At 36.6% G+C, this 72089-nt stretch overlaps 3 protein-coding genes and 1 long non-coding RNA gene across 22 annotated transcripts in view; all 4 read left to right on the forward strand.

Annotated features, from left to right (window-relative positions):
- Positions 1–35195: 35195 nt before the first annotated feature.
- On the forward strand, positions 35196–39115 carry LOC104121454 (transcription termination factor MTERF5, chloroplastic-like). Of its 19 annotated transcripts, XR_011414574.1 has the most exons (4): positions 35196–37681; positions 37874–37929; positions 38042–38161; positions 38382–39115. XR_011414574.1 is itself a non-coding variant. In XM_009633463.4 (3 exons), exon 1 carries the CDS (start codon positions 35329–35331, stop codon positions 36442–36444), a length of 1116 nt encoding a protein of 371 aa, XP_009631758.1. In that variant the 5' UTR covers positions 35196–35328; the 3' UTR covers positions 36445–36448; positions 38382–38421; positions 38653–39115. The 19 variants fall into 19 exon arrangements, 5 of the variants coding, with proteins under 5 accessions (XP_009631758.1, XP_070052782.1, XP_009631756.1 ...); XR_011414569.1 differs by having other exon boundaries at positions 35196–38278; positions 38382–38421; positions 38653–39115; XR_011414568.1 differs by having other exon boundaries at positions 35196–38269; positions 38382–38421; positions 38653–39115.
- Positions 39116–41764: 2649 nt separating this feature from the next.
- LOC104121455 (transcription termination factor MTERF15, mitochondrial-like) lies at positions 41765–42838 on the forward strand. Its single transcript, XM_009633464.4, has one exon. It carries the CDS (start codon positions 41765–41767, stop codon positions 42836–42838), a length of 1074 nt encoding a protein of 357 aa, XP_009631759.1.
- A 2944-nt stretch (positions 42839–45782) lies between these two features.
- On the forward strand, positions 45783–49221 carry LOC104121456 (transcription termination factor MTERF4, chloroplastic-like). The gene is made up of 2 exons (XM_009633465.4): positions 45783–46932; positions 48611–49221. Exons 1-2 carry the CDS (start codon positions 45812–45814, stop codon positions 48624–48626), a joined length of 1137 nt encoding a protein of 378 aa, XP_009631760.1. The 5' UTR covers positions 45783–45811; the 3' UTR covers positions 48627–49221.
- A 21490-nt stretch (positions 49222–70711) lies between these two features.
- The window catches only part of LOC138908702 (uncharacterized), a 2564-nt gene continuing 1186 nt past the window's right edge, over positions 70712–72089 (forward strand). The window contains exons 1-2 of the long non-coding RNA XR_011415104.1: positions 70712–71241; positions 71359–71629. This is a non-coding gene — a long non-coding RNA (uncharacterized lncRNA). The remainder of the gene's footprint in view (positions 71242–71358; positions 71630–72089) is intronic.

Here is a 72089-nt window from a genome sequence, read left to right on the forward strand (position 1 = left end):
TGGCGTATTTTTTCAGATTTGTATCAAATAACCACTATTATCCTCGGCCCCACGGTGAGCGCCAAACTGTTTACCCGAAAAATGGATAGAGTTAAATTTATACGCAGTTCCGAGGATATGTGGCATAACTTAACACAAAATGTAAGGATAAATAGAAATGTAAATATAGATTGCAGAGAATGCGAAATAGATAAGGTTATCAGGAAATAATGAATCTTAGGATTCAACAAATAGAATCAATCTAAGAAATATGAAAGAACGATTCTTTACTGTAGAAGAATATAGCACTTTTATTACAGTGTAAGCCTGAGAAAAACTTGTTCCACAGAAATGGTAACCAAGCCCTTTTATAGTGGAGGGATCGGGCTCTAAGCATAATAAAATAAACATTCAGTGGGAGACCCATGATAAGTCAGCTTTTTCATAATTTCTGCCAAGATTTTCTCTAGTGGGATTGCAACGGCTTTTGTCTGCGAGCTCGATCTTGCTTAGAACCCTCGATTTTTGTTTGAGCTTGATTTCGGCTCGAACTCGTGATCTTGGTTCGATCACGATCCTGGCTCGAGCCCTCGAATTGATTCGAGGCCAATGTTGGTTGGTCTCTAGATTATCAGTATGATAGATCTACTCTGCATCATGGTTCGATTTCGATTCGAGCTTGATGAAGATATCGAACTCGACACGGATTGGCCTCCCCGGGTTCAAGGTCAGTTTGTTCCACCTTAGGGGTCTTTCTTTGATAGATCATCCTTCGAACTCGATCGGACGTGCCAAGGTCGAAATCTATTTCGACCGTATACAGAGACAAAGTTCTGTTGGATCCACCAGGACCTTCCATAACCAACAAGTGGCACATCATACTTCCCCAAATTTCCAAAATTTCTCTTCGATTAGGATCGTTGTTGTAGCACCCCGAAAAATTTCGAAATACTTAAGCGCTATTAAGAAAGTTGATGTGTGCTAATTATATTATTTTATGTGCAGATGAGGACTATTAATATGATGTATATCAATTGGATATGATAATAAGTGTAAGAGATATATTTATAAGTGATTTGGGGTCTAAGGAAAGCCCTAAGTCTAAGTCAAGTTGGAAATTACATGATAGACTAAAGTTCCAAATGAGTACGCACAAGACCTAACTGTGGACAAGCATATATACATATATATAAAAATTTATATGATGTAGAACCTATCAAATGAAAGATCTTCGAGTCTAGTTTCTAACGCTTCAAACCGTTCACCATTTGGACACTTCTACAAGAAGTTACGATCAAATTACCAAAGGCTGACAGTGAAGTACTACCATAGTGTCCGGGCCGCATCCGAGCTTCGAAGAGGAGTGAACTGGGGATGCGAAGCATCCGGGGCCGCTTTCGAAACCCAGAAATCTGGGCCTATAAATACAAAATCGGGGGAAGAGAGTATTTTGAGTATTGGGGTTAGGATTTTTGAGGTGAAGAGGCAATTTTAAACTCAAATCAAGTCCAATCAACTAAGGTAAGTTGCCAATGATCTTTTGGGTTGATTCTTACTCAATATACATGAGTTCTAACATCATTCTTTCATCCAAATACTAGATTTCATAATCAAATTCTCAAGAACACAAAAATTACTAAAGTTGTGATTTTTTCAAGATTGATCTACTAGAGGTAATTCTAATACTTCAAACTCGTTTATTTTGAGTAGTTAGAAGTATTTGAAGCATTTGTTACAAGTTTTAATGGTTGAAAGATTGGATTATAAAACTCTACTTCATGGCATGAATAGTACTTTTGAGAAAATAAGAGAAGATGAATAGTAATCTTGGCGATGAAATTGATAAATACAATGAACCTATGGAATTATTTGTTAGCAAAAGTTGGAAGTGATCAACTAAGTAATCACTTGAATTGTATATTTTACAAGTGTTGATTATGGAAGACGATGAATAGTTACTTGGTGGCATTGGACAATTGATGTAGTATCATTAATGACTTCGAATGGATATTAAAATATAAGAATGAAGTTGAATAGTCTAGCATGTAAATATATTTTGCGATTTGAGTTGTTGGAGTCTTGTAGCCAACTTATGAGCCATATATGGATATTGATCAATATCTTAGGTCATATTTTGATGTAATTAGGATATCTAATTGTAGATATCGACTTGTTGGTGGTGTTTGAGCATTTTAATCAGCATTGGAATGATGGAAGAAGATTGAAAACTTGTGAATGTTAATAAAGCGAAAGCGAGGTAAGTTGATTAAAACTTACTCTTCTTGAGGGTCTTTCTCTAAAAGCATGTTTCGAGCTAATACTTAAGTTGTTTGCAAACGTGATTTCGTGCTTGTGGGGACAAACAAGTATGGATGTCTCCATGTAGAAAAATATTATGTTGCATGTATAGTGTCATGCTGTTTTATAAAATTTTATTTAAATCTTGTTGGCAAAATGACACTCAAGGTAAATGTTATAAGTTTTTATCAAAATTTTTGTATTGACAAGAGTATACATATTTGAGTGCTAAAGATATATTTTCATGGAAAGTATTCCGTTTGAAAATTGATGAGCATAATAGCACTTGTGGTATCTTTTAAAGATTGATGTTAAATTACTAAAGGCTTTAACATGTAAAAGGTTGTTTATTTAATTTTGTTTTTCAAATGGTTCGGATTTTTTAATTAATGTTATGATTTGAAAAAAAAAATATATCCTTGTTATGAATCTATTTTTGAAGTATCAAATATTTTGGGAGTTACTTGTGCTCACCGAGACTAACTTCGGATATATTGTGTTCGTCGTCATGAAATTAGACGTGCCGGTATAGGCGTAGATGGCCACTTTGTGGTATAAACTACGCCAGAGTGCTCTCCCTCGAAAGGGTACTATTTTGTGTTATTATTAGCATGGCTGAGTCGATTCGTATGGCACTACGACGAGATGACCTAAGTAAGTAGGGTATATTATACTTGCCGCTAGGTACATAACCTGGTTGACTTTCTTATGCCGGTGATGGTATAGTACTCCCGGTGAAAGGTAAGGATGATTTTTTTTATGTTTAGGCCTAAGGAGCCGAAAGTGATTTCAATGACTTAAAGCAAATGGAAATGATTTTGCATGATTTTATCCAAAATTCTTGGGTTGATATAAATGTTTTCAAAGTTTATATTGTGGTTATATTTAACTTTTATTTGAAATGACAAGTATCATGAATTGATAAAATTGCTTATTGTTTTATATCAAATATTGGTGCATTATATTTATAAAGTTTGTCCCAAGAACTTAAGTTAGAGAGAGTCTATGATACTTATTGAGTACCGTTGTGGTGTACTCAGCCCTTAGGGGGCCCTCTCAAGGGCCCTGCTTACTTTATATGTTTCAGGATGAGGTATGATACGTGGCATGCGATCAGGGCTAGGACGACTCTCTTCCTGAGGTATATGGTGAGGCACCACTACTATTTTGTGGTAGCTATCATGTTATTTTCTTAATTTATGCTAGTCGGGTATTATCCCACGTGTTTAATTTTATTCTTTGGTATAGAGGCTCCATAGATAGTTGTGAAAAGTTATAGTAACGGGGTTGTACACGACATATATGAAAATATATATTTATTTTACTTAGTCTCATTGTTATTATCATGAAAGGCGTCATGGGTGATTTTGAATTGATAAATATTTTATCATTTAACTTGAAAATGCATATGATTTTCAAGAAGCTTTCGCAGTGAAATTGATTTTCATGCATATGATTTGGGTACATCACATGGTTTGGTTCGCTCGGGTCGGATAGTGTACCGGGTACCGGTCACGTGGTTTTGGGTGATGACAGTTGCGAGTGCAAAGCTTTAAGGCATGTGTAGTGAAATATTCATTTGCATAGAAATTTAGAGTCACATTGGGGATTAAACAGTCTAGAGATCCTGAGAAATAAAAAATGAGACCTTATGAACGAATGGGTTAAGCGGGTCGTCATTATTTCTTTGGACGTTTTCGTTAAACACCTTGTCTATATTGCTTGAATTTTCATAATTCATGGCAGATTCAATTACAATAATAACAACATGTGCAGCTGGCTACTCTTCACAGTTGCTGATACAAACTGTCGCAACACTCTTTGTTATATATGTCTTCCATAGTAGTCTCCTCTGTTTTTGCATCCTCCAAAGACCATCCCTGCCCAGTATCCACCCACTTGCAGTCGTGCAAGCCAAAATCATATGGAAGTGAACTAATAGCTCTACCACGACCACGAAAATTTGCAAAAATTTCCCTCTTTGGCAATATATCGAACACCTTAGCCAAACTCCATGTCAAGTTCTTGTCCGTAGCCTTTAAGTGGAAGACTCGGTCCCGTAATTGAGAATGATAGAGGTGAAGATTCAAGCTACGTTACGACAATATAAGCACAGGACACGTCGTCGAGAACCACTATTTTGGGGATTGTATCTCCAACATCAAGAACAGGAAATTGCGAATCCAGATGTGGTTTCACGATATTGGCCACCTTGGTGTTTGTATCGTCCAAAATTGAGTCTAGTGCAGAGGTAATAACTATAACATCTGAGATTTCGGGAGCACCAACGAATTTTGTGGAGTCTAATTGCATTTCGTGCAACACTAACTGCATACGGCAAATAGAATAGAGCATACGAGAGTTATTTTTTTGCATCACATTCACTAAATTATGTATGGTGTCGATAGAAGTATAGATCATGGCTTAAGAGTCCAGAGGCGTGGAGTACGAGCAACGAGAGCACCAATGTAGTGGATCCATATTGTATTGACCAGAAAAAAAAAATATAAATCTAAAAGAAACTCTCAAAGTAACAACAACCAAATGAACAACTGAAAAAAGGAAAATGAAAAGACTTTTGTTCACATAACCCTACACTTCTATGAGCATAGTTATAGTAACTATAATTTTTATTGTCCATTAATTCCTTGACACATGTACCTCAACCTGGATCCCAATTGTAGCTCAATAACCTCGTGTTGGGCTATTTCATATTCTGATTCATGCGTAACTCATTCCCAGGCCCAAGTACTTCGTTGTAGTTTACCACGTTTGTAACAAAAAATCACATAATTTAAAAATAACGTAATAATATAAAATTTCTCATAAATTTTAGTAAAATCTTTATTTAAAGAAAGTGGTAAAAATGTTAGGATAGCCAACAAAAGGAACATAACCTCTGCTAATAATGTAAAATTCCTCATTAAAGTAAAAATCTCTACCAATAATGTAAAATTCCTCATTGATACAAGTATTTATAGCCTGTTTGGCAAAGATACAAAAATTAGTTTATTTTGATTTATTTATTTTTCTCAAAAGGACTTTTGGTGAGAAATAGTTTGTGTTTGACTAATTAATTTGAAAAACACTTCTAAGCAGCAATTGGTATTTGGCCAATTTTTTTAAAACTGGTTCTAAGTATATTTTTTTCAAAAGTACTTTTCAAAAAAATATTTTTAAAGAGAATTACTTTTTTTTACTTCTCCAAAATTAATTTTGTTTCTGCTCAAAAACATTATTTTTTCTTCCAAAAGCTTGCTCAAACACGTAAAAAAAACACTTTCTTTTAAAAAAAGTTTTTAGGAAGGGAGCTAAATAATATATTTTCTTGAACAGTACATTTGCTTCATTTGGCCTCACAAATCTCAACTTTCAATTTCCCCAATTCTTGCAAATCCCTAAATTTTACAGAACAAAATCAAAACTGAGGGGTTATTATCAGAAATGTGCCTTGCTCTGCTGTTTCGACTTAGTGACAATGGCACAAAAAGGCATCTCCTTCCCATAAATTGCACCAAATTTCAGCTCTTTTACTACTCTACAGCTCCAGCAAATGTTACAAACAGCAGCAATTTATTGGTTGATTTGCTAGTTAACTCAGTTGGATTCTCCAAAGAAAAAGCTATTTCTACTAGCACTAAGGTAACTTGCTTGAAACCCGGAAACAATAAGCCTAATTTAGTCCTTAGTTTTTTCAAACAAATTGGTTTACACAAAACCCAGATTAAAACCCTTGTTTCGGCATACCCCGGATTGTTATTTTCTGATGTTGACAATACCCTTAAACCCAAAATTACGGTTCTTCAAAAAGTTGGCTTATCTGGGTCGAATTTAACTAGAGTAATTACAAGAAGTGGCGCTTTGTTTCATACAAGTCTTGATACTTGTATTAGAAATCTTGATTATCTTCGAGAATTATTAGGTAGTGATGTTGATTCCGTAGCTGTGGTTATAAAAAGAGCGCCTTGGTTATTTTCTCGGAATCTCCCTAAAGTAATGCCACCCAATATATTGTTGTTAGAGAGAGTAGGGTTTTCAAGTATGGATATTAACAAGTTTTTTCTTAATCGTCCGTTGGGTATGGTTCAAAAGACTGAGTGGCTTGAGAGCGTAGTGCGTCGAGTGGAAAAGGATTTTGGCATTCCTAGAGGGTCCCCTATGTTTAAACATGGACTTGAAGCTATTGTAAATTTTGGTGAGTCTACACTAAAGATGAAACTAGAGATTTTCAGGAGTTTTGGATGGTCGGACTCTGATATTCTCACAATGGTGCAGAAGCTTCCTTACTGTTTGACTGCGTCTGAGGCTAAGCTTAGAAATGGATTGAAGTTTTTCATGAATGAACTTGGATATAAGTCTAGTTATATTGCCAGTCACCCTACACTTTTGAAGCTTAGTTTGGAGAAAAGGGTCTTGCCAAGGAACGAAATCTTCAAACTTCTCAAGGAGAAGCGACTTTTAAGGAGGAGGCTATGTCTTTACACTGTCGTGTCATATCCGGAATCAAAGTTTATAGAGAACTGTGTGTTGCCGTTCAGGTATGAGTTGCCTGAGTTGTATGAGTTATATATGAAGAGTAAGGGCTAAGAGAAAATTCTTTTTAGTTGAGATGCTGGCACTAGACCATTGCTTGTTTCTGAGGTTTATCCACTTTTCCGATGATAATGTTTTTTTCATCTTCAAGCTCCAATCAAGAATATTGCTGCTATTCCTTTGTTGATGAGCCATTTATCAGCAAGCTTCCTTAGATTATTTTACTGCATTTCCGACGAGATGATAAGCAACAACATTATATTATAGATAGGCTCTTTCAAATAATGTTAAAACACTCTGCTGCAACACCTTTTTCAAAGCGATGCTAATCAATTTAAGTAACTCCCTAAAGACATACCTTCATTACTGATTGAACGAGACATCGTACATTTGGAGTACAGATGCTAAACCCGTTCCGAACTTTGTCATCAGATGTTATGTAGTTCGCTCTTGTAAAGACATAATGCTGTTTCCTTTAGTCAAGATTGAGGTGTATCTTAGCCCTTGTGCAACTTCTTATGGTTCATTGGTTTTAGTACTATTTTTGTTCTGAAGCTTTCTATTTGAATTTTCTTAAATCTTGCGATTGATATTGTGTAAATGTATTCTTCTTCTGTTATTTGCTTCATGTTCCCTTCTCTAAGAGACAGAGATAGTACGTACACAAATGTGATACTGCTCAAAACAGGTAGATTGATCAAGTAGCCTTAAAATTCCTTCTTTATTGTATAATTGGCACATTTTTAACATTCATTCACCAAGGCATCTTATCTTGCCTTTTATTTATGGTTGTAATAGAATCTTTCTTTAACTCATTCATTTTAATTGAAATCTTTTAAATGATACACAAAAAGGCAAGATGCTCATAGAAAATCTGGTGCAATTGTTTGATTTCTAGAGATTCTTCATTTCTTCTGCCTGTAAGGTGAAACTCAAAGGCATAGACGATAGTAGTTCTAATTATGAGGTGACAGCTGCTCGAGTTGCTGAATTCTCTGGTGTTTGCACTTTGCACTGCTACTTCTTCTGTCATTAGACGATGTTTAGCGGTGGCGGATCTAGAGGCTAAGACGCGAGTAGCTTTGGAAAAGTAAAGTCCTAGGAGTAACTTTTTGGGGAAAAATCCAGTGTGCTGGTGTTGGGGAAGGAAGAAAAGTAGGATGGGATGGGGTTAAAAATAATTTAAAAATAAAAAATAAGTGAAAAATAACACGTGACAGAGCATGTAATACAATTAGTTCCGCTTCAATAGTGGAGGCAAGTGGGCCGCGGTTCCGGGTCGGTCCCGGTCCTTAAATAAACGGGCTTAGCGATCCCGGGTTAAGCGGTCTTTTTGTAGGAACCGGCCCGGAATCTGGCCCACGAACTCATGGTCCCAGACTAAACGGGTCGGGCCCGCGCGCTGAGTGGCCCAACGGCTAAGTTGTGATTTAAAAAAATTTTTAGAAATTAGAGACAAAAAGATGTTAAAAGAATATCTAAGGCAATGCCTTGTAAATTTATTATAGAATTGTGATCTAATTTTTTAATTCAAATTTAAAGATAAAAATATTATAAAAAGATATTCAAAGCAATGCCTTGTGTCACACCTCCTTTTTCCCGAGGGATAGGGAGTTTTTCCAATTTAAGTAACATTATTCGAAATGAGATTATTTATTTGATTAGAGTCGCCACTTGGAATATTTGTTATAGTGTCCCAAGTCACCGATTTATTTTAAAATCCCAAATCGAGGAAATTGACTCTTATTTATGGTCTGCGAACACAGAAGATCATGTAAGGAATTCTGCTAACTCGGGAGAAGGTGTTAGGCATTCCCGGATTTCGTGGTTTTAGCACGGTCGCTTCAATCATATCTGGTTTAATTGTTAATTACGTGTTTAAGAACCTATGTGTGTTTTCTCTTTTACCACTTTTAAATTATGACGTTATGGGTTTATCTTTGAAACGGATCATGTGTGCATGAATCCATTTTATTTGGGGCGCTAAAATTATGTCACGCGTACGTGTACACGATTAATCAAGTTTTATTATACTTAAGAAGGATTGTTTGGCCAAAGTCACGTGCACGCGTACCTTGATTTATTTTGGGAATCATAATTATTTCACGCGAACGTGTACACAATCACAATAGTAAATTAAAAACCCGCCTAAGTATTCTATGAATGTTTCATGAGTTGATTATTTTCCTAAGATTTTAGATTATTGGGAAAGTCCAAGAATTATGGAATTGTTGATGGAAAATGTAGTAAATTAGTTATGGAAAGGCGGGCTAGCTTATTCAATTATTTAAGGAAAAGGGCTAGAATTGTTATACTGTGTCGGATGAAGTTCAGCTTTTTGAGGCCCAAATTCTTCTCTTTCATTATAGTCCAAAACTAAACTATCATATGTCAACCAATTCCAACTAATTGCCAAATCTTCACTGTCCAAGACACATCTACAAACAAATCACATGGCCTAATTTATTAACTAATTAACCAAATATAAACTCTAAAATTTAATCAGCAAAACAATCAAAACTCATGGCAAATCAGGATATGAACCAATGAAAATTCTTCAACAAATACCACAAGCAAACACATAAACAGAGATTCGTGAACAAACATAATGAAAAGATCGACCAAAAAATATAAATCGAAAGAGGCAAGAACGGACCTCAATCAGCCGCATTTTTCATTTAAAATGGGAGCTCTCAAATCCAAGTACAATGAAGAGATTCGACTTAATACTTCTGCTAGAGATATGAACCAAGATCGAAGGCTTCTAAAGGCGATATCGCCGGAACCTCGAACGGCGAACTCGAACATCACCTCACTTTAACGATGGTTTCGGAACTGATTTTGAAGTTCTTTTCGAGCTATTTCGCAGCTGGTTTTGATGCTCCTTTTTTGCTGGATTTTTCGAAAGAAAGAGGAAGAAAGAATGACATGAGTAAAAATTCCCCTAGCGTAGATAAAGAAAAAAAAATATTCTCTCATTTCCCTCCTCTCTTTTTCTCTCTTTTTTCTTCTCTCTTTCTCCTCACATTTCTCTTCTATTTATAGAAAAAAAATCGGAATTTTTTCAGTTTTTTATTTTATTATTTTATTATTTTTTAATTAAAAAATAATTCCCACTTCCCATTTTTCTTCTTTTTTTAAACAAATAAATTCCCCACTTTCCTTTTACTTTTCTTTTTTTAAATTTTCACTTATTTTACTTTTCTTTTTTTTAATTTCCAATTATTTTACTTTTCTTTTTTTAATTTTCACTTATTTTACTTTCTTTATTTTTATTTCCACTTTCTTTTACTTTTCTTTTTAAATTCCAATTTTCTTTTTCTTTTCATTTTTAAAATTTCCACTTTCTTTTACTTTTATTTTTTTTTAATTTTCCACTTTCTTTTACTTTTTTATTAAATAATTTTTACCTACTTTTACTTTTATTTTTTATTCCATACTTTTAATTTTTTTTATTATTTTATTCCCATCCGAAAATCAAAAAAAATATTTAATTCTTTCGGTTTTTTTAATTTATTTTATTTTAAAATAAAGATAAAAAATAAAAATAATACTAATAGTAATAATTTGACCTTTTAAATTATTTTTAATTCTTACCCTATATAAAAAAATATAACAAAGCTAAAAATATATATATTAAATTTCTAAAAATATTTACATAGTAGAAGGTGGTAAAAATTCAAATATAGTCAAAAATTAGGTGCTCAGAACTACCCCTCTTTGCTTAGAAACATGAAGAGTTTTCAGGCAAAGATTAGGTGAGCCATGTGACTATTTTTTGACCAAACCATTATTCAAAAGGAAAAGAAATAAAAGATAGGGTGCAACCGAGTCCTGGTTTTGGACAGTCTACATATCCCGGGTTATAGAAAAATTAGGTCACGTGTAGTTCAAGGAGAATGGTGGAATGATGAGTTGAGGAGTCTAGTGAGGTTCCGTCGAGACTCCGGTCTGCGGTCCTGCTATTATAAAAAAGAAACTAAATAAGCCTATCAGCTACGAGTTACAAGATTCCTATATAGGAGTCTTTTGAAACTTGATCTTGAGTCTTGACTGGTTCTTCATGCAGACTCTGATCTAAACCTTGATGCTTGCTAGCTGTAGGTGCTAGTTCATTGTTCTATACAACAACAACAACAACAACAACAACAACAACAACAACAACAACAACAACAACAACCCAGTATAATCCCACTAGTAGGGTCTGGGGAGGGTAGTGTGTACGCAGACCTTACCCCTACCCTGGGGTAGAGAGGCTGTTTCCAATAGACCCTCGGCATCCTTCCCTCCAAGAACTCCCCACCTTACTCTTGGGGTGACTCGAACTCACAACCTCTTGGTTGGAAGTGGAGGGTGCTTACCATCAGAGCAACCCGGAAACTATGAGCTGGATCCCCCTAGGCGAAATGGTTCTACCTGGGTTAAGCTACGAAAAACAACTTGGGCGAAGAGTACTTCTACCCGGAACTATGAGATGGATCCCCCTAGGCGAAAAAGGTTCTACCTGGGTTAAGCTACGAAAAACAGTCTGGGCGAAGAGTATTTCTATCCGGAAACTATGAGCTAGATCCCCCTAGGAGAAAAAGTTATACCTGGGTTAAGCTACGAAAAACTACTTGGGCGAAGAGTACTTCTACCCGGAACTATAAGCTGGATCCCCCTAGGCGAAAAGGTTCTACCTGGGTTAAGCTACGAAAAATAGCCTGGGCGAAGAGTATTTCTATCCGGAAACTATGAGTTGGATCCCCCTAGGAGAAAAGGCTCTACCTGGGTTAAGCTACGAAAAATAGCCTGGTCGAAGCATACTTATACCCGAAACTATGAGCTGGATCCTCCTAGGCGAATAGGTTCTACCTGGGTTAAGCTACGGAAATAATCTGTAATAGTGATGCATACTGAAAATTAAAAAAATAGAGATTTTGCGAAACTCACCTTTGGTGACATTCGTCCTTTAGGAATCGCCATTTTGCACTGCTTTGTTCCTGCTGCAAATAAAGAAAAATTGTGAGTTTTAAAAGTGGTGGTCGGTTTGTGGCCTTGATGTCTTTGGCAACTTGGCTTTATGCCCATCTTCTTTTGATGATGATTTCAACCTGCCACTAGATATTTCATGAATACCACTTTCATTTCTGGCCCCGGAGAGCCTTTGACTTTTCAAACTTTTACATGACGGTTGGTCGCGTAGGACTTAATCTTTTCAACTTTATTTTGCCTTTGTGGCATTTCACTTTCGACTTCATCCTCCAAAACTTTTAATTTCAGAGCATTAGGGAACCTTTGGCTTTTCAAACTTTGTCAAAACGGTTAGCCACTTGGTACTTAACCTATTCAACTTCATTTTGCCTTGTAGGCACTTTCAATTTGATTTCCTCCTTTCGAGAGTTTTTGATTTCAAAGCATCAGCCACTATGGCCAATTAGGGTTGACTTGATGCCCTTGCCAAGATTGGGTGCCTCTTAAATATTAGCTTGTATCAAATGAAAGCCCTGTAAATCAGTCTTGCTATTTTCTTTGCCTTAGTTTTGGAACAGAGTTAGACCGAAAGGGATTCAAAAACAACAAACAATAAAATGGACAATGAATTTAGACAAGAGATGTCCCTTTCGGGGGAAGGAAAGAAGGACTTATCTGGAGTATATGCGGACTTCAATGAACATGACATACCTTTTGGATTGGATGCCCGATTTGTGTCCACTGTACGACTCTCAGAAATTCATCATAACTTTTGCCTTGAAACCGAGAAACCTTGCCTAGGACTGTGTCAATGCCAATAGGTATGAGGATCCTCTTTTCGATCAGTGGCGCCCTTTGCGGGTTTTCACCAACTAACCTCTCTCATTTCTCTTCTCGCCATCGCCTTATAGCGCTCTTTGCGAGTTTTCACTAACAAGATTCTCATTTTAGTTTCTTTACTCACCATCGCCTTGCAGTACCCGTGAGGGTTTTCACCAATAAGACTCTCTCATTTTTTTGTATCAGATCCAAGTAACTGTATCCTCTGATTCTTGAACATTCTCGTTGATTGATCGGAATGACTTGAAAAGGATTTGGGTAAAAAGGATTTGTATTGAATTATAATTTTGGAACCTTTCAAGCGAAACCATCGTCGAACCATTGTAACATCTGCCCCGGTTTTAACTTTTGAGGGAATGTGGATTTTTGTTTTGGTGTGACTGAACCCCAGAGAGAGGCTGCATACATATCCTTTCGGAATCAAGTCAAACGTAGTTCAATAAACTTTGTTTTTGATTTTCTTTTATTTTGATTTTTCTTCTGTTTTGTTTTCTTTTCTCTTTCTTTTTCCTTTCCTTTTTCCCTTTTTTTTCATTTTTCATTTCATTTTCTTTTTGTCTTTTCTTTTTTTTTCTTTTTTGTTTCAATAACACATTCAGGTTCCAAAGAGGGTAATCAAAGGAAGGTAACCAGCTCAAAGGGTTGGCAAAAGGATCAATGGTGTTAGGGTAACGAGAATAAAAGCCTTCTTCATCCCAACCGGAGAACATTAATGCTATATAGAGGATCAAACATAGTACCTTTTGACTGCATCTGCGTTAATAGTTATTTGAGGGATATTTCCTTCGATGTTTCCCAAGTACAATACTCTCTTTTGGCAGTACTCTCGTTACAATATATGGACCTTTGAGATTTTCGATTCTTTATTTTATTTTCTTAAAATTATCTTCATTGCATTCTGATTTTTAATTCATTATTTCAAAGTATGACAGCGTTTTAGGATTTGGGCCTGAAGTCCGCAGGCATGTCATGTCATCAAAATCTGCATTTAACAGAACTGAAAAGAGAATAAGAAAAGTGACAAGACTAAGAAAGGAGACATTCCTAGACAATGAAATATTAATTTTATTTGATTTTATTTATTTATTATTTTTAAAATAAATAAATAAATATAGAAGGGTTTACATCGGAAAGTAAGACAACAAAGTTAAACATCCGGATCACACCCCGAAATAATCCGAACGCGGAAAGGATAGCAAGACCGGCTACTGAGACTCCCGTCTCATAGGGAACTTTCAGGTTTGGCGACCTTTTTTGGCTTTTCTTCTGTCTCGGCAATGGCTGCAATAGCCTTCAGTGCCGGACCAAATTTGTCATTTTCACAAATCATTCCGACTACTGGCCCAGTGTTGTGAGCAGGCAAGGGATTGTTTGTCACATCATGAGCCTCCTCATCCTGAAGAACTATTGCCTTGACCTTGATGAGGTCTTCCACTACTCTTTTGAGAGTCCAACAATTTTCAATATCATGTCCCACTACTCTGGAGTGATATTCACATCTAGCATCAGCTCGGTGCGAGGAGGACTCAGGGTTTGGCCGGTTCGGGGCCACTGGCTGTAGCAGACCTAGCCTGACTAGCTTTTGGAACAAGCTAGAGTATGATTCACCAATAGAGGTGAACTGATTCCTTCTACGGGGCTCTCTTGGGCGAGGATTGTATTGGGGAACATTTGGTTGGGGAATATATGGAGCTTGATGGTGACGGGCATTTCTGGGAGGTAGAGCTCGATTTTGTGTATAATGTTGTGGCCGCGTGTAAGATTGCACGTTCATCACCGCATATGGATGCGGTGCCACGACATAAGAAGCATCTTGATGGGGATAATAGTGTTGTGGGACCTCAGGAAGCATATATAATTGGTTAAATGCCATGCGGGGCCCCTTCGAGCTGGAAGCCATCATGACTCTCTATTCTCTCCCGTTTCTGTTCATCAAACCCCCCGAACTATTCTGAACGGACTGTGATGCGGCCTTAAAAGCAGCTTGACTCAAGATTCGACCCGTTTTCAAACCATTTTCGACCATCTCCCCAATTTTGATCGCCTCAGCGAATGGTCTACTCATAGCAGACATCATATTCTGGAAATAATCAAGCTCTTGAGCCTCTAGAAAAATAGTGATCAACTCATGATTATCCATGGGTGGCTTAACTCTAGCCGCTTGCTCTCTCCACTTGATGGCATACTCCCTAAAGCTTTCCGTCAGCTTTTTTTTTCATATTTGACATGGAATTGCGATCTGGTGCAATATCAATGTTATACTGGAATTGTTTGACGAAGGCTTAGGCCATGTCGGCCCAGATATGCCAGTGAGAGATATCTTGGTCAATGAACCATTCAGAGGCTACCCCCACCCCCCCCCCCAAGACTTTCCCCAAAATAAGCCATCAACAATTCTTCTTTTCCACATGCACCCCTTAGCTGGTTGCAATACCTTTTCAAGTGGGTGATAGGGTTGCCGTGTCAATCATACTTCTCAATTTTTGGTGTCTTGAACCCTGGTGGCAAATGGATGTGAGGGAACATGCATAGATCACTGAACAAAACACTTTTGTGACCACCTAGTCCTTGTATGTTCTTGACGTTTTGTTCAAGATTTTTCATTTTCTTGTCCATCTCATCTAGCTCAACTGTCTTGGTAGACTTTTCATTTTCTACTGGTGACTCGTACTGAGGAGTCTGATTGTATGGAGCCGAGACCCTGGAAGCCATATTTTGAGAGTTGTATTGGCTATCATAAGCCTGAGGTGGTGGCTCATTGTTTGGCCTCATCACAGGAGGTGGCGGCGGGATTGTATATACCGGTGCGCCAGACACAACGAGAGGGGTGTTCCTCACCGATGCGACTGAAGGTCGCATATTAGAGGTACCATGGGCAGCATGGAGGCTGTAGTTTAGCACATACCCTGGTGGTAGAATGTGATCGCTCACTGCATGGAGCGGTGGTTGAGTAGCACCAGGTACGGTGAAAGTTCCCTCCGAGGGACCCTGGGGTGGAGGCTCACCGGAAACCCAAGCTTGATATACATCAGACAGTTATTGTCTTAATTTTCTTATTTCCTCTTATTCTTGCTCAACTGACGGACCCTGGGGATTGTCACTGAGCAACTCGATTTCATCACCTTTATCCATTACTACAGTTCCCTTTGATCTGGTGAAGTAATGATGTGTTGCCAGTTTTACCACAAACCAACCACCTTAAACTTACTCTATAAGTGACAACAAATGTGTTAGGGTTATGCATTTTATAGATATAAATCACACGTAATATGCCACGCTCTTAACATTATCACCATTCTTTTTCTTTTCCCTCACACCTCATTTTGATCCCTCATCTTAGAATCGTTGAAAAATATTTTGATCGAACCTTTTGTGGGTTGCCTACGTATCATGTCGCCGCATGAATCAGATCATTACGTAGTTCAGGGAGATCGGGAATAGACTGACCCATTTTTTTTTTATATATAAAGACTTTTAAATATTATTTTTTTAGTTTTTTTTAAAAAGAAGGAAATCTAAAGAAGGAAAAAAATATTTTGAATTTTGATTTGAAATTTTTTGTTCTTTATTTTTCGAATGAAATACTTCGGAAAAGAAGGAAAATATTTTTGGATATATATTTTTTTTTTTGGATTTTCTAAGGAAAGAATTCTAAAGAGGGAATGAAGGAAAGGGATTTTTTTTTTTTTAAATTGGGGCCGGAACCAATGAGGTTTGCCTACGTATCTCACATCCGGTGAGAATCAGACCCACTTAGTTCGGTCAATATTTCATGAATGGGATGACACTTTTATTTTTGGGAAAAATTCAATCTTATTCTGTAATAAGCGTTTTGGGGTAAAATTTTGATAGGGTTTTTGGATTTTTAAATACCGAGATTTTTTAAAAACTAAGTAAATTTTCTCTCTCCTATTTTCTTCCTTCTGGTTTTCTCTCAATTCTTATTTTTATGTTTTAGAAGCCGGTCAACATGCACAAACTGAATCTAACATCATGTACATGTATCACATAAGATGCATCAGGATGGTCTTGTAATTATCGGGTACACCTGTCCTAGATGGACCCAACTCTTGTATTGAGTCCCCAAAGTCAAATGCACGTGATGAAAATAAATATTCCTACTAGGGATCTGGCATGAGGCTATGTTATTCTAGGTTTAAAATCCTGGGGGGGAGGAGGGGGGAGGGGTGTTTTAGACCTCACTTACCCAAGCGGACAGCTCGAGCCGAGGTGGAGGCAATGTACCGGGAGCACGAAAGTCTACCCGGCCTAGTTACTGATCCAGCCTCATTTTATTTAGTGACCTCTAACAGAAAAGTGGGTCACACGCACGTATGCACCATAAATTTAGAAGACTTAGAAGGGAGGTGTAAGAAGGAGAAGTTCTGGGTTCTTATCCCCAACAGAGTCGTCATAGCTGTCACATCTCCTTTTTTCCGAGGGATAGGGAGTTTTTCCAATTTAAGTAATATTATTCGAAATGAGATTATTTATTTGATTAGAGTCGCCACTTGGAATATTTGTTATGGTGTCCCAAGTCACTGATTTATTTTAAAATCCCAAATTGAGAAAATTGACTCTTATTTATGGTTTGCGAACACAAAAGACTAGGTAATGAATTTTGTTAACTTGGGAGAAGGTGTTAGAAATTTTCGAATTCTGTTGTTTTAGCACGGTTGCTTCAATCATACCTGGTTTAATTGTTAATTACGTGTTTAAGGACCTACGTACGTTTTCTCTTTTACCGCTTTTAAATTATGACGTTATGGATTTATCTTTGAAAACGGATCATGTGTGCATGAATCTATTTTATTTGGGGCGCTAAAATCATGTCACGCGTACGTGTACACGATTAATCAAGTTTTATTATACTTAAGGATTGTTTGGCCAAAGTCGCGTGAACGCGTACCTTGATTTATTTTGGGAATCATAATTATTTCACGCGAACGTGTACACAATCACAATAGTAAATTAAAAACCCGCCTAAGTATTCTACGAATGTTTCATGAGTTGATTATTTTCCTAAGATTTTAGATTATTGGGAAAGTCCAAGAATTATGAAATTGTTGATGGAAAATATAGTAAATTTGTTATGGAAAGGCGGGCTGGCTTATTCAATTATTTAAGGAAAAGGGCTAGAATTGTTATACTGTATCGGATGAAGTTCAGCTTTTTGAGGCCCAAATTCTTCTCTTTCATTATAGTCCAAAACTAAACTATCATATGTCAACCAATTCCAACTAATTGCCAAATCTTCACTGTCCAAGACACATCTACAAACAAATCACATGGCCTAATTTATTAACTAATTAACCAAATATAAACTCTAAAATTTAATCAGCAAAACAATCAAAACTCATGGCAAATCAGGATATGAACCAATGAAAATTCTGCAACAAATACCACAAGCAAACACATAAACAGAGATTCGTGAACAAACATAATGAAAAGATCGACCAAAAAATATAAATCGAAAGAGGCAAGAACGGACCTCAATCAGCCGCAATTTTCATTTAAAATGGGAGCTCTCAATTACAAGTACAATGAAGAGATTCGACTTAATACTTCTGCTAGAGATCTGAACCAAGATCGAAGGATTCTAAAGGCGATATCGCCGGAACCTCGAACCGGCGAACTCGAACATCACCTCATTTTAACGATAGTTTCGGAACTGATTTTGAAGTTCTTTTCGAGCTATTTCGCAGCTGGTTTTGCTGCTCTTTTTTTACTGGATTTTTCGAAAGAAAGAGGAATAAAGAATGACACAAGTAGAAATTCCCTTAGCGTAGAAAAAGAGAAAAAAAAAATATTCTCTCAATTCCCTCCTCTCTTTTCTTCTATCTTTCTCTTTACATTTCTCTTCTATTTATAGAAAAAAAATCGAATTTTTTTCAGTTTTTTATTTTATTATTTTGTTATTTTCTAATTAAAAAGCAATTCCCACTTCCCATTTTTCTTCTTTTTTAAAACAAATAAATTCCCCACTTTCCTTTACTTTTATTTTTTAATTTTTTCACTTTTTTTACTTTTCTTTTTTTTCTTTTTATTTTTCACTTATTTTACTTTTCTTTTTTTTATTTCCACTTATTTTACTTTTTTTTTTTAATTTTCACTTATTTTACTTTTTTTTTTTAAATTTTCAATTTCTTTTACTTTTCTTTTTTAATTCCAAATTTCTTTTTCTTTTCATTTTTAAAATTTTCACATTCTTTTACTTTTTTATTTTTAAATTTTTCACTTTCTTTTACTTTTTTATTAAACAATTTTCACCTACTTTTACTTTTACTTTTTTATTCCATACTTTTAATTTTTCTATTATTTTATTTCCATCAGGAAATCTTTTTAAAAAAAATAATTTTTTCGGTTTTTTTAAATTTATTTTATTTTAAAATAAATATGAAAAATAAAAATAATACTAATAGTAATAATTTGACCTTTTAAATTATTTTTAATTCTTACCCTATATAAAAAAATATATAACAAAGCTAAAAAATATATATTAAATTTCTAAAAATATTTACATAGTAGAAGGTGATAAAAATTCAAATATAGTCAAAACTTAGGTGCTCACACCTTGTAATTTTATTATAGCAATAAAAAATATGGCAATATCTTTCTTAGTCTTCCTCCCCCTATGGAATGAGCACAACAAGGTGCTAATACCACCATTGAGAAGAAAAAGGAACTAATTAAGATGTGCCAAAATACAAGTTACATAATACATATTAATTTTTGTTCATACAAGTTACATGCTATCTCTTAGTTGTGAAAAATTATTACTATTAGAGCCAAAAGAACCCTTAAAACCCGCCCAAGCACTAAGTGCTCTTACTCCCGCAATTCTTTTAAATAATTGAGAATCAGAAGAAGGAGGAGTTGGAACATTTGGTCTAGCATGATTTAATTCAACTTGATAAGCATATAAATAGTTTGAGCATTTATTCTAATTGAGGCTATTGCTTCCGGAAGTTTAGGCAACTCATCATCTTTCAAGTGCTAAACCATTATAAACAGTTTCATACCAAAATTGAGGACCTCCTAATTTCATACAAGGATTTAACAAAGTAGCAACACCATAAATAAGAGGAATAGGGAAAACATATTTTTTTAAACTTTTTTCTCATAGAATCAATAGCAAGCTTATAAATTTCCCCACCCTTTGAAAAATGAGCAAATAAATTTGCAAGCTCTGCAATATAAACTAAACAGTTAGAAATAGTAGGATAATATTGCCTAAAAAATTCATTTATAGCAATATGAATTTTTTTTTTAAGAACCAACAAGTATTTTAACATTAGCCTAATCCCCATTCATAAAGTGCTCGTCATCATCACTTACATGTGCATTAAATGTTGACTTTACGGGGTTTCTATATTCATATGCAACAACCAAACTTTCATACATGTAATTCCATCTAGTTGGCCAAGGTTTATGAACCTTTCTTTCTCTTAGGCAACATTCATCGCATCTTTTAAAATATTCTCTAAGTCTACTTCTACGGTTTGAATGAAAAAGATAGTTAAGAGCCATTTTAACCTTTTCAATTTGAATATTTAAAATTCTCATATCATCACCCGCAATTAAATGGTAAATATGACAAATATATCTCACATGAAAAAATATTACTAAATGCAGGATTTAGCGTAGTGGTAAGTAAGTCTATAGCATTTGTGTTATTAGTAGCATTATCCATTGAAACCGATATTATTTTATCACTAATGCAAAAATATCTGCAAATATCCGTAACTGTGTTAGCAAGAAACTGTCATGTCTGACGTAAAGCAATTATTTTATAAGCAATTATACGCTTTTGAATTATCCAATCCTCATCAACCCAATGACATATAACAGTAAGGTAATCACAGTCGTTGTTACTTCTACCAATATCAGTTGTAATAGTAACACGATAATTTATATGAGTAAATAAATAACGAAAATATTTTTCATACTCATGCTTATATTTATAAAATATAGCTTTATAAGTTTGTATGAGTAAAACCTTTATAAGTATGATTAAAACATTTTCTAATATAATGCACAAACGCAGAGTCAAAAGGAAAGCTATAGGGTAAGCACATAACAGTTACCATTTTTGCCAATTCTTCCCGATCTTTTTTTAGATCATAATATAAAATACCACCAGTAACAGTGTTAATTCCCGTTTGAAATTGATTTGAACCGGTACTAGGGTCAACCTGACTAGGACTAGGTACACTTTTTTCCTCGGCCAAAGCTTTCAGACGTTAAGCAATAGTAGCAAGTATAGAAGAAAATTAGAGAGAGATTGTGATAGATTGATATTGATTTTGTAAGAAAATGAAAGAATGAGGGTATTTATAGTTGAAAATAAGGAAAAAATATAATTATAAAAAGTTTGGGGTTAAAACTAAGTTGGGAGGGTTAAATGGCTATTTTTTAAAATAGCCAACGACTATTTTTAAAAGCCCAACAGCTCTTTTTTAAAATAGCCAAATGACTAATTTTTTTTAAAAAAAATATCTGTTGGGCCCGCCAAGGGTCCGGTCCTAATGGTTCCTAGGCAAGAACCGGCCCACGAGACCGGCCCAAGTCCACCTCTAGCGGTCCTACCAGTCCCACTTGCCACCCTTGCGCCTCAAGCAAGAATAGGGGGTGAACCTTTAAAGTTGAACTGCGTAATTGAATTTCCTAGTAAAGTTTAGGGTGCTTTCTTGAAATACTACAAGTATGATATGTGAAAGTAAAATGATTATTTATTGTATTTGTTTGCCATTAAACTGAAGCCATATGCTTTCACATTAAGGTAGGTTGTATACATTATATTCTTGGAGTGAAGCTCTTTTCCGGATCCTACGTAAATATGTAATGCTTTATGTACCGAGCTGCTATTTATACTTTCATATTTTGTTAGTAGTTTTTAGAGATGATGAGCTTTGATGTAATGTCAAATTTGTTAGTATCCCTAGTTGTTAATCTACTAATTTAATTTGTTGGTTAATTAGATACAAGAATCTTAATATTTATGACTTAGGAATTGTTAGAGCTTGTCTTCTTAGTGATAGTAAACAGTTATAACTAAACCTTAGTTCTCTGTGGGATTCGACTCCGGACTTTTAGACCGGATTATATTTGCAGCGACTGTTTATCCTTTTTAGGAGTAGAGTTGGGCGTGATCAAATTTTGGCGCCATTGCCGAAAAACTAACGGTGTAGATGTAAGTGTACATATTGCTAGGTTTCAAGTTTGAAATTTATTTTTTTATATTTTATTTTTATTCAACTTGTTGATTTGAGAAACATGACATCTTGAAATTATGAGAGCTTAGGTGTAACAACTCGACTTGTCGTTTTAAGAATTAGCGTCTCGTTCGGTGGTTTAAGACCTCGAGCAGTTTCACATTAGTATTATGACTTGCGTGTGCGGTCGAATTTGGCTTTCGGATGATTCATGATCAATTTGGAAGAAGAATTCTTATTTTTAGAAGCTTAAGCGGTAAGAGTTAACCGGAGTTTGACTTTTGTGTAACGACTCCAAAATGGAGTTTTGATGGTCTCAATAGCTCCGTATGATAATTTTGGTCTTAGGAGCGTGTCTGGATGTTGATTTGGAGGTATGTAGGTCGTTTTGGCATGAATTGGCGAGAGTTGAAAAAATGGAAGATTTTGGAAAGTTTGACTGGGAGTTGACTTTATTGATGTCGAGGTCGGATCCCTGTTTCGGAAATTGGAATAGGTCCGTACTGTCAATTATAACTTGTGTGCAAAATTTGAAGTCAATTCGGGTCTATATCATAGCAAGGTATCAAATGAGGGTGAGTGGTAAAGCAAGAAATTGAAAAGAAAATAACTGGGAGCGTGCTAGGGACAGTGCAATGCGCGGATTGTGGCACGCCAGCCCTCTCAGCAAGTTTGAAAAACCAATGAAGTATAGAAGTTTGCGCTGGCACTGGCACGCTACCCCCACCTGAAGCCTTTTTAAGTACTCACCTTGGGGGTTCATTTCACTTGGACGAATTTTGGAGCTCTTCTCCACTCTCTCAAGACCACCAACTTCTCTCTTCTTCAAGGTAAGCAATCCCCATTATCTTGGTATGAAATTCCATCATTTCTACACTAGTATTGATGAAATCTATACATAAAATACTTAGATGTTCAAGAAAATTCTTTAATAACTCAAAGGAGGGTTTTGCAAGATTTTTCTTCCAAAAAGGTAATCTTACACGCTTAGACTTACATGTACGGATTTATTATGGGAATATGAGTATGAATTAATTATTGGAACTCACTGTATGGTGATTGGAAGCCATAAATTTTCAATTTAAATACATAACCATGGTGGAGATTGAAAGGTGATTAATTGATATAATTTTGTTGGTTGGGTGTAGATGAATGGTCACCCATGTGATGATTGGAAGTTATAAATTATTGGTAAATGATGGTAGTTGGATGAACTAATTACATGGTTAAGAGATGTAGAGATCTATGCACTCGAGGTGTTTGATAAAATGCTTAAATGACCTAAAACTTGGAAATTTTACTAATATTGGTCCTCACTCCAATCATTCTTCGACATAGTGTTCAGAGGGAGGTATGTAAACTGATCTGTATGAGCCAATGCAAGAGTCAAAAGGATGAGGTGGATGAGCACTATATTCTGAAATTTTCAAGGCCGTCTAGGCAAGCTGACACTCCTCGGTTGAAAGCCAAAAGTGCATAAAGCATCACTTAATTTTTGGCTCGCAACAATTTGTATTGCCCAAAGAGCATGATCATAGAGCAGAATCAAAACTTGGGGTCCAATTCATAAGTTCGAAGTGGAAGCAAAAAGTGATTCGCGTCGTGCCGCGACATTAAATCAAGCGCTTGTTGGGAGGCAACCCAACTTTACTTTTTTTTTAATTCTTTTTTTATTATTGTATTATTCTTGTAGTGTTGTTTTTGATTTCTCTAGGAGCATGGGAAGCAAGGCCATTGGAAGAAAGCAAAAGCAAATGAGATGGTTAGAACTAAGTGTGGGGTGCCTGCACAAAGAACCAAGTATGGGAAAAGTCTGAGTACCCCATGAGTTGCTAATGCTTCGGCCTTTGGCCAACCAGGGAGTTTCTTTTACCCTCTTGTACTTATGGTTGTGCATTGAGGACAATGCACAATTTTAAGTGTGGGGTGATGAGATTGTCTGGGTGACTTTCTATGCTATTTTAGTTGTGTTAGTTTAATTGAATAATTATTTTTGAGAAAAATAAAAAATATTGGACTTTTTCCGACGATGGATCTATTATTCAGTTTTCTTGAGGGTTTAAAGTCTAACCAAAAACACAATTTTTTTTTAAAAAAATAGAAAAATCCAAAAATATTTCTTTTATTTTTGTAGGTTGTAATAATCCTTCGTGGTTTTTCTTTGTGCCTCGATTCTTTTCCATGGGATGTAGTTTGAACCGGGCCATAGTTTTTTATTTTTAGAGTAGATTAGGATTTAGGGAATAAAAAGAAGGAAGTTGAAATTTCTAGACGCCTTTTGACTTGTTTGATAGTAGCATATCTAGGCTCTAGCATGTATAGTACCTTCCCTATGGTTTGAAAATGCTTATGATGCCTTGTTGAGTAGAAAATATGTTATTGACACCTATATCTCATTTTCTTGGCTTCACTTTGTGTTTGATGCTTAATATTTTGTGGCTCAGTTAATACCCTACAATTATTTGAGAATCGAAATGGAACCGTCCTTAGTGAGTCATGTGCCATGTGTGGTGAGAAATTGTATAGTCCGTGTCATTACATTAGAGTCTAGAACTTGCCCGGCATGTGAGTTGAAGCGAAAATTTAGGTTTTGCTCAGTTTGAAAAATAATTTTAGGCTTTATTTGATCCTTTTGAACTTAATGCTTACCACAAATAAAAATTATCCCTAGTCAATCTTTTTGAGCCTATAAACTTTTATTTGGCAACCACTTTACAAGCCTACACCCCTTTGTTCTTAATTATCATTATTTTGATCCTTTTACCTCTTAAAATACTTTAATTGTGAAATGAGCGCTAGAAGAAGTAAGGACTAAGTGTGGGATGGATTTCGAGTGGAACCAATAAAAGAAAGAAAGGTGCACTTATTTTGTAAAGTAATACACCACTAGCGGAAACTGAAAAGGGAAAAACAATACTAGAAAAAAAAAAGAAGAAAAGAAGGAAAAATATAGATGGATAAATTATTGTCTTGTTCTTGCTAGTGGGATATAAAGTAAAGCAGTGCTTAAAGAAATAAAAAATATTTTTGGGTGTGATCTTGTTTGTGAAATTGAAGTGGATTGAAGAATTTACTTTTAAAGTTTATTATGTGATATGTTAAAGTGCTTGGGAGGATGAACCACTAATCCAAAATATATCTTACCCTTCCCTTAGCCCACGTTATAACCATGAAAAAGTCCTAATTAATTTTAGATTGAGCAAGCCTACATTAGTGGAGGTTTACATAATGGACAAGCCTATGGTACTTTGTGCATGCATGTGACCTCTTTGTAAGAGTGATGAATTTCTTTGATTTATCTAAGTTCTTAAAATATATTTGAGCACTTGATTGGAATGTGTGGATTCAACTTACTCTTTTGTTCTTGTTGTGAGGGCACATGATTTCGCAAGGGATATGTGACGTTATTAAATTTTTCTATGATGTTAAGTGTTCAAGCCATGAATGCATTATGATATTGAGTCGGTTTGTGAGGTTAAGATTGTTATAATCATGTTGTTTTGTTGTTGAATAATTTTTTGAAATATGTCATAAAGTAAAGGGAAGTGTCTGTTGAAGGCATATGCTAAAGCATAATTGTTGCTATCAACCATAGTCATAAGTACGGTGTGCTCGGATGTTTTAAAAGAAAATAAAGTGCTCAAGGTTAGTGTGAATTGGTGGTTGACTCGAGGACGAGCAACGTTTAAGTGTGGGGTAGTGATGTTTGGCTAAAATGCTATAATTTTAGTACATTACCCGCCTTACATGTTGTTAGTTTAGAGGTTAATTGTGCAACGTTTGAGCTAAATTATGTTGTTTTATGTGTAGGAGTATCGGAAGACAAATACAAGTAAAAGTTGCACAAAAAGAGGACAAAAATATAAGAAACGAGCACAACAACACGAAGTACACAAACCGTGCCACAGACTAGGCTTCGCGAGGTCTATAGCCAGCTTGACCGCGCTATAGACCAGGCTTCGCGAGTTCTATAGCCAGCTTGACCGCGCTACAAGCCAGGCTTCGCGAGGTCTATAGCCAGGTTGACCGCGCTATAAGCCTGGCTTCGCGAGGTCTATAGTCCGGTAATTAAAAGTGGCGAGTTAAAAGTCTCCAACCCGGATTTGGACTCAAGGAATTCAACCCTAGCCTATCAATACTCCCTAAACGTGTCTAAGAGGGAAGGGACGCTTTTTAGAGTAGGAGCGACCAAAAAGGGGGACATTATTGGAGAGGCAAGAAGGCTACGAGAACACTTGGAAGCAACGAATCACAAGAGTTTTCTCTTCCGTTCTTCCTTAATCTATATTTTAATTCTTTCAATTATTATCATGATTGTTAGTATGGTTATGAGTAGCTAAACTTTCCCATCTAGGGTTTGGTGGAACCTTTTGAATGATGATTTTTCTGTTGCGTTTAATATAATTTTGCCGTTGGATTTTCTATTCTTGTTCAACTACATGATTATTTTAGTTGATTGAAGGGTCCTCAATTGACTGTGTTTATTTAGTATGTATTGCTTAGAAAAAGGATATATATTTAGGTAGTTGTTGAACAACATCACTCCTAATGTATGTGAGGAATCAATACGGAGGGTGTAAAGTTGGGATTAGGAATAACGAAATCTTGGTGCAATCTTAGTGAGCGGTGAATTAGTGCCAACTAGAGTAGTTCGGAAGAATATGTCTAGAAAATTGTGATAGTTTCTCGGAGGAGAATTATGACACCCGAAGTACTCACGATCGATATAGAATACTTAGGCAAAATTATAGAAGATGTAGCGGGAAGGATTTCGACAATTGGAGAAATCATAACTCTAGACCTCCATAATCTTATCTCCAACCCTTAGTATCCCTAGTTGTTAATCTACTAATTTAATTTGTTAGTTAATTATTGTCACGACCCCAAATTCACCCTCTATAGGATGTCGTGATGGCACGTAGTCTCTAAGACTAGGTAAGCCTAATAATTTTTTGTTTTGCGAAAATACATAAAATAAAATTGAAGCCAAATTCTCAACATATGAAATAAATATAAAACTGCAATCCAATAATTTCAACTCCCAAAACCTAGTAGAAATAAGTCACAAGCTTCTAAGAATTTATTCTGAGTGTCTCAATACATCGAAATCTAAAAAGAAATCAGGAAGACAACATAATAAGGATAAAGGGGGACTCCGAGGTCTGCGGACATTGGCAGATGTACCTTGAAGTCTCCGTGTACAGCTAGTTTACTGATACCTGATATGATATGAAGTACCTGGATATGCACAAAAAGATGTGCAAAAGCATAGTATGAGTACACCACAGCGGTACCTAGTAAGTGCCATGCCTAACTTCGGTAGAGTAGTGACAAGGTCAAGTCAGGGCTCTACTGATTTAAGAGAAAAGTAAGGCAGAAGATATAATAATATTTTTAAAATGACTGAGGATTTAAACAATAAGAAGTTTCAGAAAATATCAGCACAGTAAATAGAGGTAAACAACAGGGGCACTCCCGAGGAACCGCCTCGTAGTTCCAAAAGTAAATCTACAGTACAAGGGATCTCCCGAGAAACCGCATCGTAGTCTCAAAAGTAAATATGTAGTACAGGAGAATCTCCCGAGGAACTGCCTCGTAGTTCAAAAAGTAAATATACAGTACATGGGGATCTCCCGAGGAGCCGCCTCGTAGTCCCAAAAGTAAATATGCAGTATAGGGGAATCTCCCGAGGAATCGCCTCGTAGTCCCAAAAGTAAATATGCAGTAACGGGGGATCTCCCGAGGAACCGCTTCATAGTCCCAAAAATAAATATGCAACAGGTAGTTGGAGGAACAATAAATTTTCAGCAAGAAATCTTATAGTTAAAGATTTAAATCAAATCAAGAAAAGAATGTAATTCAGCTAAGCATGTTGCACATATTGCACGTAAGAGTTAAGGCACGTAGACATGTGATACTAGGCTAAACACGATCACTACATATGCTAAGGCAACTCAGTTAAGGAAATTCAAAAGATGAAAAATCAACAAGAACCAAATTTTTCATATTCAGCCCGTGTACGCACCCGTCACCTCGCGTACACGGCGCTCACATATCATAAATGGTTACAACAGTTCCAAAACTTAAGGGGATTTCCCCCACACAAGATTAGACAAGCCACTTACCTCGAATCACGCTCAATCAATCAATTAGTATGCCCTTTCCTTGATTTTCCGACTCCGATCAGCTCGAATCTGGTCACAAATAATTTGATTCAATCAATACAAATTATAGGAATTAATTCCATATGAAAATACAGATTTTCAACAAAAACTCAAAATTTAACTCAAAAATCGCCCGTGGGACCCATATCTCGGAACCCGACAAAAGTTATAAAATATGAACTCCCATTCAATCATGAGTCCAGCCATACCAAATTTACCAAATTCCGACATCAACTCGACCTCCAAATCTCAAATTCTTATTTTGAAATCCCTAGGCCCAAATCCTCTAATTTCACCTCAAAAATATATAATCTAGTCGAAATATTCAATGATAATCCAATATTATTGACTAACAATGATCAAAAGTGAGGAGTCTGATTGTATGGAGCCGAGACCCTGGAAGCCATATTTTGAGAGTTGTATTGGCTATCATAAGCCTGAGGTGGTGGCTCATTGTTTGGCCTCATCACAGGAGGTGGCGGCGGGATTGTATATACCGGTGCGCCAGACACAACGAGAGGGGTGTTCCTCACCGATGCGACTGAAGGTCGCATATTAGAGGTACCATGGGCAGCATGGAGGCTGTAGTTTAGCACATACCCTGGTGGTAGAATGTGATCGCTCACTGCATGGAGCGGTGGTTGAGTAGCACCAGGTACGGTGAAAGTTCCCTCCGAGGGACCCTGGGGTGGAGGCTCACCGGAAACCCAAGCTTGATATACATCAGACAGTTATTGTCTTAATTTTCTTATTTCCTCTTATTCTTGCTCAACTGACGGACCCTGGGGATTGTCACTGAGCAACTCGATTTCATCACCTTTATCCATTACTACAGTTCCCTTTGATCTGGTGAAGTAATGATGTGTTGCCAGTTTTACCACAAACCAACCACCTTAAACTTACTCTATAAGTGACAACAAATGTGTTAGGGTTATGCATTTTATAGATATAAATCACACGTAATATGCCACGCTCTTAACATTATCACCATTCTTTTTCTTTTCCCTCACACCTCATTTTGATCCCTCATCTTAGAATCGTTGAAAAATATTTTGATCGAACCTTTTGTGGGTTGCCTACGTATCATGTCGCCGCATGAATCAGATCATTACGTAGTTCAGGGAGATCGGGAATAGACTGACCCATTTTTTTTTTATATATAAAGACTTTTAAATATTATTTTTTTAGTTTTTTTTAAAAAGAAGGAAATCTAAAGAAGGAAAAAAATATTTTGAATTTTGATTTGAAATTTTTTGTTCTTTATTTTTCGAATAAAATACTTCGGAAAAGAAGGAAAATATTTTTGGATATATATTTTTTTTTTTGGATTTTCTAAGGAAAGAATTCTAAAGAGGGAATGAAGGAAAGGGATTTTTTTATAAAAAAAAAATTGGGGCCGGAACCAATGAGGTTTGCCTACGTATCTCACATCCGGTGAGAATCAGACCCACATAGTTCGGTCAATATTTCATGAATGGGATGACACTTTTATTTTTGGGAAAAATTCAATCTTATTCTGTAATAAGCGTTTTGGGGTAAAATTTTGATAGGGTTTTTGAATTTTTAAATACCGAAATTTTTTAAAAACTAAGTAAATTTTCTCTCTCCTATTTTCTTCCTTCTGGTTTTCTCTCAATTCTTATTTTTATGTTTTAGAAGCCGGTCAACATGCACAAACTGAATCTAACATCATGTACATGTATCACATAAGATGCATCAGGATGGTCTTGTAATTATCAGGTACACCTGTCCTAGACGGACCCAACCCTTGTATTGAGTCCCCAAAGTCAAATGCACGTGATGAAAATAAATATTCCTACTAGGGATCTGGCATGAGGCTATGTTATTCTAGGTTTAAAATCCTGGGGGGGAGGAGGGGGGAGGGGTGTTTTAGACCTCACTTACCCAAGCGGACAGCTCGAGCCGAGGTGGAGGCAACGTACCGGGAGCACGAAAGTCTACCCGGCCTAGTTACTGATCCAGCCTCATTTTATTTGATGACCTCTAACAGAAAAGTGGGTCACACGCACGTATGCACCATAAATTTAGAAGACTTAGAAGGGAGGTGTAAGAAGGAGAAGTTCTGGGTTCTTATCCCCAACAGAGTCGTCATAGCTGTCACATCTCCTTTTTTCCGAGGGATAGGGAGTTTTTCCAATTTAAATAACATTATTCGAAATAAGATTATTTATTTGATTAGAGTCGCCACTTGGAATATTTGTTATGGTGTCCCAAGTCACTGATTTATTTTAAAATCCCAAATTGAGAAAATTGACTCTTATTTATGGTTTGCGAACACAAAAGACTAGGTAATGAATTTTGTTAACTTGGGAGAAGGTGTTAGGAATTTTCGAATTCTGTTGTTTTAGCACGGTTGCTTCAATCATACCTGGTTTAGTTGTTAATTACGTGTTTAAGAACCTACGTACGTTTTCTCTTTTACCGCTTTTAAATTATGACGTTATGGATTTATCTTTGAAAACGGATCATGTGTGCATGAATCTATTTTATTTGGGGTGCTAAAATCATGTCATGCGTACGTGTACACGATTAATCAAGTTTTATTATACTTAAGGATTGTTTGGCCAAAGTCGCGTGAACGCGTACCTTGATTTATTTTGGAAATCATAATTATTTCACGCGAACGTGTACACAATCACAATAGTAAATTAAAAACCCGCCTAAGTATTCTACGAATGTTTCATGAGTTGATTATTTTCCTAAGATTAATACTTCTGCTAGAGATCTGAACCAAGATCGAAGGATTCTAAAGGCGATATCGCCGGAACCTCGAACCGGCGAACTCGAACATCACCTCATTTTAACGATAGTTTCGGAACTGATTTTGAAGTTCTTTTCGAGCTATTTCGCAGCTGGTTTTGCTGCTCCTTTTTTACTGGATTTTTCGAAAGAAAGAGGAAGAAAGAATGACACGAGTAGAAATTCCCTTAGCGTAGAAAAAGAGAAAAAAAAACATTCTCTCAATTCCCTCCTCTCTTTTCTTCTATCTTTCTCCTTACATTTCTCTTCTATTTATAGAAAAAAAATCGAATTTTTTTCAGTTTTTTATTTTATTATTTTGTTATTTTCTAATTAAAAAGCAATTCCCACTTCCCATTTTTCTTCTTTTTTTAAACAAATAAATTCCCCACTTTCCTTTACTTTTATTTTTTAATTTTTTCACTTTTTTTACTTTTCTTTTTTTTATTTTATTTTTCACTTATTTTACTTTTCTTTTTTTTATTTCCACTTATTTTACTTTTTTTTTTTTTTTTAATTTTCACTTATTTTACTTTTTTTTTTTAAATTTTCAATTTCTTTTACTTTTCTTTTTTAATTCCAAATTTCTTTTTCTTTTCATTTTTAAAATTTTCACATTCTTTTACTTTTTTTTTTTAAATTTTTCACTTTCTTTTACTTTTTTATTAAACAATTTTTACCTACTTTTACTTTTACTTTTTTATTCCATACTTTTAATTTTTCTATTATTTTATTTCCATCAGGAAATCTTTTTAAAAAAAATAATTTTTTCGGTTTTTTTAAATTTATTTTATTTTAAAATAAATATGAAAAATAAAAATAATACTAATAGTAATAATTTGACCTTTTAAATTATTTTTAATTCTTACCCTATATAAAAAAATATATAACAAAGCTAAAAAATATATATTAAATTTCTAAAAATATTTACATAGTAGAAGGTGATAAAAATTTAAATATAGTCAAAACTTAGGTGCTCACACCTTGTAATTTTATTATAGCAATAAAAAATATGGCAATATCTTTCTTAGTCTTCCTCCCCCTATGGAATGAGCACAACAAGGTGCTAATACCACCATTGAGAAGAAAAAGGAACTAATTAAGATGTGCCAAAATACAAGTTACATAATACATATTAATTTTTGTTCATACAAGTTACATGCTATCTCTTAGTTGTGAAAAATTATTACTATTAGAGCCAAAAGAACCCTTAAAACCCGCCCAAGCACTAAGTGCTCTTACTCCCGCAATTCTTTTAAATAATTGAGAATCAGAAGAAGGAGGAGTTGGAACATTTGGTCTAGCATGATTTAATTCAACTTGATAAGCATATAAATAGTTTGAGCATTTATTCTAATTGAGGCTATTGCTTCCGGAAGTTTAGGCAACTCATCATCTTTCAAGTGCTAAACCATTATAAACAGTTTCATACCAAAATTGAGGACCTCCTAATTTCATACAAGGATTTAACAAAGTAGCAACACCATAAATAAGAGGAATAGGGAAAACATATTTTTTTAAACTTTTTTCTCATAGAATCAATAGCAAGCTTATAAATTTCCCCACCCTTTGAAAAATGAGCAAATAAATTTGCAAGCTCTGCAATATAAACTAAACAGTTAGAAATAGTAGGATAATATTGCCTAAAAAATTCATTTATAGCAATATGAATTTTTTTTAAAGAACCAACAAGTATTTTAACATTAGCCTAATCCCCATTCATAAAGTGCTCGTCATCATCACTTACATGTGCATTAAATGTTGACTTTACGGGGTTTCTATATTCATATGCAACAACTAAACTTTCATACATGTAATTCCATCTAGTTCTACTTCTACGGTTTGAATGAAAAAGCTAGTTAAGAGCCATTTTAACCTTTTCAATTTGAATATTTAAAATTCTCATATCATCACCCGCAATTAAATGGTAAATATGACAAATATATCTCACATGAAAAATATTACTAAATACAGGATTTAGCATAGTGGTAAGCAAGTCTATAGCATTTGTGTTATTAGTAGCATTATCCATTGAAACTGATATTATTTTATCACTAATGCAAAAATATCTGCAAATATCCGTAACTGTGTTAGCAATAAACTGTCATGTCTGACGTAAAGCAATTATTTTATAAGCAATTATGCGCTTTTGAATTATCCAATCCTCATCAACCCAATGACATATAACAGTAAGGTAATCACAGTCGTTGTTACTTCTACCAATATCAGTTGTAATAGTAACACGATAATTTATATGAGTAAATAAATAACAAAAATATTGTTCATACTCATGCTTATATTTATAAAATATAGCTTTATAAGTTTGTATGAGTAAAACCTTTATAAGTATGATTAAAACATTTTCTAATATAATGCACAAACGCAGAGTCAAAAGGAAAGCTATAGGGTAAGCACATAACAGTTACCATTTTTGCCAATTCTTCCCGATCTTTTTTTAGATCATAATATAAAATACCACCGGTAACAGTGTTAATTCCCGTTTGAAATTGATTTGAACCGGTACTAGGGTCAACCTGACTAGGACTAGGTACACTTTTTTCCTCGGCCAAAGCTTTCAGACGTTAAGCAATAGTAGCAAGTATAGAAGAAAATTAGAGAGAGATTGTGATAGATTGATATTGATTTTGTAAGAAAATGAAAGAATGAGGGTATTTATAGTTGAAAATAAGGAAAAAATATAATTATAAAAAGTTTAGGGTTAAAACTAAGTTGGGAGGGTTAAATGGCTATTTTTTTAAATAGCCAACGACTATTTTTAAAAACCCAACAGCTCTTTTTTAAAATAGCCAAACGACTAATTTTTTTTAAAAAAAATATCTGTTGGGCCCGCCAAGGGTCCGGTCCTAATAGTTCCTAGGCAAGAACCGGCCCACGAGACCGGCCCAAGTCCACCTCTAGCGGTCCTACCAGTCCCACTTGCCACCCTTGCACCTCAAGCAAGAATAGGGGGTGAACCTTTAAAGTTGAACTGCGTAATTAAATTTCCTAGTAAAGTTTAGGGTGCTTTCTTGAAATACTACAAGTATGATATGTGAAAGTAAAATAATTATTTATTGTATTTGTTTGCCATTAAACTGAAGCCATATGCTTTCACATTAAGGTAGGTTGTATACACTATATTCTTGGAGTGAAGCTCTTTTCCGGATCCTACGTAAATATGTAATGCTTTATGTACCGAGCTGCTATTTATATTTTCATATTTTGTTAGTAGTTTTTAGAGATGATGAGCTTTGATGTAATGTCAAAATTGCCTTTTAACACGAGGAATAATATAGATGATAAAGATATTCATGGCTAAAATATTTTCAAATGTCAAATAGGTAATTCCATGAGAAACATGTCTCCAAAATTTGGATCAATTTCTTTCATGTTCTTAGCATTTTCAAACATAGAAATAACACTAGGTAACCACTCTAAAGGATTGCTATTTAGGAATTAGCAAGTGCATCTTGAATTTCAGTTTTTCAATTCAATTTTTCAGGACAAAAATGTCCTGAGATGTCCTAAAATTAAGATTTTTTGTTTAAAATTTCAAGACAAATTAAATACTGACTAATCTCTAAATAATATCCATGAGAATGACTATCTGTGTACTTGCCCTTTTCAAATGGTCACTATGTTAGACGTTGGAATTTATCCTTATTTCTACGTGATTGTTTTTAAGGATGGAGTTGCTCTCCTTGTAATTCAACTTATTCGAGTGACTTCATTGCCAAACTCCCAAGTAGCAAGGAGGTTCATGAGCGGTAACAACTTGACGGTAACACAGTATGTACAAAAAATCAAATGAATATAAGATATGTAACTTTCATACATATATTTATCACTTAATTATAATTAATAATATTTATTTCATTTTAATTTTTAACTATTAAAGTTAAATTGCTTAGTTTGATGTAACCACTAGGTATGAATATATGATTTCCTAAATTTTACCCCAGAATAAGACGCCAAGGTAGTAACCGGTTATTTTATCCAAGTGGATGTTCACAACATAAAACTCTCTAGTCTTATTATTATTTTTTGTTAACATGGAACATGCAACCGCCACTCTTTGGGTACACATAGGATAAACTTCGCTCCTATATAATAACTTGCCAACCACACGGAAAAGTAAATCGCATTAGACAAACTCTATACGGCGACATTGACCTAGGAGGTATGCAAGTGAGTTTTGAACCCACACATTACATTTGGGAAGGCCTGCTCAACTAACTCGGCGGGTAACTAGTCTTATTTTTATCACTTGAAAATAATTCAAAATAAATTTTAATTAACCCAAAAATCAAGTTAATGCGTCTAGGAATTCACACCGCCAAGCTAATGTGCCTCGCCAAGTCAGCTAAAATGCTAAGTTGCCATGCCACATCAGATGCCAACTAGACCACTTAAACCCATTTTAAGGACAAGACCCTTTGACCGAAAAAATAGTAACCCCCAGTTCCCCTTCCCTTCGGCTTCGCTCAAATAGGATTAGGGTTTTCCTTTTTCTCTTTCCTTTTCAGTGGAGTAAACGGGTAAATTGCATTTCCAAAAACCCGAAACTGAACAGCGCTTTTAGTCAGATGTTTGGAATTGGTAAAAATGGTGCAACAAGGCATTTGTATTGCATCAGACTTAAACTCTTTTGTTCCACAACAACTACAGCAAATGCAGAGCCCAACTTAATGTCAGAATTTCTGGTGAATTCACTTGGGTTCTCCACAGAAAAAGCTATTTCTGCAAGCTCCAAGGTAACTTGCTTGAAACCCAGAAATAACCACAAACCTGAATTAGTTGTTAATTTCTTCAAACAAATCGGTTTAGACAATGCCCAGATCAAAATGTTGGTCTCTCCCGCACCTAGGTTGCTGTTTGCTGACGTGGACAAAACCCTTAAACCCAAAATTAAGGTTTTTCAAGAACTTGGCTTTTCTGGGGCCCATTTAGTTAGGGTCCTTTCAAGAAGTGGGGCTTTTCTCAGAACAGGCCTGAATACAGGCATTAGACCAAGTATTGAATATCTTAGGAAATTATTGGGAACTGATGATTATGTAGCTAAGGCTATTAAGAGAACTCCTGGATTGCTTAGCTATCCTCTCCAGAGAGTAATGTCACCTAATATTTCATTCCTGCAAAATCTTGGATGTTCGACTTTGGATATTCGAAAGCTTATTCTTAGGAATCCGAGAATTTTTGTTCAAAAGACTGAATGGCTTGAGGATATTGTGCAAAGGGTGGAAAAGGATTTTTGCATTTGTAGGGATTCTCGGATGTTTTTCTATGGAGTGGAAATGCTCTCGTCGCTTAGTAAGTCGAATTTGGAAATGAAACTTGGAATTTTCAGGAGTTTTGGCTGGTCTGAATCTGATATTATTATGATGGTGCAAAGGCTTCCTTTATGTTTGACTACGTCCGAGGTTAAGCTTAGAAATATATTGAAATTTTACATGGAGGAGCTTGGGTACGAATCTAGTTACATAGCTTCTCATCCCACGCTCTTAATGTTCAGTTTTGAGAAGCGGGTCTTGCCAAGGAATAAAATCTTGGAACTTCTAAAGGAGAAGCAACTGATAAAGAAAATGCCATGTTTTTATACGGTTATCAAGTGTTCTGAGTCGGAGTTTTTAGAAAATTATGTCCTGCCCTTAAGGGATGAGATGCCTGAGGTGTATGATTTTTACATCAAAGGTCGAAACTAAGATAGTAAGTTTATTGTTTTCTCATACAAGGATTTCCTGGTTTATGAATACTGTTAGTTTTAATTGTAATTCTGGCTGCTATTGTGTCAACATTCATTGATGAAACTGGTGATTGAGGACATTATCATTCCGAAATCATGTAATCCATTTTGGTTTGATAACAGAAAAGTGATAACCCTTTTGCTGTTTGGAACATCAATGATCTGAAGGCATGCCTTAACGAGGGTGATTATTGTTTATTATTGATCATGAGGTTTTGCTCCTTAAGACACTAATACATAAACCAGGGGAGGTGAGCAAATACTTCAGAAGAGATTGTTATAAATCTCTTACATTAGCCTGTTTAAGCTTTGATCGCAGGGTATGTTATTACTTTATTAAAAAAAGAACAAAAGGAAAATAGGCACCTGAGGAAGAGTGAGAGGGAGAAATAAGAGCAGTTACATTAAACTATAACAGTCGCAACAAAATGAAATATATTTTTCCTTCTTATTGTGACGGCACTTGTTTCCAAAACATCTTTCTTAACCTTCTGGGTTCACAGTCTTTCATAAAACTGGAGAGCATCTATTATGTTGAGAAAACTGCAAATATTTTATTTCACCCCTCCGTCTTTTTCTTGGTTAAATACCATTGCGTAAACTGACACTGGATGCACTGTTCCGTTAAGTCATTAGTTAACTCAAAAACAGCAAAGCACTATATTGATTGGAAGCTGGTGTTTGTCTGCCATAGATAAAAAGAGATTAGACCTCCTCTGATCGCAGAAAGAGTTCATTGAACAACTTATGTTTTATGACAAAGAAAACTCTCCATATTTTATTTTTCAAGGCCTCACTGTAGCTGCGCTTCGCTTCACCTGCACAAACAAAAGGTGAACAACTGATTTTTAAAATGTTTCCTTTTCAAATATATAATTTGAGAGCTGTTTAAAGTATTTCGGTGAATCTATGATAAGATGGAAACTATTTCTCTAAATATTAGGTTTGTCACTTTATTAGTTCTTTGTTATATTTGGTTCAAACCCAGTACCCTATCATAGCTTTTTTCTCCTTGTAAGGTAAAAGAAAAAGTACTAATAAGGAAAAAATATCACTAGTTACTGCAGAACTGCAACTTGATTGACTTAAGTATTGTATCTCAGATCTCCATGTCCTCTAATGTCATGGCACATAGATCTCTGTGTAGCTTCTGCAAAGCTAGGAAATGATCTCGCCATCTTTTAATCTGCTGTAAGGTTAGCAATCACTCTTAAAATGTAGCACTCTCATTATATTGATTGTTATTTTTTCCCAGAAGTTTATTTTCAGAGTTTATCTTGTGCATATGTTAGATTATGCGTAATCCATATCAGCCAAGTAATATCTCATAAAATTCCTTAGTTGATTACAGGGATGTTTTTTAATCATTATATTGCTTCATGATGCAGTTGACCCTCTGTGCTGTAGGTTCTCAAAAGACCCCTCAGGACCTTCATTTTCTTGGGTAACATCAGTATCATATTCATTTCGTTATTAAAAGACCTATTCTTTTCATATGCATGAACATTCCTTTATGATGGTAAACATAATTCTCATCGGCATTTTGGTGTTTCTAGGTTCTTGATTTACTGTGTAGTGTCTTTTTGATGGGTTTTGACACAAGAATACTCATGATGGATTGGTTTCATCATCTTCTTCACTTTCTGAAAAATCTCGCTAAGAGTTTTGAAGATGAGGTGAGGCCCATGGCAAAGTCATATCTGGTTCGTTGCATATTTTCTTTCAACATGTGTTGATGATATTGGTGTGCTGGAATGACTATATTTTGGTTGGTCGATTTAGAGGTGCAGAACGTCATGGTTATTAATTTACAAGTTGTTAGCAACCTTTAAGGTTTGGAACTAGATTTCTAACTGGGTAAACAAATCACTCTTTTCCATTCTCTCGTCCCTGTAGGCGGAGGAGAATGCTTGTCAGCGTAGAGGAAATACTGGTGGTAAGGTTTCTGTACTTTGTAACATCAAGGAGAGATAGGAACCAAGGACCGTACACATAGCTCGAAGTAGATTTGGTTTAAGAATGAAAATTAACAGCTATTTGTTAGAATATATGTTCCCCACTTGTGAGACTACACTAAGTTTGTTGTTGTTGTTGTTGTTGACTTGTTGTTGTATATGCAGAAAATATGATGTCTAATGATTATTCTAAACAATGACATGTGAAACAGGTCACTTTGACTTGAAAGTCGGCCATGGTCAGGGTACTCCATAGCCTCCAACTCTCTGCCTTCCATGTTCCATACTTTCCTTCTCCCAATCTGTTCTAGTGCACGGGTTTCTGTTCCACGAGGGGTCACTCAGGGCATTCAGTATAGGAAGCTAGCATATGCTTGAAGAAGATTGGGCTAGAAAATCAATGGATAGGTGTTGGTGAAAGCTACTTATGTTGAGTTTTCTGGAAAACGTTAACTTAGGCTTTTAATTTGAATTTGTCCTATGAAATAATAGCAATGTCATCTCTCACGTTTATGTCTGTCTTCCCTCTTTCTCACCACTCTTTTGTTCCATCTCAAGTCAACAAGTGCCTAGATCTTAGTATCTGTACTTGGTGGTGAATTTATGTCCATTTATCGGTGTAGGAGTTCTGTTCTTAACAGTTTTGCAGGTTGCCTTAAGTTCTTTGACAGATGACGACAATCAGGTCTATGTAACTTGCTGAGTCCTTGCTGTTGCAGTCCTACGTTCCTTTTGGTGTATAATTACAAGTTTACAATGCCTTTGATTTTGCCATAGCGGTTTGTGTACATTGGTGGTCAGTCGGAAATTTTGAGGAGAATTTAAAAGAAATACAAGAATGCCTCATCGAACCATCTTTATCTCCATACCAAAAGCTTTTCTTTTGTCAAGGAGATTTAACAATTAAATGTAAACAAAAAAGGGGGTTTTACCCTATTTGCGCTCTATTATTTTCCGACATAGGGGATTCAATTAAACTTTCTTCCTTGCATCTAAGTCTGCCCTTGGTTGTAGTGGGAAATTGTGGTATGGTTGTTTGAGCTTGCTTGAGTCCGAATTGGAAGCTTGACTTGTGCCTTTTAATTTGCAATCTCAATTGCTGAGGTCCTGAAGATGGCAAATCTGCAAAGGATCAATTCCAAAAAGTCAACCAAAGTCTTGTACAACTAGGTCATCGATGGGTGAAATCCATTTTTGACTTGCGCGTTATCTATTTTTTTAGCGGATAATATGGGCTCATATTTGACCCGTTTTTAGTAGACGGTATCAGAACCCATTTTTAAATAATGTAGGTGGATACTTGCAAATTTATTCATTTTGCCACCTCTAAGTGCAATCATGCAGTGTGATCTTGTTTGCAGGTACTTCATTTAAAATGGATTTGATGTGATGTTCTTGGCAATTTTGAAGAATAACATTGTGAAATAATGTTTAGTAATATTGTCTTACAAATTGGCTCAAATATTGCCGTTTAAAAAACAAAAACAAATGTTCAATGTAACATTACAAAGAAAACAAAACAGTATTCAGTAAAAATCTAGGTAATTATTGCCAAGAAAATGACAGATGCATATCCAAATGATACTTATTAAAGTTGCTCGTATGAAACAAATAATGGTCTAAGATTCATAGTGAGTATATTCAACGTTGAGAAATTCATTCTCTTAATAAAGAAGTAACCTTTTCAACCCCAAATACACGAATGAAGGGTTGAGATAAGAAGACAATCAAAGAACGAGGAAGTCATCAATTTCTTACAACAACAAGCCTCAATTAGTCAGCAATTTCTTACAACAACGTGGTCTAGACATCAAAACCGTTGTTTCTACTTGAAGAGATTGGCCTAGAAACAACGGTTTTGATGTCTAACCCCTTGAGGTAGCAATCAGCATGTACTTGAAGAGATTGGCCTAGAAAATCTATGGATTGGTGTAGGGGAAGCTACTTATGTTGAGGTTTCTGGAAAACACTTAGGCTTTTAATTTGAATGTCTTGTGAAATAATGTCAGAAACAACCTCTCTGCCATTTCAGGGTAGGGGTAAGACTGCGTACATCTTTACCCTCCCTAGATCACACTAGTGGGAAACTAGTGAGTTTGTTGTTGTTGTTGATTGTTGTTGTTGTTGTTGTTGTCTTGTGAAATAATGACAATGTCGTTCTCACGCAGATGATTTTGTTATGTCTGCCCATTTCCTCACCACCTTTTTGTTACATCTCAAGTAAACAGGTATTTGGTGATAACTTTATGTCCATTTATCGGTGTAGGAGCTCTTCTCTTAACAATTTTACAGGTTAGTTGAGTATCTTTGACAGATAGCGGCAATGAGGACCGAATGAAGTGATAAGCGTTATCAGTAGGGTAGCTTTCTTTTTTCATCTGTGTAACTACCACATATTCCTTGAGGTGCATTGAGTTGCTGAGTTCTTGCTGTTCGCGCTGGAAAAATGAAAATTGCAGTCCTGAGTTTGGTGCATAGTTACAAATTGATAATGCCTTTGATTTTGTCATAGCAGTTAGTGGATAGTTGTGGTGGAGTCAGAAATTCTAATTAGAGGATTAAACAAATGCAAAATGCCAAACATACATGTAACTCGCTCGTGATTGTGATTGCGAATTTGTTGTAATTGTTCTTTGAGCTTGCTTGAGTCCCATCACAGTGTGATCTTGATTGCACGGCTCTTCATTTACTGTGGATCACATGGAGTATAGCAGGTGGCTTGGCACTTTCAATAATAATAAAATTGGGAATAATTTCCTCCGTTTCAATTTATTTGTCTTACTTTTCTTTTTAATTTGTTTAAAAAGAATGCTTAGTAACTCTTTAACTTCAACATTTTATATGACACATTTAAATTTTAAGGGCATTTTGGTACATTATCCATATTTTTAGTTTAAAACTATAAAATTCAAAAATCTTATTTATTTTTCTTAAACCACGTGCTAAATCTAAGTGATATACATAAAATAAAACGGAGGGAGTACTATTTTGTATATCTTTAGAAAAGAAATTAAAAGAAAAAAAGAAAAGAAATAGTATTAAGTAAAAATCTAGGTAATTTGATATCCAAATGATATTAAAATTGCTTTTCGGAAACAAATAATGATCTAATTCTAAGCTTCATAATGAGTTTATATTTTAAGTCTCTTGCCAAAGAATTAGACTTTTGTATATTTCTCCATTATGGAAAAAGACATTTTGAACCCCAAAAACACAAATGAAGATTGGGATAAAACGCAATGAGACTCATTGAAATAAAAAAGTTGAAGAGAAAAAGCAACAATCGCCATATATCCCCCTTCTATCTTCACTGGTGAGATTTCAATGTATCGCTTCAGGTTTCAACTTTTCTACTCCACAGCTGCTGCTGCTGCAACTTCCCGCAACAATTTGTTGGCGGAAATGCTAGTGAATTCACTTGGTTTCTCCACAGAAAAAGCTATTTCTACTAGCGCCAAGGTAACTTTCTTGAAACCTGGAAACAACAAGCCTCAATTAGTCATCAATTTCTTCCAACAAATTGGTTTGGACAAGACCCACATCAAAACCCTTGTTTGTGCCACCCCTAGTTTGCTGTTTTCTGATGTTGACAAAACCCTTAAACCCAAAATTAAGGTTCTTCAAGAACTTGGATTATCTGGGTCCGACATAGCTAAAGTCCTCTCAAAAACTGGGATTTTCTTGCTTTCTAGTCTTGAAAATACAATCAGACGCAATATTAGTTATCTCCGACAACTGTTAGGTAGTGATGATTCTCTTGCTAAAGCCATTAGGAAAGACTCTAAAATCCTTTGGTATAATGCCCCTAAAGTAATGTCACCCAATGTAGCTTTCCTGCGAAATCTTGGGTTTTCAGGTAAGGATATCGAGAAGCTTATTCTACGAGATCCAAGGATTCTTCTTCTAAAAGAGACTAAGTGGCTTGAGAATGCAGTGCATCGAGTAGAAAGGAATTTACACATTCCTCGGGACTCCAACATGTTTATCTATGGATTTATGGTTACTGCATCCCTTGGGGAATCATGTTTGGAGATGAAATTAAGAACTTTCAGGAGATTTGGGTGGTCCGATTTGGAAATTCTTACACTGGTGCAGAAACTTCCTTTATGCTTGACCTCATCAGAGGCTAGGCTTGGAAAAGGATTGAATTTTTTCATGAAGGAGCTTGCCGGTTACCTGGCTTCTCACCCCGCTCTCTTAACATTCAGCTTGGAGAAGAGGGTATTGCCTAGGCATGAAATCTTGAAACTTCTTGACCAGAAGAAGCTGGCAAAGAGTAGCCTAAATCTTTATACTGCTCTGATGGTGCCTGAATCAAAATTTTTGAATAGTTATGTGCTGCCTTATACAGATGAGACGCCTGAGCTCTATGAGTTATACATGAATAGTAGACGATAGTAGAATGCGTCGAGGAAACCACTTTGTGGATAATGTTGTTCTCAAGAAAATCTCTTCTTGGAAACGTTAGCTGGTTCACCTTTCATAGCTTAGGAGAGATTCTGTTGACGAATAGATTCTTATTTGCCATTTGATGCTGTTTTCCTAAGTGGAGAATGAAGACAGTTTTACCTTCTATTATGTGGATTTATAAATGCAGAAATGCATGGTAAGACTGCGTACGGCGGGTGCTTAGTGCACCGGGCTTCCCTTTTTTTATGTGGATTTATAAATGTATATCTCTATCAAGATAATTTCCTGGTTGTAGCTGAAATTTCCACCTCCTTTCGGTCGTTATGAGTTTGGTGCTGCTAAAGCCATAACCTGCAGCACTCTATTCAAATGATATACTCTTGCTTGGGATGATTTGCAAGTCTATCTTTTATCAGTGGATAGTATTGCTGCTAAAGTTCCTTCATTGTCTTTCTGTCTTTCATCTTTTGACCCCCTAGGGTGAAGGGGAGAATGCTTGTTACAACAACAACAACTACTACTACTACTACTACATCTCAGTCCAAAAGGAGAATGCTTGTTAGAGTAAAAGAAATACTATACTATGGTTTCTGTAATTCGAAACTCCAAGAAGATAGAAACTAATAAGAATACACATAGCTGAAGTAGATTTGGTTAAGAAGTCAAGTTAAAGCTTTTTCTTGTAAAAATATATGCTGAAAATATATTTCCAAATGCTTAATTTAATCAGCATTGTAGGCTCTAAAAGCAGCTTCTTTACATATGTAATCAGCACTTACCCCATTTTCAAAGATTCCTTGGTGCTGAACATGTCAATAAGATTTTGAATGCTACTGGTGTAATGGTTTGGAACATTTTCAACATCAATGTACACATGCCTATTTCAATTTGGATACTCAATCCTAGCTTCATTTACTAGCAGTTTACTCACAATATCTGGAGAAATCATCGTGAGTTGAAAGTCGACCATCATCCAGATGACTATGTATCTTTGCTTTTAACAATTTTGCAGCTTGGCTTGAGTTCTTTGACAGTAAATTCACCTGAATGAAGTGCAAGAGCGATCTCAGTAGACTTAAGAGTAGTATTTATTTTACATTTAAGTTAATGAGGAATATTAAGTTTTTGGCCGCCTCATTAAACAATTTCAAGCTGATTGGAGTGGTGAATTCCAAGCTTTAACTTCATATTTAAGAACTCATGGCATTACCCAATGTATTTCATGCCCCCACACACTTGTTGTGCTGAGCGAAAGCATTGCCATGCTACCGAGCACTCTTGCATCATGCCTGTAAAATGGGCCATATGTTATAAACGGAAGCAACTAAATATCATAAACGGAAGCATGATTCTCTCATAGGTCTTCTAATTAGAAATAAAATAAGGTTTTGGTAGTTTCAATTTCTATGCATTTTAGGAAAAACGTTGGCCTCAAATTGAGCTTATCCACAACAAATTAATATTGACCATCAGGAGTAATGAATATGCGTAATTTCATTCTTATTTTTTGTGAAGGGTCGGATTTCCATCAGTCACTAACCAATATTGCCCTATTAATTTCGGACGGGCGGATTAGTGTTTGCGTTGGATAAGTTAGAAAATCGGGTATTTTTAAACTAATAGATGGATATATTTAACTCTAACCAATAGTTATGTCATAGTTTTGGCCCTTTTCTATTTATTTAATTGGATTGGACCAGTAATAAAATGATTTCTGAAATTTTTTAAAAAAATTAAGTGAAGTTGACCGTAAATAAGTCAAAAAGATGTGCGCATTTTCCCATTTTCCGTAAATTGAAATGGAAGACATGAAAATTAAAAAGATCCAAATCATGGCAAATAGAGGATTCTGTATTTATCAACTCTAGATCAGTGTTTTAAAAGGCATTTTTGGGACTCGCCCCTGGGCGGGGCACTTGCAAAACGCCCTGGGTTTCATGTATGAGGTTTAGTTCTGTGAGGCTTACGCCCTAAACACGCGTAACGCCCAACGCTCGGGGCTCGCCTAACAGTTCTAACGCAAATCACGTGTCGAATTTCCTAATTAATATCGTTGACCTTCAAAATTCTTTAATAAATTAATGATAAAAGTTCTATTCATCGATAGAAATATGAAGATTGAACATAACTCTAATAATGAGACATAGTATTGCGAATTTATATCTTCACTTGTTATTGGTCGTGTCTTAGTTCATTTGTCCCTTCTTGTTATACACTTTTATTAATTTGATATCTTAAACTAATTTGTATTTATTCATGAAGGAGTAATATTTTAATTATCGTACTAATAAGATTTTATTAATTATTTACTTTTAGGAAGGTAAAATGTGGAGTTTGATCATTTTTTTAAAAAGAAATAGTAAGTTTTTAATTATTTGAAAGTTAAAGACGTTATACGTGATTTGTATGCATTAGTTGTACTTAAGAATCATGTTAGATATTTTTTTTTATGAGTTCCTTTAATTTTCTTTTAGTTTTTAACTTTTAATTTATATTTTATATTTTTTTGTGTTATTATGTTATTTTATTAATTTATAAATTAAATTTTTTAAAGATCCATGTGGCTTACGCCCCCCTCCTCGTGCCTCCAGGCTTATGCCTTGCCCCATATCAAGTAAAACGCCTCGTCTCACGCCCTCGCCTTTTAAAACATTGCTTGTAAGTAGCATATAATAGATTGTCTGACTAGTTTTTTGTGGGGATGAAGTGTGTATATATATATATATATATATATATATGAAATATATAAAATTGAAGAAAACTATAAATATATGAAATAAATATATATATATATTTCATATATTTATAGTTTTTTTTAATTTTTATGTAATTTTAATTGTTTATAAATATTTACTGTTATTATATTATTTTATAAAATATTAAAAATTAAATATTTATGGTACTTAACCATGTCTCGGGCGCATATGTAAAACGCTTAACCCTCTTAAAACGCTGCTCTAGATGTCTGGGTTTCTCAACAATGGCGTTAAGCATCTCCTTCACGTTTATCGCTTCAGATTTCATGTCTTTTACTCAACAGCTGCTGCCGCAACTTCCCAAACCGAATTCTTGGTAGAAACACTAGTGAACTCACTTGGCTTCTCCCAACGAGAAGCCCTTTCTACAAGTGCCAAGGTAAGTCGCTTGAGACCCAGAAATTATAACCCTAATTCAGTGCTCAATTTCTTGGAACACGTCGGTTTAGACAAGACCCATATCAAAAAGGTTGTTTCTTCAGTCCCCACATTGCTGCTTTGTGATGTAGATAAATACCTTAAGCCCAAAATTGAAACTCTTAAAGAAGTTGGGTTATGTGGGTCAGAGGACCTTGTCAAAATCATCAAAAACAGTGGATGTTATTTCAGCACTAGGGTAGGGTGTGCTATCAGACAAAATGTTGATTATCTTCACACCCTATTATTTAATGATGATTTTGTTGCTAAGATCATTAAGAGGCATCCTAATGTATTTTTTAGTTATGCATTTCATGAAGTAATGCCACCCAATATATCATTGCTGCAAAATCTTGGGTTTTCAAGTGTTGATATAGAGAAGCTTATGCTTTGGAATCCTAGAATTTTGACACAAAAGGCTGAGCGCCTCAAAGACTTAGTGGATCGAGTAGAAAAAACTTTCTTTCTTTCTCGCGATTGCAACATGTTCATACATGGGGTTTATGCACTTGCATGGCTTGACGAGTTGACGGTGAAAAAGAGATTAGAAATCTTCAGGAGCTTCGGGTGGTCTGACTCGGATATTTTTACATTGGTCCAAACATGTCCTCTCTGTTTGACAAAATCCGAAGCTAAGATAAAAAATGCATTAAATTTTTTAATGAAGGAACTTGGATATGAGTCTCATTACCTGGCTTCTCATCCCACGTTTTTGACATGTAGCTTGGAGAAAAGAGTTCTGCCTAGACATAATGTTTTGAAGCTACTCAGCCAAAAGGAGCCGACAAAGTGTAGTCTGAACCTTTATACTGCTGTGATATGTTCTGAGTCGAAGTTCTTAGAAAGATATGTGCTTCCTTTCAAGGATGAAATGCCTGAGGTCTATGATTTGTACATCAAAAGTAGAATGTAAGAGTCTGAAGACACTGACAACAAAGCATTCTTTGTGTGTAAAGTAGAATGTAGGAGTCTGAAGACACTGACAACAAAGCATTCTTTGTGTGTAAAGTAGAATGTAGGAGTCTGAAGACACTGACAACAAAGCATTCTTTGTGTGTTGAATTTTTCAACTTATATTGTTCATTCCTCTTCAAGCTTCTATCAAGTATCAAGCATATTACAACAAATTGACATGTTATTGCTGAATCTGTTGAAATCGAAGCATGATCATTCTCATTTCAGAATGAGTTTTAAGCGTTTTACCAACTTTATTGATATGTTGTTTCTTTTCTGTTTTTGAGCTCAAAGTTATTGTTGGCTCATATCTCATTGCTATCAAGGAGGCTAAATCATTATGTTTCTACATGGTTGTTCTTGTTGTTTTTACAAATGTGGCTATCTCAATCTGAATGACATGTATTAAATAAGACACACGATTGGAAACTATGGAATGGAAAAACTTTTCCTCATTTTGCATTCAATCGTTACACAATATTTATAATACAATGGTGTATCTATACAAGGACTCTAAGATATAGATACAAGAAGAGATTCTGAAAGAATTCTAGTTGCACAAGACTTCCGTAGGACTCTTAGAGATTGCAGGTTGTCCAATAACATGTTTTTTCTTGAATGCTTGTAGATTATGTTTTTGGTTCTTCTGTTTTCATGCATTGGGCATGATAGTATTCCGCCTAAAGCCCTATTGGACCTAGTGAAGTTCTTCTAGATTCTAGAGGTAGTATCTTGTCTCAGCTTTGGTTAATATGTAGGTATAGTAAGCAAAAGGTCAAGTGACAACCAACACTACTCAGCACAGATAAAGTATTCTTAAAACAAATTCTTACTCAGCACAGGAAAAGTACTACATGTTGCATGTAACCTGTGGTTGACAATTTTAAAAGAGATCATAGGCTATTGCCTTTTTTAAGCAGGGCCCAAGAAAAAAATGTGTTCCTTGAGATAAACGATACAAGAAACTTTAGGCTCAAATTATTCAGAAGATCATTTTTCACTGGTGTCAATATCATCTCTCTCTTTAATAACATGGTGGTGTGGACAAAACGTGGGCTTCAGTGAGCAAAGCTACTATGGTTAATGTTATCCGAGGCCAAGGCTTTACACCATCGTGACATGTTCTGAATCAAACTTCTTATAGTACGGTCTTTTAGGAATGATTTCATGATTCTGAGGTGCTTGATGTATACATCAAAGATAGAAGTGATCAGGAAGATTCTTTATGGTAATATGGAGTATTACTGCTATTTGGCATCTGATTGCTGACTGCTTATTTACTTATTTCTTTCGAATTTTCCTTGATGTTTCTTGATCCTGTCTAGAATATTTTCCTCTTTGTTGACTGCCTCTATTAATCAGTTATACTGGAAATGGAAGGTATTTGGATTTTCTTGTCCAATGATGCTTTGTAGTAAATGTGGAGAAAATAGTGAAAGTCTTATTTCTTTCCTTTGTTTATTTACCTATTCTATTAATCAATTTCTCAATGGTGATAGCTTCTTGTTTTTGGCCGAATTTACTGATGTTTGGCCAAAATGCTATATTTTTAGTACATTACTCGACTTACATGTTGTTAGTTTAGAGGTTAATTGTGCAACATTTGAGCTAAATTATGTTGTTTTATGTGTAGGAGCATCGGAAGATAAATACGAGTGAAAGTTCCACAAAAGAGGACAAAAATACGAGAAAAAAGCACAAAAGCACGAAGTACCCAAACCGTGCTACAGACCAGGCTTCGCGAGGTCTATAGCCAGCTTGACCGCGCTACAGACCAGGCTTCGCGAGGTCTATAGCCAGCTTGACCGCGCTACAGACCAGACTTCGCGAGGTCTATAGCAGGTTGACCGCGCTGTAAGCCTGGCTTCGCGAGGTCTATAGCCCGGTAATTAAAAGTCGCAGGTTAAAAGTCTCCAACCCGGATTTGGACTCAAGGACTTCAACCCTAGTCTATAAATACTCCCTAAACATGTCTAAGAGGGAAGGGATGTTTTTTTAGAGCAAATCCGACCAAAAATGGGGACATTATTGGAGAAGCAAGAAGGTTACGAGAACACTTGGAAGCAACGAATCACAAGAGTTTTCTCTTCCGTTCTTTCTTAATCTGTATTTTAATGCTTTCAATTATTATCATGATTGTTAGTATGGTTATGAGTAACTAAACTTTTCCATCTAGGGTTTGATGGAACCTTTTGAAGGATAATTTTTCTGTTGCATTTAATATAATTTTGCCGTTGGATTTTCTCTTCTTGTTCAACTACATGATTATTTTAGTTGATTGAAGGGCCCTCAATTGACTGTGTCTATTTAGTGTGTATTGCTTGGAAAATGGTACATATTTTGGTAGTTGTTAAACAACATCACTCCTAACGTATGTGAGGAATCAATACAAAGGGTTTAAAGGTGGGATTAGGAATAACAAAATCTTGGTGCGGTCTTAGTGAGCGGTGAATTAGTGTCAGCTAGCGTAGTTCGGAAGAATATGTCTAGTAAATTGTGATAGTTTTTCGGAAGAGAATTACGACACCCGAAGTACTCACAATCGGTAGAGAATACATAGGCGAAATTATAGAAGACGTAGGGGAAAGATTTCCGACAATTGGAGAAATCATAACTCTAGACCTCCTTAATCTTGTCTCCAACCCTTAGTATCCCTAGTTGTTAATCTACTAATTTAATTTGTTGGTTAATTAGATACAAGAATCTTAATATTTATGACTTAGGAATTGTTAGAGCTTGTCTTCTTAGTGATAGTAAACAGTTATAACTAAACCTTAGTTCTCTGTGGGATTCGACTCCGGACTTTTAGACCGGATTATATTTGCAGCGACTGTTTATCCTTTTTAGGAGTAAAGTTGGGCGTGATCAAATTTTGGCGCCATTGCCGAAAAACTAACGGTGTAGATGTAAGTGTACATATTGCTAGGTTTCAAGTTTGAAATTTATTTTTTTATATTTTGTTTTTATTCAACTTGTTGATTTGAGAAACATGACATCTTGAAATTATGGGAGCTTAGGTGTAACAACCCGACTTGTCGTTTTAAGAATTAGCGTCTCGTTCGGTGGTTTAAGACCTCGAGCAGTTTCACATTAGTATTATGACTTGCGTGTGCGGTCGAATTTGGCTTTCGGATGATTTATGATCAATTTGGAAGAAGAATTCTTATTTTTAGAAGCTTAAGCGGTAAGAGTTAACCGGAGTTTGACTTTTGTGTAACGACTCCAAAATGGAGTTTTGATGGTTTCAATAGCTCCGTATGATAATTTTGGTTTTAGGAGCGTGTCTGGATGTTGATTTGGAGGTATGTAGGTCGTTTTGGCATGAATTGGCGAGAGTTGAAAAAATGGAAGATTTTGAAAAGTTTGACTGGGAGTTGACTTTATTGATGTCGAGGTCGGATCCCTGTTTCGGAAATTGAAATAGGTCCGTACTGTCAATTATAACTTGTGTGCAAAATTTGAAGTCAATTCGGGTCTATATTTATAACTTAGGAATTATTCGAGTTTGTCTTCTTAGTGGTAGTAAACAGTTGTATATAAACCTTAGTTCTCTGTATGATTCGACTTCGGACTTTTAGACTGGATTATATTTACAGCGACCGCTTATTGATAGTAGGATATAATTATGTAGTTTAGCTACTATTTGCACTCTAACTTAGCTTCTCTTTATTGATATTTGAATGTTAAATGATAACAAATTGCTCTAATTAAGAACTTTATACTTTGCAGGAGCAATTCCGGGCTATGAGAACGTTAAAGAGTGTTTTGGATCTAATATGGAGCATTGAAGGCCAATTGGAGGTTAGCGCACTTAAAAAGAAGAAAGAAAAAAAATGCAGCAGAAAATCCTCCAGGTGCGAGGTCTATGCGCGACCGCTCACTGGGTCGCACATGTCAGGCAGAAACTGGCCAAAGTGCGCGATCGATGCGCGGCCGAGCACATGCTTCCGAGAAAAATCGTCCAAAGCCAATTTTGCAATTTGAGAGGCGACTAACATTGACCTATATGAAGCCCAGCTCGCCCAAAAAGAGGGTATCTCTGTTTTTAGAAGAACTTTGGAGGCAAGAACACAAAAGGAGCAAGACGTAGAATTCTCCTATGAGTTTTTCATCTTCTTCTTCTTAATTCCATTGTTGGTTATGACTTTTTATATTGTAATCGTACATAGTAGTATAAGTAGCTAAACCCGTCATCTAGGGTTGATGGAACTAATTGTTGGATGAAGTCTTGATTGCGTTTTGATATAATTGAGCCGTTTTTACTCTATAATTGTTCAACTATGTGTTTCTTGTGATTAATTAAAAGAGCCCTTGATTAATCGTGTCTAGTTGTCTAGTGTTGCTTGAGAAAGAACACTTGATTGGATTGTTGTTGAACAATGCCACTTTCGAGTAAGTTAGGAGATTAATTACTTGAATTTAAAAGCGGGATTAGAGATAATGAAGCTTTGGTGTGATATTTGTGAATTGAACAAATTGTCAACTAGAGTAGTTCGAGAGAATGATTCTAGTAAATTATCGTAATTGATCGAGAGATAAGTACGGTAAGCAAGAACTCTTCTTCTTTATAGAGTGTTACGGCGAGATTATAGCTAACGTGTCAGAAATTAATCTGATAATTGGAGAAATCAATATCTTTTACCCTTGAATTCAACTTCATTCTTGCTTATTGATAGTTTTTATTGTCATTTTTCCTTAGTTAAATAATTTCTATTAATTATCAAATAAAATCTTGAACTCTGAAAATTGTCTGAGCTTATCATTAGCGATACTAAAAGTTGTAGCAAATAGGTTAGTTCCCTGTGGGATTCGACTCTGGACTCTTGAACTGGATTATTTTTGCAGCGACCACTTAGTCCTTTTTATAAGGCATAGTTGGGCGTGACCAAATTTTGGCGCCGTTTCCGGTGAACTAACGGTGTTATTTATTACAACTTGGAAGAATTTCTAGAATTTTTAGTTTAGATCAATTTTCTGTGGTGTTAAAAATATTTCCATTGAAATTCTCACGTTTGAACTCTTCTGTGACTCAGGTGCATGCCTAGAAGCTCCTTGAGAACTGGTGAACTTTTTGAAGATCCGGAGAAAGCATTCAGGTCATTGAATCGGGCTAACAAGAAGGGCGAACAGATAAAACAAGACGAACAATTAGAAATTGAAATGGACGACGTCGAGAACGTCAACAAGAACAATAAGAATGATCGAGTTGACCCAAATATTGGAGTGGTATCACCTCTTGTGCTGGAAGCTGCTCTATATGATTGGGTGTAACCAACTGCTGATAACCTGGCGACCGCAATTGCAGCCCTTCCCATACAAGCAGAGACATTTTAAATTACCAACAACATGCTGCACTTGTTGCAGAATAAAGGGTTGTTCTATGGTTCGTACATCGAAGACCCACAATAACATCTGATGACCTTTCTATCAATTTGTGTCACTCAAAGACAACCAAATGTGACTCCTGAAGCAATCAAATTATTACTGTTCACATTCTCAGTGACTGGGGAGGCTCAAACTTGGCTGAATTCGCTCCCAATAAACTCCATTGCTACTTGGGAGGAACTACTCAAGCAGTTCTTAAACAAGTTCTATCCACCCAACAAAACTGCGAGGCAAATTGATGAGATATTGCAATTTAGGCAGAAACCGACTTAAACTTTACAGGAAACCTGAGAGAGGTTTAAGGGTATGCTAGTGAAGTGTCCACACCATGGCATTCCAGATCAGATGCTAGGACAAATATTCTATATGGGTTTGGTTGACGGTCTGAAGGCCAACGTAGATGCTTTAGCCGGGGGTGCATTCTTGAGCAAAACATTCACAGAGTGCAAGATTCTTCTTGACAAGATGGCTCAAAATTCAGGCTGGATGACGAGAGATAAAACACTCACTCCAATAGTGCATTCTATTGCTCTTGACCGAAATAATACAAATGCAGAAAACCTAGCCACTCTCATGACCCAGATGAGCTTGTCGACAAAGAAAATTGATGAGATGGGTACGAAACAGGTGCACATTGTTGATACGACAAATGGAGGCATATGCACTCCCTGCATAAATCAGTCATATGTTTGCTCGTGGAGTGGAGAGAATGATAACCAGGGCTTCAGAGAAGACATGAATTACGTCAATAATTTTGGGGGTCAGAGGCAAGGTGGACATAAATGGGGACTTCAAAATCAGCAGTACAGACCAACCCAACAACAATACAATACCATTCTAGGGGAAGCACGACCACAAGGCCAAGTCGTGCCTTATCAAAGGCAGCAAGGCTACAATCAGCAGCACCAACAACAGTTGGCTTACCAACCGCCTCATCAACCGCAGGACAATAATATGATAGAAATAAAGGGCATGCTGCAACAACTCATGGGGACAAATGGAAATATGCAAGAAAAGTTATCCATACATGATTCGGCTATTAAAGGCATTGAAACTCAATTAGGCCAGTAATCTATGGCCTTGAACAATCGCCCACAAGGAATGTTGCCTGCAGACACAAACATCAATCCAAATGAGCAGAACCCAAATTAGCTAATGGCAGTGAGTCTCAGGAATGGAAGGGATTTAGACAGAGAGCAAGAAGTTGTTCAATCTAGGAGAGACACAGTGCCAAGTACTCCATTGACATTAGAGACCGACGAGTCAACAGAGCTCACAAAAGTTGTAATTGAACAGGCACCAGTGGACAAAGGCAAGGAGAAGGAATTTGAACAACTCCCAGAACAGGTGGTGCAAATATAGAAAAGACACCAAGCAGTGGGCAGAAGCTAACTCCTGCACCATTCCCTCAAAGGTTGGCAAAGCAAAACAAAGATGATCAATACAGGAAATTCATGGAAATGCTTAGACAAATTCAATTGAATATTCTGCTGATGGATGCTTTGAGGGGAATGCCAGGCTATGCAAAAATGATGAAGGATCTGATGTCTCGAAAATTTAACTTCCAGGACCTGTCTACTGTAACTCTAACTCAAACTTGCAGCGCGGTAGTGACAAGACCTATGGCTCAAAAATTGTCTGATCCTGGTAGTTTCACTATCCCATGCATAATTGGAAGTTATGCTTTTGCTAAAGCATTGTGTGACTTAGGAGCCAACATCAACTTGATGCCTTTGGCAATCTACACAAAATTAGGCATTGGCAGAGCTAGACCGACCTTAATGTTGTTGCAACTGGCTGATCGCACAGTCAAAAGGCCGACAGGAATTCTGGATGATGTGCTCATCCAAGTAGGGAAGTTTGTATTTCCTGCCGACTTCGTTATTCTTGATTGTCAAGTTGACGAAGAAATACCAATAATTTTGGGGAGGCCGTTCTTAGCCACTGGGAGAGCATTGATCGACTGTGAGACTGGAGAGTTAAAATTGAGGTTGAATAATGAGGAAATAATATTCAATGTTCAACAATCTATGAGGAGGCCCAACGAATTTGCAAATTGTTAACTAGTGGAGGCGATGGATGTAATACTACAAGAGGAGGATGAGACCCTTAATGTAGGAGATCCATTAGAAGCTTGCTTGATGAATTTGGAAGAAGTGGATGGTGAAAAGTTGGCAGAGTGGGTCATGGCTCTCGAAGGTCAAGGGTTCTGGAAAAGGGAACCCCAGTTCGAGCCACTACACTTAGAAGAAAGGGCAACACCACCTGCGAAGCCATCAATAGAGGAGCCACCACAGTTGGACCTGAAACCGCTTCCAGCTCACCTCAAGTATGCTTTCTTAGGGCCTAACTCTACTTTACCTGTTATTATCTCATCTGGTTTGTTAGCTGTGCAGGTAGAACAACTCCTACAGGTGTTACAAGAATGTAAGACTGCTATTGGTTGGACCAAGGCAGATATAAAGGGTATCAGCCCGGCCTTTTGCATGCCCAAGATTATCTTGGAAGAAGGGGACAAACCTTCCAGAGAACATCAAAGAAGGCTGAACCCGAACATGAAAGAAGTGGTGAAGAAAGAAGTGATTAAGTGGTTAGATGCGGGTATGATCTTCCCCATCTCTAACAATAACTAGGTCATCCCAGTTCAGTGTGTGCCAAAGAAGGGTGGAATGACGGTCGTGCAAAATGAGAATAACGAGTTGATCTCGACTCGTACAGTCACGGGTTGGAATTTTCATGGATTATAGAAAACTGAACACAACCATCCGGAAAGACCATTTCCCCTTGCCATTCATTGACCAAATGTTGGATAGGTTGGCTGGGCGATCTCACTTCTGCTTTTTCGATGGATATTCGGGGTACAATCAGATCTCAATAGCCCCTGAAGATAGAGAGAAAACATCCTTTACTTGTCCGTATGGCATCTTTGCCTATCGCAGAATGCCGTTTGGCCTGTGCAATGCACCAGCTACATTTTAGAGGTGTATGTTAGCCATTTTCACTGATATGGTAGAGGATATTATAGAAGTCTTTATGGATGATTTCTCAGTGGTGGGGGATTCATTCGAAGACTGTCTTCACAATTTAAAAAGAGTGTTAAAAAGGTGTTTGGAGACAAATTTAGTGCTGAACTGGGAGAAGTGCCATTTTATGGTACAAGAAGGTATATTGTTGGGGCATCGAGTGTCCGGTAAAGGTATTGAGGTCGACCATGCTAAGGTTGACGTGATTGAGAAGTTTTCACCGCCCACTTCGGTCAAGGCAGTGAGAAGTTTCCTTGGGTATGCCGGGTTCTACAGGCGATTTATAAAAGATTTCTCTTAAATTTCTAACCCCTTATGTAAACTCCTTGAAAAGTATCATCCCTTTGTGTTCTCTGATGATTGCAGGTTGGCATTTGAGGAGCTAAAGAAGAGACTGGTGACTGCACCAATCATCGTTGCATCCAACTAGGAGCAACCGTTCGAGCTCATATGTGACGCGAGTGACTATGCTATAGGAGCAGTCCTGGGGCAGCGAAAGGACAAACTGGTGCACCCAATTTACTATGCAAGAAGAACAGTAAGCGGTGCACAAATCAATTATACCGTGACTGAGAAAGAGATGTTGGCTGTGGTGTTTGCATTCGACAAATTCAAGTTCTACTTGATTGGTTCAAAAGTGATTGTTTATACTGACCATACAGCACTTAGGTACTTGATAGCAAAGAAGGAATCAAAGCCACGCTTGATCCGTTGGGTTCTTTTACTACAAGAATTCGATTTAGAGATCCGCGATAGGAAAGGGACAGATAACCAAGTGGAAGACCACCTTTCAAGGTTGGATGGAGCTGAAAAGAAAGTAGAGGTTGAAGATATAACTGAGACATTCCCGGACTAACAATTACTAGCAGTGGCAATGGAGGAGACGCCATGGTATGCTGATATTGCTAATTATTTGGCAAGCGGTATTGTACCTTACGAACTCTCTTCGACTCAAAAGAAAAAGTTCTTTCGCGATTGTCGGTCTTATTACTGGGATGAACCATTACTCTTTAAAATATATGTAGATAACATGATCCGGAGGTGTATCCCCGAGAAAGATCAATCTTCTGTTTTGCAGGCTTGCCATGCTTCACCATATGGTGGGCACTTTGGAGGAATTCAGACAGCGGCGAAGGTGTTGGAGTCAGGTTTATATTGGCCGACTTTATTCAAGGATGCCCATGTTTGGGTAAAAAGTTGTGATGAGTGCCAAAGGACATGCAGCATATCTCGCCGTCACGAGATGCCGATGACTACAATTCAAGAGGTGGAAGTATTTGACATGTGGGGGATTGATTTTATGGGACCATTTGTCAGTTCGTATGGCAACAAGTACATATTGGTAGCAGTTGACTAGGTCTCCAAATGGGTTGAAGCTATGGCCCTTCCAACAAATGATGCCAAAGGAGTGACATGCTTTCTAAAGAAAAATATTTTCATACGTTTTGGCACTCCGAGAGCTATAATCAGTGATGGTGGAACCCATTTTTGCAATAGAGCATTTTTAAGGCTATTAGAAAAGTATGGAGTTCGCCATAAGGTTGCCACACTTTACCACCCACAAACAAGCGGGCAAATGGAAATGTCCAACAGGGAAATCAAAAGTGTCCTGACCAAAATAGTGAATGCGACAAGGACTGATTGGGCAAAGAAGTTGGATGATGCATTATGGGCGTACCGCACAACATTTAAAACTCCAATTGGTATGTCTCCATACAAGTTGGTGTTTGGAAAAGCATGCCATTTTTTGGTGGAGCTTGAGCATAAAGCCTTATGGGCACTACGGCAGTTGAACTTGGATATGGAAACCGTAGGCACAAGTAGAGTCACAGAGCTACATGAACTCGAGAAATTCCGGTTCCATGCATTCGAGAATGCAAGATTGTACAAAGAAAGGATGAAGATGATGCATGATAAGCACATTCTAGATCGGAACTTCAAACCCGTAGATCTAGTGTTATTATACAACTCGAGATTAAGATTGTTTTCGGGTAAGCTAAAATCTAGATGGTCAGGACCATTTAGAGTTGTGCAAGTGTTCTCAAGTGGAGCAGTAGAAATTGAGTCCGAAGATGGAACGAATAGGTTTTAAGTGAATGGGCAAAGGTTGAAACACTACCTTGGAATGGTTGAAGAAAAAGGGGAGAAAGTTGTGATGTCTTTGGAAGAGCCTCAATATGTGAGCAAAGTGCAATCATAAAAGCATGCGTCGTGCCGCGACGTTAAATCAGGCGCATCCTGGGAGGCAACCCATGGTTTTGTTGTAATTCGTCATGCCACGATGTTAAATCAGGCGCTTCTTGGGAGGTAACCCAATATTTTTTCTTTATTTTTATTTTTCACGGTAAAAGTTTTGACAGGTCTATTAATGTGCAGGGATGAAATTGTGCGCGACAGAAGGACTCAGGGTGAGGAAATCCATCTGGAGATAGGTACAAAATGGCTAAAAGAGAGAAATTTCAAAGGACAAACGTACGCGGCCGCGCACAGGCCGCGCACTGACCGCGCACAGGCCGCGCACTTTCGGACCCCTACTGCTGCACATGCGCAGCCGCGCACGGACCGCGCATAGACCACGCAATTTTCGACCTCCACTGCCCCACGTGCGCGGCCGCGCACTGACCGCGCACTAGGCGCCGGTTTTAGGTTATTTCATTAGTTAAATTTTTTCATTATTATTTTTTATTATTTCCTGACTAATAACCGACCCCCCCTATTCCTCCCCTAAAATCTGAATAACAACAAAACAAACCCTCCTCTCTCACAACAAACACACGCCCAAAACCCTCTCTTCTCCCCAATTTCAAAAGCAAAAACCTACCTCCCTTTCCTCCTCTTCCCTACTCAATCACTCCTCAATATCTATTCCTCACAAGCTTCTTCAGGTAAGTGCCATGGCTTCTATTTTCCTTTTCCTTCAGTTTTTTTTAGTTTTTCCAATTGTTTTCTTTTCTTCTTCTCTTTTTATTGTATGGTAGTAGAAGTCATTATTGTTATTTTCTTTGCTTTGTATTACTAAGTGTACTTGTTGGTATGTGAGGATAGTGGAATTTCATCTTGTTGGGTTGGATTAGACATTGTTAAGATTGTGGTGGAATTGAGGTATAATTGGGTGTTTGGGGAATTTGGGGTGAATTTGCACATCAAGTGTTTGTTTAAATGCCACAGTGAGTTTGTGAATGTAATTTGTGACCAATTGTATGGGTGAAGTCTGAGTAACCGCTATTGGTTCACACATCTCGCCTTGTATTGATAGTGGTATTTGTTTTGTAGGTACTATGACACCCTCAAAGAAAAGACGAACCACATGTGCCTCTTCTAGTGGTTATACAAGCTCGTCCCGGGCACGGGCCTCGACCAATGCACCTCAGTTTGATAGCACAAGGTTTGCATCAAGCTTAGCCCAAGAATGTTTTTGTCAGAAGGCTCCTAAGAAGCCCATACCGGAACGGGGTGTTGATAGGGGGTCCCTCTAGATTGAGTGCCCCAATATGTATCAGGAGTTGGTTTGACGCAGGCTGGATATTTTCTTTGAAGAACCTGAGGAGGCCAACTTGATGGTTGTACGAGAGTTCTACACGAACTGCTCTGAACATGAGGACCATATTTGCACTGTGCGACAAAAGAGTGTTGATGCATCGATACACGCCATTAGGAGGGCGTATCGACTGCTAGTATTTGGTGGGGAGGAGGACTATTATGATACGTATAGTCGGGAACTGACCTTCTGGAACTTGTTTTTCAGAACAATCTGTGTGTCAAACAAAGACATAGTGTGGGTTACGCCGGGGCGAAAGTTTCACTCTATCTCACTCACCTTTGAAGGGAAGTGTTGGCTTTATACCATCAATAACCGACTGCTGCCTTCCTCCAACACCACTGAGGTGAACGGTCCCAGAGTTGCATTGATCTGGTGCTTCATGAATGACCACGATTTTGATGTGGCTAAGGTTATTCACGATGAGATATTCATCCATTGTCCAGTGCAGAGGTATGGGGTCTTCTTCCCTTCACTAGTCACTAGATTATGCCGGGCAGCACGGGTGCCGGAGAACAAGAACGTGGATGGAAGAGTGAAAAAAGAACCAAAGTTCCGGGCAGATAAAGTGACAATTGGGAAGGATCCTGTAGTACCTGGCAGAGCTAATAGTGATGAGTCTGATGCGCTAGAGGAGGGAGATGAAGGGCAGGCTGAGGCTGTGGCTAAGTCATCCCCACACGAGTAAGTTGCTGTGGCTGAGGGAACATCTGTGTTCAGATGTGATACGCGAATGACAGCCCTAAAACATGATATGGCAGGGTTAAGCACTTCTGTCATGGATTTGGGGACTCGAATTGATGCATTGGCCACCCAAAATGCAAAATCTGAGAAGAAGATCATGGCTTGGCTGCGTGCGCCAGGGAGGGCGTGCCATCTCGGCCCCGTCATTGTCTCCGATTAGGATTAATGTACCAGGGAAGTTTCCTTTACCTCGCAATTTTTTTTATTTGTGTGGCATGGGGACATGCCACCATATGAAGTGTGGGGTGGGGGATATTTTGTATGTATGTTGTATGTATAGAGTTATGTAGAGTAGTGTAGTTTCGTTAGTTAACTGAATATATATAAAATAAAATAAAAACAAAAATCTTCACAAGTTTCAATTTGTCCCGACGATGGATATCATTCGACGGGTTTTTTGAGAGATTCAAGTCGAAGAAAAAAAAACACAAAAAGATTTTCTTTTGTTAGTAGTGTATCAATTCCCCATTGGTTTTTCTTTGGGCCACAGTTCTTTTCCAAGGGTTTCGTTTGAACCGGGTATGGTTAGTTTTTTTTTTGCTTTTTTTTTAAGTTAGGAACCCTTGGGCTATGGGCTGAATTGAAGCAATATCTCTTGACTTTGTTATGCCTTGAGAATAGTGCGTACTTTGGCTGTGACGCTTAGGCTCAGTTTTGACTCTTGTAGAAGTACCTTAAATTGTATGATCTTAACTTTGCTTAACTGTTTTGACTAGAGTGTCTTGATGAATCCAATCCTGAGTGACTCTTGTGCCATGTGTGTTTGCAAAGCGAAATAATAGTCTTGTTCAGTCTTGGAAGTGATATAGGCGTTTCTTTGTTGAGCCATATATATTTATTTTACCCACCTAATTATTATGTATCGTAGTTAACCCCTTTGAGCCTGTAATCCTATTTCTTTGGCAACCACATTACAAGCCTTACTCAATTGTTTGAATTAACCATATATTTGGTCCTTCTAACCTCTCATGAGCACTTGAATTATTATGAACTGTGTAAAAGTTAAAGTGTGTGGTGGTTGGTTTGGCTTTTGAGTGGAACTAATGAAATAAGGAAAAAGGTGCACTGTTTTGAAAAAAGTAAGAGCCACTTAAATTGAAAAAGAAAGAAAAGGAAAAAAAATAGTGGTATTGCTGTGAAAAAAATAATTCCTTGATTAGTGGTGACTCTTGATGTAATTGTGCTTAAAGAAGTATGGAGTTAATATATATTGATGTGAAGGTAGAGTTATGGTTTCACATAAGTATGGACTTGAATGTTAAAGTATATGTATTAAAATGCTTAGGGAGGTGTAGTCACTCTTATATCCAAATATATCCTACCCGACCCGCAGCCTACATTACAACCAAATAAAGTCCTACTTAATCCTAGACTGAATGAGCTCGATTAGTAGAGTAGTACATTACGGGCAAGCCTATGGAGCATCTTTTGTGGTACAAGAATATCGTTTCTGAGGGTGAGTGAATTCTGTCTATTTTGAAATCCCTCATTGTGCATGAATTTTATTGATTGTGGAATGAGTCTCTTTTGTTGTGAGCAGGCACTTGATTCATGAAGAAAAGGTAATTATTGACCTCTGCGTTAGAGTAAGTGAGTAAGTTAGGAATATTGCATGGTGTGTGAGAGTCAACTCTTGAGGTGAAGATATTACACTACTATGCTCAATTTATGTGAAATATTCTTGGTGTGATGAGTTAGGGAAGTCACTTAGTGAAGTTAGGCCTTTGTGGAGTGTGGTTTGATTGCTCGGGAACGAGCAATGGTTTAAGTGTGGGGTATTGATAGTAAGCTATAATTATGTAGTTTAGCTACTATTTGCACTCTAACTTAGCTGCACTTTATTGATATTTGAATATTAATGATAACAAATTACTCTAATTAAGAACTTTATGCTTTGCAGGAGCAATTTTGGGCTATGAGGACGTTAAAGAGTGTTTTGGAGCTAATATGGAGCATTGAAGGCCAATTGGAGGTTAGCGTGCTTAAAAAGAAGAAAGAAAAAAAATATTGCAGAAAATCCTCCAGGTGCGCGGTCTATGTGTGGCCGCGCACTGGGCCGCGCATGTCAGGCATAAACTGGCCAAAGTGCGCGGTCGATGCGCGGCCGCGCACGTGCTTCCGAGAAAACTCGTCCAAGGCCAATTTTGTAATTTGTGAGGCGATTAACCTTGACCTATATGAAGCCCAGATCGCTCAAAAAGAGGGTATATCTGTTTTTAGAAGAACTTTGGAGGCAAGAACACAAAAGGAGCAAGACGGAGAATTCTCCTACGAGTTTTTCATCTTCTTCTTCTTAATTCTATTATTGGTTATGACTTTTATATTGTAATCGTGCATAGTAGTATGAGTAGCTAAACCCGTCATCTAGGATTGATGGAACTAATTGTTGGATGAAGTCTTGATTACGTTTTGATATAATTGAGCCGTTTTTACTCTATAATTGTTTAACTATGTGTTTCTTGTGATTAATTGAAAGGGCCCTTGATTAATCGTGTCTAGTTTTCTAGTGTTGCTTGAGAAAGAATACTTGATTGGATTGTTGTTAAACAATGCCACTTTCGAGTAAGTTAAGAGATTAATTAGTTGAATTTAAAAGTGGGATTAGAGATAACGAAGCTTTGGTGTGATATTTATGAATTGAACAAATTGTCAACTAGAGTAGTTCGAGAGAATGCTTCTAGTAAATTATCGTAATTGATCGAGAGATAAGTACGGTAAGCAAGAACTCATCATCTTTATAGAGTGTTACGGCGAGATTATTGCTAACGTATCAGAAATGAATCCGACAATTGGAGAAATCAATAACTTTAGATTCTTTTACCCTTGAATTCAACTTCATTCTTGCTTATTGATAGTTTTTATTGTCATTTTTCCTTAGTTAAATAATTTTTGTTAATTATCAAATAAAATCTTGAAATCTGAAAATTGTCTGAGCTTATCATTAGCGATACTAAAAGTTGTAGCAAATAGGTTAGTTCCCTGTGCGATTCGACTCCGGACTCTTGAACCGGATTATTTTTGTAGCGACCGCTTAGTTCTTTTTATAAGGCATAGTTGGGCGTGACCACTTATCCTTTTTAGGATGAGAGTTGGGCGTGATCAAGTACCAACTCTGTTTCTGTGACAAGGTAATGTGAAATGGAGTGCCTAGCAAAAGTCTATGCTTCCTTCCATCTACCTTTTGGCTCTTAGATTGTTGTTATTATCTTTCTGGTCTTTGTTGTAGTTATTGTGTGTTTCTACTGTTTCTTTTTATCTTTCGCGAGCCGAGGGTCTATCGGAAATAACCTCTCTATCATCCTAGGGTAAAGGTAAGGTCTGTGTATATATTATCCTCCGTGGATCCCACATGATTGTTGTTGTAGTCGCCACATTGATCTAGTGGTAAGAAATCATTCCTCAAGAATATGAGTAACCACAGACTTGCATGTTTGATAAATTGAAGCACTCACATTATTCAATCAGGATTCAACATTTTTGGGATTGAGGCGTAACTGGTGTTGTATATGAAATATACTTCACTATCTTACATTTTCCTTTGTCATTGTGTTCAGATCAACAACACTCATAATCGCATACTTCGCTTGCGGCAGCTTAGATTGTTGTACAGCCTTCATCAAATCTAGTTCTAGCAGATAAAACATATCACCAACAAACTAGTATGAACATCCTGTCAACAAGTACCAATTACATAGAAATGGATAAGTGGATATCGCAAATTAAAACCAATAATTGGCATTAGAAAGCTAATTTCATCTCTCAACTTCCTAGAATGAATAAAGAAATTACCAGCTATATATACTATGCAACAATTATGCTGAAGTGTGTATCTCCAATGTTATATTGATTATTTATCCTACTATTTCTGGGTTATGAGTTATTATTCCCCTTGTATTGTTCCAGCAATATTTAACTTCAATACTAGTATGACAGTGAGAATTTAGAAATATTGAAATACTGTTTTTTTATTTACAAAACTTTTAATTTTTACTAACTATTTTTTCAGGTGTGTTTGACCCAAAATCTAAATATAGGTTTAAACAATTAGATTTTATTAACAAGATAAGGCTAGTCTTAGTCAATAATAATATCCACTAGATTACTTAACTAGTGTCGTGGCAAGATGTTACAAAATCTATAGAAATAGTGATGAATATGTAGCAATGATGGTATTTAATAACTCTAGGACAAAGAAAATAGCATTCAATAGCAATAGATGAAATATAATAGCATTTAAGTAAATAAATGCAAGTGAGATAAGCGAAAAAGGTCGAATTCAGTGATATTCCTTCTCATAATGATATGTGATTGATGAATCTTTGAATAATAATATTCTTCTTGGATCACGAGATAAAACGTTAAGATCATATCTGGAAAAAGGTATGTTTTGTATGTATATCAAGTGAGAATATTCAGAGAATGTCTAAGTGTTGCTTCTTTTACAATAAGTGTCCCCATCCCCTTCCCAAAGCTACATATCTTTCTTTTTATATAGGAGCACGAGCCACAAAAATCTTAATAGTATAGATTCTGGGAATATTCATTAGAATATTCCTTTTAAGATCCTATCCCTAAAAGCTAGATGTTACTGTTCCGTTAAAGGGAGCACTCGTCCTCGACCGAGGGATTTGTTGACTCCTCGACCTCGGCTTATCCTTTGTTGAAGTCACATTGGTGACGTGTGACAGCCTTCATGGGCTTTCCTAATGTTGATTTAGCACATGCATAGCTGAGATAAATTTTGGCCCATACAGTTAGTCCCTTCACTTGTTGAGGTCATTCACGCGAGCGAGTTCAATGAGCGAATAGTGTTGCTCGTGGCCGTCTTCGCAGTTGAGTTCACTGAATGCACGACATCGGTCGAGATCATTGTGACAAGCAAGCGATGTGGCTCTTTTTGAACTACCTTTTAAAATTCTTAAATTTCCCAGGCAATTTGTTGGATACATTTGGTCCACGAAAAGATGTGACGTCATGACGTCGGGGGTCATGATGACGCTTGTTCCCGAAGCGCCGCATCGATTTTTGCGCGGCCTTTGATTGGCTCTACCATTTCGGATCTTGTGTCAATCATGATGGCCCGTTTCAGGTCATGTTCCCCCTTCTCTATAAATAGAGATGACCAAATTAGAATCAGAACTTTACACTCTTCTGAATTGTTTGCTCTAAGCTTCCCCTCGAAATTTTCATGCTTTAAACCTTCCTTCTGAATTTTCAAGCTTTAAACTTCCTTTCTGAATTTCTCCCCTGCTCCATTTCCTACCATACTCACGTTTCTCTTTCCAGTATTCCTTATAAATATGTCGAATTTTCCATCCGATGTTAATGTGGAAGATTACTCTGTTCCCTTGGCCGTCGTATTCCCCGATCAGGGGGAAGACGTCGTAGTCGTCGCTGAGGAGGAAAATCGTCCTTCTGTAGAGGAGATTGTTTCTCGATACCCTGGTGCCAAACCCGATTTTCACAAGTCATCGGAAGTGGTGACCGAGAGATTTCGATCCACGATGACTGTCGAGCGTGTAGCTGAATTTAAGGCTAAGTTCGGCCTTCCTGATTACGTGGAGGTAGTTCCTGCGGGTGATGATGAAGTACGAGTCCATCATCCCGGATAATGTTCCCTCTACACCTATCCGTTCACCATCAGTTATTCGTTCCCTTTCCCTCCATTGGTAGAAGAATTTTTCCGCCACTACAAAGTTTGCCCTATGCAGCTCGCCTCCTACGTCTTCAAGGTGGTCAAGATGTTGGCGAAGTTTGCTGAGTTGGTCGAAGTCGAGATAACGGTGCACCACTTGGTGCACCTTTTCGCCCCCCACTTTTATCAAGGAACGTTAGTGAACCTTTGCCACCGTGGGATAAAATGCTTGGTGGTGAGGATAGATGACAAGGGTAGTCGGCATTTCTGGCTCGACTACTTCTTCGTCAAGACTGAGGCCACAGTCTTTGATGTCGCCGGCTTCCTTGAAGCCAGTAACCCCACCCGTAAGTACCCGTGCCGTTTAGGTTCCTTGTTTTCTTTAAAACTTTTTTTGTTATGGGCCGACCAATTAACTCTTATTTTTCTACCGCTACTAATCGACCTCTCCAGTTGGTGACACATCTAGCTGACTGGGTCAGCTAGATCCTTCCTCATACGGCGGGGAGTCGAGCTTCTTCCAGAGGTTCAGACCAACTCTCCCCTCGACAGGTAATCTCTTCCTTATCATCGACGTTATTTTTGCACGGTGTTTTCTAGTAGTTTGTGATAATCCGTTCCTTGTTTTACTCTAGGCTCTGTTACAGGGACCGCGAGGAGGGCTAGTGCCCCCGTACCTTCGTTCCAGAGAAGGAGGGTTATTACTTCAATCTCCATCCCCGTTTCCGGCTATTGTAGCTTATGTCTCCGTCCCCATTCCAACTGTTGCAACCCTTTCCTCCGCTCCTATTTTGTCCGTTTCAACCTCTGCTCCTCCCTTGTTTTCGCTCGTTGACGAGGACGAAGAGCACTCGCCTAGTCACAAGGACCTTCGACCTCGTAAAAGGAGATCTGTGGATATGGGTGGCAGAGTTTCTTTGGCCGTAGATGCCGTGGAATAAGGCTTCACGTTGAGCGAGACAACCATAATTTATATATGAGAAGATGCTGAGGAGAGCACCGAGGCCCCGTAACTAGAAGTGGTGACCGTGGAGGCAATGGCGTGTTCCGAGGGAGAGTCAGCCATTGTGGGTCACTTATCGATGGCCCGCACTTCCAAGGCAAGAGAAGACTTCGTCCTCTCGGGCGACAATGGATGTTTCTCCGCCCGCTGGTGATAGAGTGAAAACTGTTACCGAGGATGGTGATGAGTCGGACTTGGATATTGATTTGGACGATATGAGAATGATCGATGAGGGGCTCACCCATCTCGAGGTGAGACTGGAGAGAGCTTCGAGGACCATCACGATCCCAATGGATCGTGATTTGCTTGTGAACACTGAGGAGGTAGTCCCTTCCCTTGGTCCTCTTTGTTCTGACGTCGAGGGTGAGACCCTTAAGAAGATAACTGACAGCACTCTCAGGGTAAGTATGACTGCTATCCGCCTTTTTCCTACTGCCTTAGCTTATTTTAAGTTCTAACCTCTTTTCTTTGATTTGTAGACAGTTATTCTGTAAATCGAGAGTGCTTGGAGGGAGAAAAGGCGCAAAGATATTTTTGTGAAGCTGAAAGGGAAATATACCGAGTACCGCAATAAATACCGGGATCTCCAAAGTCAGCTTCGCGAGGGCAAAAATGTGCGGGCCTTGAGAGAAGACTTGAAGAAGAGAGATGCAGTGTAACCACCCGACTTGTCGTTTAGAGTATTACAATCCCGTTTCCCTATTTACTGCTCATTTTGTACTTTACAGAGAGTGTGAGGCTGGAAGTAGGACAAAAAATGAGCAAAGCTCATCCCAAAAATGAGATAAGAATAAGTGAAGGTTGGGTCCCATAGGGGCTTCTTACGCAGTCTCGCAAAAATACAAATATCTCTCTACACCGATGTCGTATTGATGAACGGTTTGCAGCGTGAGAAACTAGATACATGGGGATTTAATTCCATATAAAGATCTCTCTGTTACTCTCAATATATTGGAAGAAAACTACCTCGCAATTTGACCCAAAATCTAGATCTAAGTTTAAACAATTAGATTTTATTAACAAAATAGGGCTAATCTTAGCCAATAATGATATCCACTAGATTATTTAACTAGTGTCATGGCAAGATGTTACAAAATCTATAGAAACAATGCTGAATATGTAGCAATGATGGTATTTAATAACTCTAGGACAAAGGAAATAGCATTCAATAGCAATAAATGAAATATAATAGCATTTAAGTAAATAAATGCAAGTGAGATAACCAAAAAAAGTTGAATTTGGTGATATTCCTTTTGATAATGATATGTTATTGATGAACCTTTGAATAATAATATTCTTCTCGGATCGCAAGAGAAAACATTAAGAATTGATCTGGAAAAAGGTATGTTTTGTATGTATATCAAGTGAGAATATTCAGAGAATGTCTAAGTGATGCTTCTTTTACAATGAGTGTCCCCACCCCCTTTCCAAAGCTACATATCTTTCTTTTTATATGGGAGCATGTGCCACAAAAATCCTAATAGTACAGATTTTGGGAATATTCATTAGAATATTCCTTTTAAGATTCTAAAAACTAGCCATTTGTTAAAGGGAGAACTCGTCCTCGACCGAGGGAATTGTTGACTCCTCGACCTCGGCTTATCCTTTGTTGAAGTCACATTCGTGATGCGTGGCAGCCTTTGTGGGCTTTCCTAATGTTGATTTGACCCATGCATAGGGATAATTTTTGGCCCATACAAGGTGAAGTTTCTGTTCAAATTCAATTTCATTGGTTTTAGTATTTATGAGTTATTTCGTAAACTTCTTTTCAACATCAATTGCAAGTACAATTGTATTTTTTATTTTATTTTACTCATGTCTTATTCAAACGTGTTTGTTCCGTATTAGATACCTTTAGGGATAAAAAGAAAAATTAAAGAAAAGATCTCAAAAACAATGTGAGAAAGCGTTTTTGCCAATTTCCTTTTCAAGTTTTATAGTTGGAATGGATTTTGACCTCGCTTTGAATTGTCAAACAAGTACAACACGACTTCTAATTTTTTTCCCCAACTTTTAAAGGTTTTTTCCCCCAAAAATATCACATAAACACAAAATTTAGGTTATTTGAAAAAGGTAACATCCACTTTAAAACAAATAGGAACATAGAATGAGGTACTTTTGGAACCTTCCATCATCGTGCTAAAACTAATTCTGTTTTTATTTATTCACTCCAAAAAAATGATACACTTTTATATATGAAAATAATTTAAATTTTCTTACTTTTAATAAGAAGTTTGTATAAACATACAAATATTATACTCCGGGTTTAAAGTTACAAATTTTAAAAATCTTACGATCACACAAATATTATGACATAGGCTTTTACTCGGTCTTTATTCTATTTTTTTAAGGAAAAATATTAAGGGTAACTCTACTCCTGAGCTAGAGTTGGTGGTGGGTTCTTGGCACAGTGGATGCTTTAATGTGAGAATTTCACAAGGTGTTCAATGTGAATTAATATGTGTGACTTTTCGAGCTAACAAAAAAAAGATCTTCAAGCGAGTAGTAGCGATAAGTTACTAAAACCAACTTATTCCTTGAAGCACCTTATATTTCTAAGTCCTTGCCGTTGCATAATATAAAATAAAATCCTTTTTTAATAATGTATATGGGTGAAATCGAGCCCATGGGATGTTTGTAGTCATTGCGATGCGACTGGCGGGACGTTTCAGATTCTTTGTCGTTTTTGTCACGGCGTATTGAAGAAGAAATCGAAGTGCTCATGTCGTTTCTCGTCATTTCTATAAACTTACTCTCCGAGAAATGAGGGGACTATCCGTATACGGGTGAAATTGAGCCCATGGGACGCCTCGGTTTCCGATAAAGCGAACGGATCAAGAAACGCAAAGGCAAGAAATCGGAATCGAGGCAAGGGGCCCCATGATCCGGGGTCCGGGCAAAACACCTGCCCTCGGGAGTATCGGGGCCATGACCCCCAGGTCCGGTTCGAACCCCAAAAGCCTCGGAGAGCATTACCAGATAATCGAGCACGACAAATAAAAGACCATGATATCCGCGACCAGCCGGCTATCACGGCGTGGATCTCGGCACGTATCGACAGAGAAACGGTGATTAGTTAAACAGAAATTTTTTACCTTTTATGTAATTGTACTTAGGGTAAAACTCCCCCTACTATATAAAGAGGGGTCTGATTATTCATTAACCACGCTGTAACACGCATATCAAGGAAATATACTCTTATTTACTCTGTTATTCAAAGTTCTTATTTTTGTTCATCAAATCACCAGTAACATGAGCTCGGGATCGTAACATGAGCTCGGGATCGAAGGCAGACATTTCATTAAGCTGTTACTAAGTCCGGGATCACTCCTCTTGATTGGTTTGATAATTTATTACATCTTTTATCTGTTTAATCTAACGCAATTTATCGTTTGTATTGAATTAATCCGCATATCCTTAAAATCACATATAAATTCAATTGTTATCCGTTTTTTTAGGGTAAACAATCAAGACTCCTAAGTTCCTAATTATTGTGCATAAGTATAATTTGATAATAACTTTGAGCTTGTTATTGCAGTCGAGTAGTTGTGAGTAAAAACAAATTGAGCTAGCTTTAGTCTCATCATATTGTGTGATTTCGCCAAATTTTGAACTACTTTTTGGGACTTGCAAGTTTGATGTCTAAATACAGGTAAAAATTGCCAATGAAATTATTGACCAATGCATTTCCCTATAATGTTTCTGTGGATAAACACATAATCATCTAAAGATTCAAATTTACTCTCATCTTTGAATAATTCTTAGGGAAAAGTTATTATAAGCCAATAAAACATTTTCAAAGCTAAATACACCATCAAAGCTTATAATTAATCTGATGATATCAATAGGAGTCTTTTATACAGTACCCTCTACCTTCTTTTCTTCCCCTTCCCCAACTTCCTTATGTAATGAAAATTTTAAAAAACAACAAAGAAATAAAACGCAGGAAATAATCTATATATATATATATATATATATATATATATATATATATATATATATATATATATATATAATTGAGGGGATCGGAGAAGGTGACTTGGCACCTCTAATAGGCCAAATAACCTATTTATACTTTTCTCCATTTTCCAACATTTTCCCACTAAATCTTTTCATTTCTAATCCTAATCTATATTTACTTAAAAGGAAAGAAGTCAGACCTAAAAATTTGCCAAGTGTTCCACATATAAAATGCCATGTAGCAACTTTAGGACAAATCAGTTATTTTAGGTTAAATTAGTTTCTATTTTGAAATTTTGAAATTTGAAAACAGTTAATTAGGTATTCTATATTTTTTTAAAAAGTAGTTTCTACGTTATTCTATATTTAAAAAAAGAAGAAGTAGTTTCTACGTTTTCTTTTTAAAGAAAAAGCAATTCCTATTAAATAGGTATATACATACATTTTGAAACCTTCAAAACGGCAACTGGGAACGCCATTTTCATCTATTTGCCCTAAAAATTTCATCCTCCAAATTCGGCACCTCAAACCCACGATGTCTCACCACGATATCAACTCCTTACCCACGAACTCTTCTGCCCAGGATTACAGTAACATGATTTCACATTTTTATCAAATCAGTTCTACTTTTACAGTATATAGTTATATTCTTTCTCCATCGTGTACATATCAAACAGCAATTCTAGAGTACAAGAGGTGACCGGTATGATTTGTATTTCATGAACAATCTTTATTCCAGTTGAGATTATATTCCTTTAACTGATATTTCCGTGAAGTTTTAGTTTCTACTTATATTTACAAATACCTCTGTCTATTTCAGGATATAATGGCGGCTGAAATCAATTTTATTACTGAAATTAACAGCAAGTCAATGAATTGGAAGTTAAAAGTTCGTATTGTCAGGCTTTGGAAAAATCCGGATCGCGACAGGCCTGACAACCCTTTTTCAATTGAGATTGTTATGATGGATGAAAAGGTATTGCTTAAAACTTTATAATTACTTTCTATTTTGTCATTGTTTACATATGCATAAGTATATTACAGTCATATACAGAATAACTTAGTCATTTTAACTAATTGAGTTTTTTTGTAGGGCGACCGCATTCACGCAAGTATTGGCAGATTTTTTATCCAAAGGTTCGAATAAGAAATTAAGAAAATGGGTTTGTACATCATGAAGAATTTCGTAGTTTGTCCAAATAATATGAAGCTGAAGACCAAAGACCACAAGTTTAAGTTGATGTTCACGCATAAGATCATTGTTGACGAAATACATGATCCACATTTCAACATGTGTATTTTCAAATTTAGAACCTATGAGCAGCTGTCAAATCCCCAAGAATTTGACAATACTGAGCTATTTGGTAATTAAATTTCTCTCATTTTTTCCAGTTTTATTTTACTTTGCCTAATTTATTTTCTATCTTATGAACTCTAAGTGTGAACTAAATCAATACTAATTACAGTACATAAGATCAAAGATTAAGTTTTAGATTAAAGTTGAATTTCTTGACATTGTTAAATCCTCTGTCGAAAAATCATAATCTGATTTCTAGAAGGCCTTTGTAGGCATATGGAACTAAAGAAAGGTTAGTACTGTACCATTTCTCTGAAGATCTCCAGTACAGCGGTATATTCTTGGTACTACTTTATATAGTATTTACAGATAGTATTTCAGTGGTTTTATGAAGGCCTAAGGTTAGCTTTTGATCTCTTACTTCCATAGGTAGCTAATGGAGTTCATGCCCACACTTTCCTTGCATTCTCTGAAACCTTCCCTTTTAACAAAACTCAGAAAAATTGATACCAGCTGCCTTTGGAATA

Source organism: Nicotiana tomentosiformis, chromosome 3 (genome assembly GCF_000390325.3).
Source record: "Nicotiana tomentosiformis chromosome 3, ASM39032v3, whole genome shotgun sequence".
NCBI classification, from domain to species: Eukaryota; Viridiplantae; Streptophyta; class Magnoliopsida; order Solanales; family Solanaceae; genus Nicotiana; species Nicotiana tomentosiformis.

Bases quoted from the DNA above. Each gene is read 5' to 3' on its own strand.
- LOC104121456 (XM_009633465.4), top strand. From the start codon at position 45,812: ATGTCTGGGTTTCTCAACAATGGCGTTAAGCATCTCCTTCACGTTTAT.
- LOC104121455 (XM_009633464.4), top strand. From the start codon at position 41,765: ATGTATCGCTTCAGGTTTCAACTTTTCTACTCCACAGCTGCTGCTGCT.
- LOC104121454 (XM_070196681.1), top strand. From the start codon at position 35,329: ATGTTTGGAATTGGTAAAAATGGTGCAACAAGGCATTTGTATTGCATC.